The 72,089-nt window shown below is 39.2% G+C and overlaps 1 protein-coding gene across 1 annotated transcript; it reads right to left on the reverse strand.

Annotated features, from left to right (window-relative positions):
- Window positions 1-37,359: 37,359 nt before the first annotated feature.
- On the reverse strand, window positions 37,360-38,976 carry LOC120106876 (auxin response factor 12-like). Its single transcript, XM_039119976.1, has 2 exons — window positions 37,825-38,976; window positions 37,360-37,747 (listed from the first exon to the last, which is right to left on the reverse strand). The coding sequence occupies exons 1-2, from the start codon at window positions 38,722-38,724 to the stop codon at window positions 37,553-37,555; spliced, it is 1,095 nt and encodes a 364-aa protein (XP_038975904.1). The 5' UTR covers window positions 38,725-38,976; the 3' UTR covers window positions 37,360-37,552.
- Window positions 38,977-72,089: the final 33,113 nt, after the last annotated feature.

The following is a 72,089-nucleotide window of genomic DNA, read 5'->3' on the forward strand; positions in this document are numbered from 1 at the left end:
ATCAAACGGTTCCTCTGTTTGCTGTGGATGAGGGCGAAGGTGGACCAGTTGCGCTCACAGCCACTCGAGAAGACCGTTTGGGAGAGGATCCGGATAGCTATCCGTTTAAGATTTTTTGCGGATCCGCCAAAATGAAACCACCTTTCAGCTGCAAAAATATTGAAGATAATTACATTTTACATATATGATGGCCTCATAGTTGAAAATAATTCAGCTGCAAAAATGTCTTGCAGATTTGTATTGTACCTGGATTCATAGTTGTCTTGCTCACGACAGCTGGTCGCTGTCCAAAGCTGTGGCTGCCCTCTCTAAATAATTTGGTCTGTAAAAAGAAGCTTGTTGTAGTATGTCAATAATATAAAATCCGATATATTTACGTATGCTACTAAATCATAGTTACCTCTTCTATACATGACGCGGCGACTTCTGGATCAGGCTCCATCTTATAAATAACATTACGCAGAGCATGAAGAAGTTCATCATCCATACCAATTCCACTCTCGTACTGAAACCGGAGATTCAGGTAGTATGCTGTATATAGATGACACCATCTTAGTATAATTATACAAATATATCAATCAGTATAATTATCACTATTATCGCTTATCTGCTAGATGCAATTTCCTACCCATTTAGGCTCCCCACCGCCGCTCAATGTTGTCGATGTACTCCTGGGCATGGGCTATATCTGCCTCCATGATCTGAGCCTTTGCCTTCTCCATCATGTGATACAAAAAATCCATCTGGGGGTACCTCTCGCTATCCATGGCCCGCAGCACTTCATATAATGGTTTGATAGCCTTGACTATCGCATTGGCCCGCTGCCAGAATGACTGCCTGCTTACCAAGTCTTCCATCCTGCTTTCTTCAGTGTTGGCCTGGGCATATCTACTTTTCTGCCACTCGGAACTGACAAACATCTGACGTAGGGCTCCTTTCTTCTCGATAAGGCTATCAAGTGCAATGTAATTCGTAGCAAACCGTGTGACTCCTGGTCTAAGAATTTCTCCCCATGCATACTTTCTCATTAATGAAAGAACCCAAGTATGGCTATAAATATACCTGGTGATGCGTTGGGCTATCTCCACCGTATGTTGCACCCTACGGATCTTTTCAATGTCCATCAGGATGAGGTCGATGCAATGTGCAGCACATGGGGTCCAGAAAATTTGTGGTCGCTGCTCCATCAAGACCTGCCCGGCCAACTTATATTGCAGCCCGTTATCAGTGACGACCTGCACGATATTCTCATCTCCAATCCGATCAATCACCTCCTCCATAAGTCTGAGGATGTATGAGGCGTTGTGCATCTTATCCGAAGCATCAACTGACTTATGGAAGAATGTATTCTTATCACAGTATGTCAGAAAGTTGATGATGACCCGCTTTGTTGGACCGGTCCAACCATCACACATCAGAGTGAGCCCATATGTGGGCCACTTGCTCTTATATGAGCCAATCCAATTCTGTAGCTCCTCCTTATTGTTGTCAAGAAGCTTACCATAGATGTCCTTCGGGCCTGGAGGATCGACACCAAGACCGGCAGACTGTATGGCAGAAATGGCAGACTTGTAGTATGTATTGTCTGCAGCATTCGCTGGAATGTGGCTGAAGTGGAACCAGGATCCAATAGCTCGCCACATATCCTTCTTTTTCTCCTTCCACATTGTGTCTACCCTTTGCTGCTTCGAATCTCTCTTGGGAAAGGCATGCGGATCTACATCATGGATTGATGCACCTGGTGGAATCCCTCCGGAAGACTTCTTTCGGCCACCAAAACCACCTAGGGTAGATGCAATCCGGTTACGTCCTCTGCCCTCGCCCTTCCTGACTGAAGTTGTCTTTTGAAACTCTAGATCTTGTCTGCTTCCACCAGAACCGGCGCCCGACTCAAAAAACGAGGGCCCAAATCGAGCCCGATGCCTCGCCACCTCCTCCTGCTGCCACCGATCATCCAGACTCGCCCGCATGGCAGCCTGGATCTGTGCCTCCTCATCTGGACCCTCAACCTCTTGTGACTCCATCAAGTGATAGGAAGGTGCTTCTGCAGCTTGGCATTCCACCTCCGCTTTCTGCTTGGCAGCCCTATCCTTGGTTGCTTTGATCTCAGCGAGGTTTTTTCTCATCAGCTGACGGGTGCTCGGTGGGCACTCCGAGCAGATATCTCACGAGAATTACCGGCTAAGTGCTGCTTTAATCTGGTTACCCCTCCTCCCTTGAAGCACTTGTGGCAATAATTGCACTGAAACTGGTGCCGTTCACTAAGCATCTTCCCATGCTCCCAGCCAATATTACACTCTTGGGGTTGCCCTCTCCTTGATGGCTCCATTCCTATGACCACATTAATTTTTTTTCAATTGCTATTTTTTTGTAATTAAAAATTAATTTTTTAATTTTTTAATTAAATTATAAATTATATAAATTCTGTAAAAACAAAAGTTAATGTCACCATTAACATCATCCATATATCGACAACATATAAAAAATTCAAGACGAAATGGAATCATTGAATCATTTCCTATTTTTTGGCAATTTTTGACTTAATTTTTTTAAGCAATTTAAATGAAATATTAAAAAAACAATGTAGGGGAAAGAAATTTTACCTTATTTAGTTTTTGCTGAATTTTTCTTCAAGAAAAACGACACTCTCCGACCCTTCTAAATTTTTTTCACGCCTTTGTCTTTGCCTTTCTCTTCTTTTCCTCCTCCTTGATGGCTCCTTCTAAAAACGACACTTTAAAGGACGGATTTGGCTTTAACATTTGTTCGGCTTTTATAGCCAGCCGTTGAGGCACTGTGGCACTTTGAAAAGTGCCACATTTTACTACAGCGCGGCACTTTCGAAGTGCCGCACAAAGGGGCACTTTCAAAGTGCTTAGCACTAATTTTAAACATCGAACCGGTGCGAACCGAGCCGGCTCGCACCGATTCGAGCTCATAGGCTCGGTTCGCACCAGTACAAATCATATACCGAACGGTTCCGACCCAATTTGGGTCGGAACCATTTTATACCCCTGTACTGGACCAGTGCCAGTCGGTACTGGTCCGCTACGTGCTGAACGGACCGGTACAGGTCGGTTCAGCAGACCATGGTTAGAAATATATGATTATCATAATGGCAGTAACAAATAGGAGAACATTTAATGTTATCAAACCACTAAGATTCAATTTTCAGAAATATGGAAAAATATGGAAACAAATAAGTCTCCAATTCCTATTCTTTTAGAGATGTTTGCGACAATCATTTGGTTTCAATGTGCTCTAACAGAGCATCAATGGCATTGAGGGAAGTTTCTATTATCGCAACAGTATAACTATAATATGAACATTAAGAAAAATCAGAAAAAGTATATTCAAGTAACGGTGGTCCTAATGACACTTAAACACAAACCACCAGAAATTCATGTACCAGTTTTTATCCCATCAGCTCCAAGAGGATTAAAAGAAGGACTCAACTCCTTGCTTTCCCATTTTCAGAACATCCTCCGGCGAAAGGATTTTAATGTACCACACATTATTCACAAATGACCTGGATTAAGAGCTAAAAAAGTCAGATAAAGAAGATAATGCATAAGACAAAGCACTCTAGCGACATAACAGAAAATTTGCCTTAAACTATATTAAATACTAGGGGCGGATGGAAAAGATAAATACTATTCATTATTTTATTTATCTATTGCTTATGTAAACTATGCTAAAAGATCCATATAAAAGAGATGCAATTATATAACAATATATCAAAATTTAACACTATTAATAAATTTAACTAAAAATTGATTCATCAAAATCTTGTGTCAGCAACACGTTTTTGCAAGTAGCAGAGAATATGTTTCTAACGGAGATATATATCAAAAATATTATAAAATCAATTTTATGAAACACAAGCTTTCATTATACTAATAACTTTCCAGAAAGGCAAGAGAAGAGAAATTTTTTGATTCATTTATGTCTTTCGTTATTCTGTTGTTTGTTGCTATTGTGTTCAATTTGATACATACATCAGAAAAGGCAAGAAAATACACAACCAACTTTCAAAATTTAGAGAGTGGAGACACTGCTAGACTTGGAGGGAGGGGACACAAATGGAGTTTCTAAGACAGATATATGAGATAAAAATTTGTGCATTTAAAAGAGATTGTTTAGGAAAGATTGGATAAGACTGAGAAATTTCAGCATTCTGTGGCTCTTGTTTCACATAAAAATCAATACAGATGGTGTGCCATTCTATAGATCCCACTCCCAACTGATTGATTGTGTTTGCGTGTGTGTGCATGTGTGTGTATTTGTGTGTGTGAGAGAGAGAGAGAGCAAACAAAATAGCCAATTCATCAGATAAACCACTAAGAATAAAAAGGCAATGATAGGTAGCCCTCAACAAAGTCAGTATACGGCCTGAACCAATTCAGTATTGGTAACTGGTACAGGTGGCATACCGATACTTAGTATAACGAAAAGACCTTGTACCATACCGTACCGATACAATGCTAGTATTATACCAGTATGGGGTCCAGTACCGAGACAGCAAACCTTGTTGCTAACAATCAAAAGCTGTCTTTTCTTCAAACAATATGGATAAAGGGACCATGCGCCATTGTTTGAGAGAAAAACATGCAAAATCACAGCATCACATGAGATGTAGTAAGTTCCCCAAATGTTACAATGAATCAATTCAACTGGGACAAGCAGAAAATGACCTAACAGAAAAGGGTGGTCTAGTTTGTTTTGTCAAAGGGCACACAATACAATGATGTGCATTGGAAGCAGACATCATTATTTGACTTATCAAGGAAAAGAAAACAAGAGCATGATAGCTGTCCCAAATGCCAATGCCACGGATAGTCAAAAGCATATGGAATTCCTAGCATATGGCAAAATTCCTCTGCACTAAAGATCTAAATGAGAGTTAGAAGAAGGCATACCAACTAAATTGGCAAAACAAGAGGCTTTACCATTAGCTAAACCGGCAGAAGGTGATGTTTTATTATTAGAGCATAGAACAAGTAGCTATTGGTATTGATCATAAGTGAGAGGTTGTGCTATAGATGTTGATGCAAGTTGACTTTCATGGGGATGTATTTGAATCACATTAGCAACTTTCTTTGGGTAGCGATTAAAGTATAGTTCGTCGTACCAGCCCGAATTGGATGGTACAGGGTGTACCGTACCATACCAGTTCGGCACCGGTATCCGATATAGGAGGCATACCGACATTCAGTATGCCGAAAAATATTCGTACCGTACCATACCGACACTGTGCTAGTATAGTACCAATATGAGGTCCGGTACTGGGACGATGAACCTTTTTAAAGCATAACACTGAGCAAGAGTATGGCCTATTTTATTGCAATGATCATAGTGAGGTCATTGATGATGTAGCCCAGAATAAGCATCAGAGCCCATGGAGGAAGGACATTGTACTGCAGCAGCTACAAGACTAGAAACATTGACAAAGAGTTGCTTGCTCAGTGGTAGCCACAATATAGGCATCGAGGGTAGGAGGGATCTGTATACTCATTTGATGCTCCTCTTGCAAGATTAAAGAGTATGCCTTAGTAACTGAAGGCAAAGGGTCCACAAGGAGGATTCAGCTACGAATAGGGGCATAGGACTTGTTCAAATTTGTAAGAAATTGCATCGGTCGTTCTTGTTGCTGCATGTCAGTATACAATTTCATGCCACCACATGAGCATGAGTATAAATAGATAATGCATCCCCAAATACCTTAAGATCAAGGTTTGTCGAACTGGCCCGAACCACCGGCTCGGCCAGTACCGAACCGTTCCAATGGGGGACTGAGTCGGTTCACCTTGTTTTTTCAGAACCGGCTCCGAACCGGCTAGAAGCGGCCCCGAACCGATAGAGACCAGCCGAAATCGGTCGTGAACCGCACGGACTCGGTCCGAATTGGCCGGTTCTGTGAGGAATAGGTCCGCTTCGCACCGAGTCGGATCAATTATGAACCGACCCCCCTTCCCCCCCTCTTCCTTTAGTTTTAAACATAAGTTAGGAACCTAACAGAATAAGGTATGCTTCCACTCTCCTCTCATTTTCTTTCTTTATCTTTTGGACGCCAAAAAATATTTTAAAAATTGCAAAATAAGAAGAGATCATGCCAAAATTTTAAATGTTGGCTTGATTTTATGATATGTTGTAGATCTATGGACAATCTACACAATGACATAAAAATCATTAATTTTTAAATTATATATAATTTTTAAAATTTAAAAATATATTTTTGGATTAAAAAATAAATAAAATAAAATAAAATTCAAAAAAATGAAAAATCATAAGTGTATTTAAGGGCTTGCAAGCTACTCTCCAACTAATTTGGTGTCTACTTATTTAAGTTTTGATGCAATCATGCGCATAGTGGCCCAGACCTAAATTTTAAAAAAATAAAATATAAGTATCCTTTGATACATGCCCACGGACCTAAAAAAATATATGTAGCATCCATGGTACTAATGGTAGGGTTCTACATGAATCTAAACTCAAATTAATTTTTTAAAATATTTATATTTAAAAAAACTTTTTTAATTTAAAATTGATTAAAAATATATAATTAGTACCAAAAATTATGAAAAATTAGTTGTACATAATACATCTTTTAGAAGTATTTTCTGAAGTAAAAAAACATATTTTCTGAATTTATAGTATTTTAATGTATTTTTTTATTTAAAAAATTAAAAATATATAAATAAATAAATAAATATAAAAAATTAGTAATAAATATTAGATAAATCAGATATATTTTTTGAAGTAAAAAATATTATCTTAATCGTAACAAAATTTTGCTATTTTTAAATAATTGATAAAATGACATATTTGATAAACCTGTAGGAATAACACCATCAAGAAAAAAAGAAAGAGCGAGAGCGTGACAATAGTTGAGATCACAGGCAAATGCTGACACAGATGGGGATGGGAGGTTGCTGAAACTTGGAGATGATGGGATGAAGGCTAATTGGGATTCACATGGGTTCAATTGGGTGTGGATTGACTCAACCGTATGTAGAAATTGCTAATGGATTGTGGATGCAATAGGAAGTGGGCTTGAACTCATGGGATTGGGTTAGGACATGAAGGACTTGTGGTTGGCTAGGGATTAGGAGTTCTAAAGGAATTAGGACTCTAGGGTTGGCGTGAGGAAGCAATATGGCGAGAGAAAAAATACTAAGATGGCGTAAGAAAAGGGAGGAGTCCTCTTACTAGGACTCTTAATTAAGGTAACGTGAGAATGAAAGATTGGCGTGATAAGAAAAGAATAACTAAAAAGGATGGGCTGAAGAGTCTCACCTCTACTCAAACTCTTCAAGGGTTGGCGTGAAAGAGGAGTCGCACCTTCACCAACTTCTTCCAAAGCTTGGCGTCTCACCAAGGATAAAGGATGGAGCGTCGCACTCCAAGGAAACAGAGAATCACTCTCAATTTTTTTTCTAAACTCAAATCAATCTATCTTTAAATTTTATTCTTCAACCTCCCCTTTATATAAAGTAAGAGGTTAGAAAAATAAGAACTCTTCCAACCAGAATTTTAGGACTCCATACTAAATATGGACTCTTTTAAATCTAATCAATCATTTGATAAATCTATTGACGAAATCAACTAACGAAATCCACTAAACTAACTAAAACTCCCAAATAACTAGGACTCCTTATAGTGCATGGAATAGAGTCCAAATCAGCTAGGACTCTTTTCCAACGCCACATAGACCAAATAGACAAACCCCTAATTACTAAAGGACTCTTCAATGCCATGGACTCAATGTGGTTTCATAGTGTTGGGACCCAAACTCCTAAACTCAAGACTCCTAATCAACTTGAACTATTTAATTGACACATGACTAAGAGTCCAAATCAGCTAAGACTCCTTTACACGACACATGGACCCATTACAAAGACTCCAAATTATTTAGGACTCTTCAATGCCACTAGGACTCAATGTAATTGGGCGTTGAAACACTCGAACCCAATGTAACTAGGTGTTGAAAATCTTAGACCCACTGTAATTCGGTACTGGAACGTTGTGGACCCGATGTAATTTGGTACTCACCCAAGGAGGGGACTCAATCTCCACGCACGCTCCAGGCTTGAGTTTATGCTCCTGCATCAAATGCTCTCGGGTTGGCACCACTAGAAGTGCAACTAGTGCAACATTGAGTTCAAGGAAGGAGGGACAACTAGGTTGAAGCAGTACTTAGCTGATGATCACTCTAACATATTTGCGCCGAAAATGCCCATAGAAGGTTTGGTAGTTGATGAAGAAGCACTTTGTTGATTTCAAAGCAGCTTAGAAGAGGATTGCCAAGACGAAGGTGGACCGTCGAGCGGTAGAGCCATCTTCCCGTCACTCCAGAGAGTCAGAGGAGGCATTAAGTCCAAATGTCGAGGCACAAATCTAGACTGCCATTCAGGCAAGTCTAGATGATCAGCGGCAGCAGGATAAAGTAGCCAAGCATAAGGCTCGATTTGGGCCCTCGTACTATAAGTCAAGCTCCAATTCTATGAGCAGCAAGACAGATCCAGAGTTCAGAAGAACCTGCTTAGCTAGAAAGGTCGTCAGTAGAGGCGGTAGCCGTATTGTATCTATGCTGGAGGCTTTTTGTAGCAAAAGAAAATCCTTCAAGGAGATTCCACTAGGAGCCACCATCCATAATTTAGATCCACATGCCTTTCTAGCAAAATTCAAAGCAACAGAGGATAGACACAATGCTAAAGAATGATAAGAACAAGAATATGTGGCGAACTATTGGATCCTAATTCTACTTTAGCCGCATCCCAGCGAATGTGGCAGATGCGCACCCGCGCGCGCCCGCCCGCGCGCCCGCTTGACCCGCCAGCACCCCTGGCGAGGTTCGGTTCAGCGAACCTCGCCGCAAGTCGCGCGTCCGCCCGACATCGGCCTGCGCGCGCCCGACAGCGTCCTGCGCGCGCAATACATACTATAGGTATACCATTTCTACCATACAAGTTGTCGGTCCCGGTGTAGATCCTCTAAAACCAAAGAACATTTACAGTGAGCTTTTTAATAATAATAATGAGTTAGAGAAGTGGTTGCCTCATACAAGAGCAAGTGGCCCACATATGGACTGAAAGTGATGTGTGATAGTCGGACCAGTCCTACCAGGCGGAGCATTATCAACTTCTTGATATATTGGGATATGAAGACTTTCCATAAGTCGGTTGATGCTTCCGATCAGGTGCACGACGCCATGTACATCCTCATATTGATGGAGGAGGTGATTGATCAGGTAGGAGAGGAGAATATTGTACAAGTCATCAATGATAATGAGCCACAATATAAAGCCTCTGGAGATATCTTGATGGAGCGGCGATTACATATTTTCTGAACTCCATGTGCTGCACGTATCGACCTCATATTGATGGACAAGAGAGACAACCCAAACCATCACCAGATATATTTATAACCATACATGGGTCCTTTTCACCGACCAAAATATTTAGAGAAGACACCGACAACTTTGGAGTCTCAACAGTTATCATAAGTATTACTAATATAATACTTTATATATAATTTTCTTTCATATTTTTGTAGTTGAATGGTGGATTCAATTTGGTTTGTCCGCTAGAACTCCTAAGCAGCTAGCTATCCAGATCCTCTTCCAGACGGTCTTCTTGAGTGACTGTGAACACAACTGGTTCACCTTCGCCCGCATCCACAATAAGCAGAAGAACTGTCTAACACAGAAACACCTCAACGACCTTGTTGCCCAGATAGACAACCCAAGAGGGGGGGGGGTGAATTGGGTTTTAAAATGATTTAGATAATTTAAATCGTTATGGATGATTAATTAAAAACTATTGCAAGTTATTTAATTAATTACTAAGTGCTGTGAGTGTTATGAGAGGAAGAAGAATAGAGACAAGCAATCACAAACACAAAGTTTTATAGTGGTTCGGAGCTAACCCTTGCTCCTACGTCCACTCCCCAAGTCTCACTTGGGAATTCACTATAACCCCCTTTACAGCCGGTTGTTTTCCAAGCTCACAACCAAACTTGTTGTTTTACGAGCTCACAACGAACTCGGTCGGTTTTCCCAGGCTCACCGACTAGAACCTCCCCGATTGTTTTCCCGGGATCACAATCGAACCCTTACACACGTTGGTTTTACACTTGTTGCCCAGTAGATACAACCCAAGAGGGGGGGTGAATTGGGTCTTTTAAAACTTTTAAGCTATTTCTGAAACTTTTTGATTAATTATGCTAAGTTGTATAGATGCACAGTGAAAGTTAAACTTAGCAACAGTTTGATGTATAGAATGTGACTTGATTGAATATGCTTGCAACTAAAGGATGCGCGGATAAGAGTTAAGCAAGCAATTTATCTAAGTAAGTAAGTGTGTTAGTTAGACAATAACAAGAAGCATTACAAACACAACAAACATATAGTGGTTCGGTGCATCCCAGCACCTACATCCACTCCCCAAGACCTCTTGGGAATTTCACTATAATCCTACAGATTACAGCCGGTTGTTTTACAAGCTCACAACCCAACTTGTTGTTTTACGAGCGCACAACGAACTCAGTCGGTTTTTCCAGGCTCACCGACTAGAACCTCCCCGATTGTTTTTCCGGGATCACAATCGAACCCTTACACACGTTGGTTTTACCCTTGGCTCACCAACAAACCTAACACCGTTGGTTTTCCCTTTGGCTCACCAACAAACCTTAACCCCTTGAATCAATCCCTTGATTGAATCAAGTTACAAGATATTAAAACAAAGTGTAAAACAAATCAAAGCTTCTTAAGCAAGCAAATATAACAATATAATCAAATAGAGTAAAGAGAAGCCCTCAAACGAGTTTTGAAGATGGAGGAGCTTGGCTTCTTCTTTACTTGACCCTCTTCTGATTTGGCACGAAGTAGAGGATCACCGACGCAGCACACAGATGGAGAGGAAGCTTTGGGATTCTCTTGGATGCTCTTCTTCTCTCTATTACGCTTTGGATGGCCCTTTTGTGCTTATGGGAGATTTCCCTTGTAATCTCTTTGGAATCTCTTTCCTAAATGTTCTCTCCCACTTTCATGCCTTCTCCCCTAGCTCTCCTCTTGTTTTTTATAGCTTTAGATGGCTTGGAAGCAAGAATATAGCCGTTAGAGACAAAAATAGAGCCGTTGGACACAGTCTGCTCCTCCTGACAATATTACCGTTGGGATCGGAGTCGACTCGCGCGATCTGGAGTCGACTCGCCTGTTGCAGGAGTCGACTCGTGCTTTACTGGAGACGACTCGGCCACTGTTCCAAATTTGAATTAATGTGCTTGCTTCGACTGGGAGTCGACTCGACTTAACCCGGAGTCGACTCGCCAACATCTGGAGCTGACTTGGCATTTTCGGAGTCGGCTCATCCACTGAAGTCCGTGGATCCAATTTTGAATTTTGTCCACTCGAGTCGACTCGACTGTCCTGGGAGTCGACTCGAATCTCAGAGCCCGAACTCCCGATCCTCTGTATTTTGGCTCGTCTGGTCTTGGAGTCGACTCGAACTGTTCCGGAGTCGACTCGGCTCTCAGTTTCAGAAACACAGCCTTCTGCCATTTTGGTGTAGTGCTGCCTTGGAGTCGACTCGAGCTGTCTGGGAGTCGACTCGAATCTCAGAGTCCGAAAACTGCCCTCTGACTTTTTCTTTGTGTTCCACTGAGAGTCGACTCTCGCTTTCTTTGGAGTCGACCCGCCAACCATTGGAGTCGACTCGTGTTCCACAGGAGTCGACTCGAATCTCAGGGTCGAAAATCGCTCTCTGACTTTTCTGCCTGTTACACCCTGGAGTCGACTCGTTCTACTCTGGAGTTGACTCGACAAGCATCGGAGTCGACTCGAATTCCTCAGGAGTCGACTCGAAGACTATTCTTTTGAATTTTCCTTTGAATTTGCTCCTCCAATTTGAATCCTTTGAACTTGAGACTTGGGCCAATAAATTGTAGCTTTCTTCCAACTTTTCTTGAGAGCTTTTGGAGGCCTTCTTGTGTTCTTCCAACTTGCTATGTTCCTTGCAAAATAAATATCTTTCTCCTTGCAACATAAACATTAGTATCTATACTTCAAGGTTTTGTGATCATCAAAATCAATCTATGAGTCAATCTTTGGGTCATCAGTCTCCCCCTTTTTGATGATGACAAAACTTGGAGTATATGCAATATAAAAGATATTGTTTTCTAGAAGTAATACCTAGCAAAGTTGCATGAAGTACAAAACATATACATATATTTTTAAAACATACTTCATGATCAGCTTAACACAATCAACATATTTCAATTTTAAGCTGATTTGTATGAGCATATACTTAGATATTTCTCCCCCTTTTTGACAGCATCAAAAAGATAGTGAAACATTAAGCACAAAGATCAGAATACTCAAATATTTCTTTCCCTTTTTGTACTCTGATTTGAATGTTAGAATCAGATTAAGAAGCATAGATCAGAGCCAATTAAGATAATTTCAGAGCAGAACACATCGAATGTGATTTCAAAAAGTTTTCTAATTTGATACCATAGATAGTTTTCTAATCAAGTGTAGGTGGAATCTTTCTTAAGTTAATTCAAGAAGTACCACGAATGATATTCAAGGAAAGACATGAGTGAAAATCTAACCTCTCTTCACTAAGTATGAAAGCTTGTTCATTTAAGACCTTTTGCCCAATCTATTAAGTATTTTATCAACATGAGAGTGAATAAAAGATCAAAACTTATATATTTGAAAGACATATCATCATGTTGGATCATTAATTCTTAATGACTTCAAAGTTTTTTAATGATTATAAGAGCATTGGGGCACAAAATACCAAAATATGAATTCATGCAGTTTTTGATACATCTAGAGTTCATTTACAAACTTTCTTTCATTCTTTTATAAAATAAGCACAATTTGATACATATATAGAGATATGAATTGGCACAAAATTGAAGTTCTAAAGAGTAAGCCAATTTGGACTCATTAGTGAATTTCAAAATAGATTTTCTAAGAGATACTCAAGAGAATTTAACACGTTATTCTCCTCCTTTTTCATTAAATTAGAGGCTCTTAAGATCAACTATTTGGATTGTAATTTGGTTCATGATTGATGCATAGGATATACTAACCAAAATAACAAGCCTCAAGGTGTATCGTAAAAATTTTCAGATTTAAATTTCAGATGATAAACATTGGAGAGCATTAGGATCACTTTTCATTTAGTATTCTTCCTCTCTCCTTTAGTTATAGATATACGCGATTAAGTTCCATAAAACCTCTCCTTCTGAAATTTTCTTTCTCCCCCTCAAGTGATCATTCTATTTAAGAGTTTAGAATTTGAAGATAATGTTCAATAAAATGATCAATCTCAAAAATATATTTTCTATAAGTTTCAGCTTATTTTCATAAGACTCAAGGTTTGAGATAAGACAACCTTTATAGAACTCATCTCAAGGTAATTAAAGCATGTCTTGCAATATAAGGAGGTTCATCAAAATCAATCCATAAAATTCAAGGTATGCATCAAATTGAAGTAACTTTAGGATAAGATACTGAATATCTAAAGCTCCCCCTCAAAAGATGCATACTTCTTTAATCATTCTTTTCTTTTGTTGAATTTCAGATTTTAATGACAAATGTGAATAAAACTGAAACATTATGACATCAAGAATGTAGAGTGATCTAGAATTATTCAAAATTTATAGTAATCACTCTTTTTAATCCTTTAAGAACAAGTTATGCTTTCTCCTAATCTTAGAGAAAATGTATAGAAATATTAATCAGAAAATGATTCATTTGAAGCTCAGTTTCTTTCAAAAGCATTTACATTTTCTTTCTTTTAAGAGTCATTTGAGTGAGCTGAAATATTTCTAGCTTTAAGATTATTCACTATATATATATATATTCTAATGATAGTCTTTAAGAATGTAGGAGAGAAAAACATATAGATGATCCTTGAGGTATGTGTATTTATAGAACTCAATTTCTTAATCACAGTTTTTCAGCAATGTATACATGAAGTTCAGTAAAAATTTTTAAATATTAAAATAAAGTCATTTATTTAAAAAATATTTGCTTGCAATCAAGATCATCGTAAGACACATCATTTGGATCAATATTAGTATACTTTGAAGATAAGAAATGATATGTTTCGGATGCGTATCGGAGCAATCAACCTAGGTATCAAAATTAATTCTGTTTCTCTTAAATTAAGATTTTATTTAGAAATCATATGGAGTTTAAGCTTTTATACAAAATCAGATTCTGAATTACATAGGATTTTCAATAGAGGCTTTCAAAGTCATAATTTGAGATATGGATCTTCCACATTGTAGCTCATCTTAAATCATTACGATTGAAAACACATATTTCAAACATATAAGAGCATATTCAGAATCTTTGTATTAAATGTTGAGTTTTGGTACGAATTAGAACATTATATACCAAATTTAGGCAAGTTGAAGGATAAAATAGACTCAATTCATTTTGCCTAAATAGAGATATTCTTCTCTACTCCTTTTTACAAATTTATTCAACTTTCAGATTTTTAACGATGATTGTGAACGACAAATCTGAAATTTCTTTTCAGTGACACCAAAATAAAAAATTTATGTAGTATTCCTAACATTCAATCAAATTATCCAAGCATGAAGTATTGTAAAATATTGAGAACCCATAAACCAAGACATCATACCATATGCAAAATATATTAAGTGTTAAGTCATGCATTAAAATAATAAGAATAAGCATGTCAAGGATCAAAGTCATTTTTTTTTTTTAAACTTCCCCTATTTAATTATAATCTTGCACTGATTTCATCCTTAGGGTATGTTTCCAAGTGACTAACAATTCGAATTTATTCTTCTTATATATTTTCATTTACTTTGTCTTTCATTTTTATTTTCTTATGCTCTATACTCTATTTGCTCCCTATCCGGCGGAGTTGGGAAGGGGCACGAGGTACTACCACTAGCCTCCCTCTTGTGCCGTCCCTAATATGCCCTACACCGAATAGTTGGGTCAAATAGTGCCGGGTACTACCACTAGCCTCCCCATTGGCACCATCCCTATGATGAGCAATATAGAAAATTTATAAAGTTTACTTCAAACTCTCCCTGTTTCAGTGTAATTAATTACGAATTTTATCCCTTCCAAATGTACCGAATATATTATGCTTGTTTTGCTTTTTCTTAAGATTGGAGTATTTGCCTTTGCTTAAATCTTACATCTCTTGAATAATATCCATTTTCTTTTCTTTATCTCTCTCTCTTTTTGTTATTCTCAAGTAATTTACATGAAAGAGCAGAATAAAGAAATAATCTTATGTATCATATAGATGTATATCATGCAAACAACATTTTCATTGTGCTCAAGGATTCATAACTTCTCACAAGTTATTTTACATCAAAATTTTAAGCATATACTTGTGTATTTCATGGTTATGATATAGGCAAAGAAATAATTTAGTTTGGGCAAACCATGAAACAGTTTCTAAAAGTATAAGTCAGTCAATACATATATAGACATGATATCAAAAATTAATAATTAAAGAATTTAATCATGCCATAATAAGATTTAAGTTATTGACTTTGCTCAATTAATTTATGAGAGAAGTATCTAGAATTACCAATTCATTCTGCATTCTTCAGTCAAATATCTACTAGATTTCTTATGTATGAACTTTTGGCTGAAGAAGGTCCTCTCTCTTGTTTGCAGGTGAATGTTTATTGTATCTTACATGGAGATATCCTTCAAGTTGAAATCTCTCATTTTCTTGCTCAAGGATCCTGCATTATTAACAAAATTCTTTTCTTTCTTGAAGGAAAGTCATTAGTTTCTTCAAGATACAAAACATTCATATAGCATATTTCTTAACTAGGTGATTCAATCGTAAGATATGACAACAATTGAATGTTGAGTCATTTTACTCAAGAGATTGCCAAATATAAGCAAACACATGTCACTTGAACATAAGAGATAGTTTCATTAACCAAGAAGGTTCAAAGACAAGCATGTGAAGCAATAGAAAGATTTATCAAGGTCAAATCAATTTTTTATTTTCAGAATCAATTGAGCTTAGATTCTATTTGCTTAAGATAATTATTAATAAGACATGTTAGCTAAGTTTTAATCAACTTTATCTTGAACAGTTGTTTCTATCAAAACTCTGATTATGATTTATTTGTTATCAATAAAATATGATTCATTAAAGTTAGATTGAAGTCTTTGCATAAGGTCACATAATGAGCATACAATCTGATCTACTAGCTGTATGATAAAATAATTATTCTATCATGCTTCAATACAGCTTTAAAACAATAGATCTACTTTGCTCATCCTTTTCAAATTCTACAAGATGGGGTCATAGACATACCTTCTTCATGCCAATCTTCTATAAGAGTTTTCTTGTGGACTAACTTTGGTCAATGAAGATCCCCTTTCTTGTTTATCTTAATTTGGAGTTTGAGAGGAGATGTTCATCATACATATTTCAAACTCACCTTACATGAGCTAAGTAAAATCTTCATATAAATCTCCATTAGTAGAACCAAGAATGATGTCATTAATGTATACTTTGAGCAAGTAAGATATCACACATTTTTTGATGCAAAGAATTATCACTATTACTTTATATCAAAAAGGTTGCTTAAGCTTTTATATCCTGCTTTTGATGCTTGTTTCAAATCACATATTGCTTTATTATATTTGTAATGAGTGTTTTCAAATATGGTGGTTATTTAACATATATCTTCTTTAATAAAATAAGTACCTAGGAGTGCATTCATTTGATAGAATATAAAGCTCATAAAGCAAGCAAATGATAATGGTGATCTTTACTTCTAATCATGCAAGAATCAAGATCTATTTCATCTTTTCTTGATTTAGTCTTTTAGTAGTCATCAGTTTTTCTTCATTAAGTGTATTTCTGAAAAATTTAATTTGGTTATAATTATCAACAAGTTTTCAGATTGTTATATGTAAAATATTAACCATATACATACATAATTTAATTTTAGTATCTTAATAATAAATCATTAGTCTCATAAAGAATAAAATGACTTGATATTTTTGCAACTAAAAACTTTTCATTGAATATTCTATATGCATTGCTTGATGAATGATATCCAAGGATAGACATATCTCTATCAGATTTGGCATTATTTTCATAAGAGCATATCAAGCATAACATGTACGACTGAAAAATATGAAAGATATGCAATGGTTCATTTTTCATTTTTCAGAAGATCAAAATTTTCATCAAAAATAGATCTAATAGAAATCATATGTATGACAAGCAGTGATGATAGTCTTTTAAAAATTACTTAAGTAGATGACTATCATACATAATTGTCTTTTTCATTTCTTCAAGAATTTTATTAATCCTATTTTACTTATGATGTCCTTGGAGCTGAAATAATTGAATTTAATATTATTTTCTGTATAACCTTAATCAGGATTTTGGTTTTCAACACTGTGCCATGATCTTCACAGTTTGGAAACCTTTTTCATTTGAAACGCTTTTACAAGATTTAGTAAATACAGAAAATTACTTCAGTTTTATTTTCCAAGAACAAATCCAATGTAAGCTTTTGAAAACTTAGAGATGGAAACAACATCTTTAGATTTAGAAATGATTTTTGTTTGTTTCCTTAGTTAGCATGCATAGCAAAACTTTGACCTTTAAGTAGATAATCTAAGTAAGACTATGGCAAGGTCTTTTGAGATTAAGTACATACTAGCATGAGTTGATTCTATGTGCCAAGGATGGTTTCTTTAATCTTGGTATTCATAGTGCATATATTCAAAAGCATACCAAGTACACATTATCATATTTATGATCAATAAAAAATAATGCCATGGATAAAAATTCTTAATCAAGCATATAGAGAATTCATAGAGTTATTTTTAATAAATTAATTAATCATTTAGCAACTTATCCAATAGTGAGTGGAGCATACTATAAAATGAAGTGATTTGAATATATTTTCTTTTCATACCAAAAAAAAATATCACTTATATCACAAAAATGATTAATACTTGCAAGTTATGTTTTAATCAACTAATAAAGTAATTTCAATACGAGAAGATGTAAGAATTACTTATTTCATTCTTTCTTTTATTTAAATCATTCTTCTTAATTACATTTTAAATTCAATTCTTTAACACATGTCTAGAGCACCCTTTGTTTAGATAACATCTTTCATTAGAACCTTGGATAGCTACACATGCTTGCTGAAAAATAATCATATTTTCAACTTAGGAACCCAAGCTCTTTTGGGTCCTTGTAGGTTAGCTATAATTGTTCCTCTTGGAATCCATATTTTCTTAATAGCTATTTTGTCCATAAATTTAAAGATTTTAGGATTACAAGGGATGTATTTCTGTATCCTCTTGTTGAATTTAAATATAGATCTAACATAAGTAGTAGATAAACCTTCAGTTTTCTGTTTTTGCCTTTTAGGTTCATCAAATTTGTAATGTATAGATTTAGGAACAACAGAAGAGATTTTACTTAGCTTTTGTTTATCAGTATTATAAGAATCTATTTTAGAATAATTAAAAACTGTTTTAACAACCATATTCTTAAAAGATTTTTGGGTGTACCAAGGTTGATATCCTAATTCAACTTTATCAAATTCAGCTCTTTGATTATTTATCATTAGGTTCAATTTTTCAGAGCTGAAGGAAAATCGTTCAACAATAGGTTTTAATTTGTCAACTTCTTTAGTTAATCTTCTGTTATCTTCTGAAAGTAATTCATTGTTTTTCTTAAGTTTATCTTGACTTTCAGTGAGAAGTTGATCTCTTTGATTTAGTTCTTGATTTTCTTTAACTAAGATTTCAATTTTACTAGTTAGTTTCAGTTTTTCATCTATTAGAATTTGATTTTCATTCTTCAAGTTCTTGTTCTTACAAATAAGTTTCTTATATTCTAAATACAAATCAGAAAAGGCATCATGGAGTTCATCAAATGTAAAATTGCTTTCAGTTTCAGCATGTACCTCTTGTGCCACGAAGTATGGATTTGCAATATGATACTGCTCTTGTTCTACACATGATGTTTCAGATTTGTTAGTGCATTCATATTTGTCTTCAAGCATATTCCATATTTCTTTAGCAGTCATGCAGGAAGATATGCAATTAAACTCATTCCTATCTAGTGCACAATATAATAGGTTCATGGCTTTTGAATTTTGTTGAACCATTTTCTCATTATGACTAGTGTTTGTGTGTGTTCCATTGACTATAATGCTCCATAAATTATAATCAAGTGATTGTATAAAAATCCGCATGCGTATTTTCCAATGTGTATAGTTTATGCCATTAAATAGTGGAGGTGTATCAATTGATTGTCCTTCTCCTAGAAAACTATCTATTTGAGTTGTCATGATCTTTGGCTCTAGTCGGTTAAGACTACAAATAATATTTGAGCACCTGCTCTGATACCACTTGTTGCCCAGTAGATACAACCCAAGAGGGGGGGTGAATTGGGTCTTTTAAAACTTTTAAGCTATTTCTGAAACTTTTTGATTAATTATGCTAAGTTGTATAGATGCACAGTGAAAGTTAAACTTAGCAACAGTTTGATGTATAGAATGTGACTTGATTGAATATGCTTGCAACTAAAGGATGCGCGGATAAGAGTTAAGCAAGCAATTTATCTAAGTAAGTAAGTGTGTTAGTTAGACAATAACAAGAAGCATTACAAACACAACAAACATATAGTGGTTCGGTGCATCCCAGCACCTACATCCACTCCCCAAGACCTCTTGGGAATTTCACTATAATCCTACAGATTACAGCCGGTTGTTTTACAAGCTCACAACCCAACTTGTTGTTTTACGAGCGCACAACGAACTCGGTCGGTTTTCCCAGGCTCACCGACTAGAACCTCCCCGATTGTTTTTCCGGGATCACAATCGAACCCTTACACACGTTGGTTTTACCCTTGGCTCACCAACAAACCTAACACCGTTGGTTTTCCCTTTGGCTCACCAACAAACCTTAACCCCTTGAATCAATCCCTTGATTGAATCAAGTTACAAGATATTAAAACAAAGTGTAAAACAAATCAAAGCTTCTTAAGCAAGCAAATATAACAATATAATCAAATAGAGTAAAGAGAAGCCCTCAAACGAGTTTTGAAGATGGAGGAGCTTGGCTTCTTCTTTACTTGACCCTCTTCTGATTTGGCACGAAGTAGAGGATCACCGACGCAGCACACGGATGGAGAGGAAGCTTTGGGATTCTCTTGGATGCTCTTCTTCTCTCTATTACGCTTTGGATGGCCCTTTTGTGCTTATGGGAGATTTCCCTTGTAATCTCTTTGGAATCTCTTTCCTAAATGTTCTCTCCCACTTTCATGCCTTCTCCCCTAGCTCTCCTCTTGTTTTTTATAGCTTTAGATGGCTTGGAAGCAAGAATATAGCCGTTAGAGACAAAAATAGAGCCGTTGGACACAGTCTGCTCCTCCTGACAATATTACCGTTGGGATCGGAGTCGACTCGCGCGATCTGGAGTCGACTCGCCTGTTGCAGGAGTCGACTCGTGCTTTACTGGAGACGACTCGGCCACTGTTCCAAATTTGAATTAATGTGCTTGCTTCGACTGGGAGTCGACTCGACTTAACCCGGAGTCGACTCGCCAACATCTGGAGCTGACTTGGCATTTTCGGAGTCGGCTCATCCACTGAAGTCCGTGGATCCAATTTTGAATTTTGTCCACTCGAGTCGACTCGACTGTCCTGGGAGTCGACTCGAATCTCAGAGCCCGAACTCCCGATCCTCTGTATTTTGGCTCGTCTGGTCTTGGAGTCGACTCGAACTGTTCCGGAGTCGACTCGGCTCTCAGTTTCAGAAACACAGCCTTCTGCCATTTTGGTGTAGTGCTGCCTTGGAGTCGACTCGAGCTGTCTGGGAGTCGACTCGAATCTCAGAGTCCGAAAACTGCCCTCTGACTTTTTCTTTGTGTTCCACTGAGAGTCGACTCTCGCTTTCTTTGGAGTCGACCCGCCAACCATTGGAGTCGACTCGTGTTCCACAGGAGTCGACTCGAATCTCAGGGTCGAAAATCGCTCTCTGACTTTTCTGCCTGTTACACCCTGGAGTCGACTCGTTCTACTCTGGAGTTGACTCGACAAGCATCGGAGTCGACTCGAATTCCTCAGGAGTCGACTCGAAGACTATTCTTTTGAATTTTCCTTTGAATTTGCTCCTCCAATTTGAATCCTTTGAACTTGAGACTTGGGCCAATAAACTGTAGCTTTCTTCCAACTTTTCTTGAGAGCTTTTGGAGGCCTTCTTGTGTTCTTCCAACTTGCTATGTTCCTTGCAAAATAAATATCTTTCTCCTTGCAACATAAACATTAGTATCTATACTTCAAGGTTTTGTGATCATCAAAATCAATCTATGAGTCAATCTTTGGGTCATCAACACTCGGCTCACCAACCAACCTCAATCCCCTTGATTCAATCCCCCGATTGAACCAAGCAAATACAATGTGTAGATGAAAAGAAGAAACAGAAAAATACAGCTTCTCAAAAGCAGATAAAAGACAATATGAACAATAAATGAAGTTAAGAAGCCTCAAACGCTTTTAGGTTGGAGAAGAGGAATGGCTTCTTAAACTTCTGGTCTCCTCTTGAATGAGTAGTCGACTTGAATGCAGGAGGAGGAGGCTTTAATTGCTGGGAAGATGTAGGTGGATGCAGTAAATGCAGATCTTCCTCTTTTTCGTTGAAGAACACGTTGCAGAGCTTGAATGCTTGATTAGTTGGAGTGGAATGAGTGTTCTCTGCCTTGCTACAGTCCTCTGTGGCTATTTAAACCAACCCCCACAGAAACTAGCCGTTAGAGTGCTTTTTCTGCCCGTTCTGCACACTCTGCGCAGCCTGACAATGTGTCCGTTGGTGGGTTGGAGTTGACTCGTGCGATCAGGAGTCGACTCGACTGTAGCGGGAGTCGACTCATACTCTTCCGGAGTCGACTCGGCAACTGTTCCAAATTTGAATTAAAGTTGCCTTCACGACTGGTTTCGACTCGTCTTGACCCGGAGTCGACTCGCCAACTTCTGGAGCTGACTTGGCAATTTTGGAGTCGGCTCATCCACTGAAGTCCGTGGATCCAATTTTGAATTTTGTCCACTCGAGTCGACTCGACTGTCCTGGGAGTCGACTCGAATCTCAGAGCCCGAACTCCCGATCCTCTGTCTTTTTGGCTCGTCCAGTCTTGGAGTCGACTCGAATTTCCTCGGAGTCGACTCGGCTCTCAGTTTCCGAAACTTGGTCTTCTGCCTTTTGATGTGAAGCTGTCTTGGAGTCGACTCGAGCTGTCTGGGAGTCGACTCGGATCTCAGAGGCAGTAACTTGATCTTCTGTCTGTTGATGATCGCGGAGTCTCGGAGTCGACTCGCGTACTGCGGGAGTCGACTCGAATCTCAGAGTCCCAAAAATGCTCTCTGACTTTTTCTTTGTGTTCCGCTGAGAGTCGACTCATGCTTTCTTTGGAGTCGACTTGCCAACCATTGGAGTCGACTCGCGTTCCACTGGAGTCGACTCGAATCTCAGACCTGAAAACTGCTCTCTGACTTTTTCTGTGTGTTCCTCTTGGAGTCGACTCTTACTACCCTGGAGTCGACTCGAGCTCGTACCAGTGAACTTGATACGCTTGGAGTCGACTCGTGATACTCGGGAGTCGACTCGCGTCTCAGACTTTGGTTCAGGCTGACTTCTTAGCTTATCCAAAATACTATGAACCAAGTCTAGAGACACTTAGACAGGATTTTCACTGAAACACTCAATTGAATTCATTAGTAATCAAAAGATATACTCAAATGCTTTGAGCTCATCAAAATCAAATGGGGTTTTAATCAATCATTCCACAATCTCCCCCTTTTTGATGATGACAAAACATTGAGTATATGTAAAGTGAATTGCGCAATAAACAATGAAATAAAATCCATAAATGAATTCAAATGTCTGGTAATTTAATTTATCCAAGTTTGAAAGGAGTGAAACAATAAGTTTCGGAGTTAAAGCTCCCCCTTTCATTTGGAATTATATAAGCCTTCATATTATGCAATCAATTGTTTGGCTTATATGTCATTAATGATTTAGCTTGATTAAAATTCAGATTCTCCCCCTCAACATATGCATTCTACTATGTTTTGATTCTCTGAATTTCCTTTTAATGCTTTGAAGTTTTTGAACTGAATTTTTTGTTTTTAGAGGAAAAATCTGTCAATTTATTCTTGAGTAGGATTCAACTAATCTCCGAATATCCCTTGAATAGATTCTGGAGATTACTCCATTAGGAGCCCCAAAAGAGAGATAATGAGCCTCGAGGTACCGAATCCACTTAGAACAAATTTGTGTGTTTTAAGACTTTATCTTTTTATTGATTTCCATTGAATCCTTTTACAAATTTTATACATATTTCTCCCCTTTTACATATTTTATACATATTTCTCCCCCTTTTTGTCATCATATCAAAAAGGAGGTAATCACACACAATCAATGGCACAACCAATCAATCATCAAATGGCACAGAATTGCAGAAAAATGCGGCTACTCATTGTATTAATTTGTATGTCAGTACATGTGAGAATACAATAAGCAAAGTAAAGCAATACAAAACAAATCAAAAAGAACATCTATGGTCTCCTCGAGGATGAAGCTCCTCCCCTCGAGGATGTATCCCCTCCTCTCGAGGAGGTGGCTCCTCCTCTCGAGGATGTAGCTCCTCCTCTCGAGGATGTGGCTCCCCCTCTCAGTCTGCTCTGCTCCATGAGGAGGGTGACTGCATCTGTAACATGCCCGAGCTGAGTGATAATGGACGTAGTGGCTCTGCTATGTGTAGTGGAGAGCTCAGTCACCGACGTCTGAAGCGCAGTCACCGACGTCTGAAGTGCGTCCAACTTGTCGATGAGCACATTCGACAAGCGCTCGGCCCCCTGGGTGGTGGTGCTCATGTCCTTCCGGATGTCATCGCGCATCTTCCGAGTGATGCCCGTGACCTCACTCATACTGGAGGACTGACCCTGGACCAAACTCCGGACATTGTAGATCTCTTCCCATACATGAGCCGTCATGTCAGTCACGGCTGTCAAGGAAGGGACCAACTGAGAAGATACGGGTGCAGGAGTGGGAGCAGGCACCGAACCTCGGAGCTCCTGGAGCAGATCTCGGACTATCTCCTGCCGCAGCTCCCGGAGCTGCTCAGACGAGATCCGGACCTCCATAGGCTGAGTGGGTGGAGCTGAGGAGGAGGGTCCGGCGGAGGTGGTAGGAGCAGGAGGAGTGGATGGAAGGTCTGGATGGTCTGGAAGGTCTGGGTAGTCTGAATCGGGCTCAGGACTGGGAAAAGGTCTGGTGGTCTGTAAGGTGAGGGACGACTTCCTAACCCAGATCCTCTCTCTCTTCCGAAACCCCATCCTGTGCAGGGTCCCCGTACACATGCGATCAGTCCATCGCAATGTGCGAGAGGGTTCCCCGTCAGGGATAGGAATCTCGTACTCCCTAAACAATAATGTGAAGACCATGCCGTAGGGTAGGGTGAGCCTAGGTCTATCTAGGGGCTCACACATATACCTATAGATGAGTTTAGGGAAGTTGATTGGGGTGTCCTGAAGAATGTAAAACATAAGAGCTAGGTCTCTTTCATTTACAAAATCAAATCTCCCTGTCTTAGGGAAGATGGACCTAGACAAAATACTCAAGAGGATCCGCATCTCAATCGGTAGTGAGCTAGCGGATACCTCGTCTATGGGTGACTGGGGTGGATGCCCTAGAACGGTCGTAAGGGCCTCAACCCGGTCCTCGGGGTGTGTGGGAGCCACCCCTACTAGTGGAAGATGGAGGATGTGTGCAATGAGATCCTCCGTGATGAACAGAGGGACACCGGCTACTGTGCCCTCGATACCTCCATCTCTTCGATGGACGGTACCATAGAACTCTCTAACAAGCCCTGGATATGTGGGGAGATCTAAAGTGAGGAAGTACTCTAGGCCCTGGGCTCTAAGCCTATCACCTATGGTGAACCCTTCCCGGGAGAGATAGTCGAAACTGACATATCTCCCGGTGGTGACGGCCTTCCCGGCCAATGGCCTCGCGGGAACCGCCCTAGGCGGGGAACGAGCCGGAGGTGGTTGCCTCGCTGGATCGTGCCGCGCCTTGGAGCGCCGCTCGGGACCGGCCTCGGGTCGGGACCTCTTCCTAACTACGGTCTTACGCGGCATTTTGACCTAGACGGGATGAAAACCTAAAGAACGGTGAGAGGTCGACGGAGGAAGCTTGGGACGGACCGGAGACGACCTAGGAACGGACGAAAACCCTAAGAACCGGTGAAAAAATCGACGAAAAAGGGGTTGGAGATGATCGGGGACGACCTAGGAGTCGGCTCTAGGGCTTTTTGAACAGTGGCGGCTTGAGAGAAAAGTGTTTTCGAAACGACAAATCTAGGGTTAAAAAGTCGGATCCCGACTGCGAGTCGACTCGACCTCGAGTCGACTCCAGAATATGCGCGAGTCGACTCTCCTTATGCGCCTGTAGACCTCTAGTCGACTCCCGACTGTATGCGAGTCGACTCTCCCTCTGCTGCCATCTTTGCGAGTCGACTCCCGCCAATGCGCGAGTCGACTCCCCCTTAGGAGCCGGCTCTGAAACTTACTCGAGTCGTCTCTAACCTTGGCACGCACCTAAAAATCATGCTATTATCGTGCCAAATGAGGGAAAATCACTAAATTTCGATCTGATTTGATGATCTTTGAAAAGAAACTCCAATTTAACCACAATCTAATTATCAAAATCAATGAATCTAGTGGAAACTACCACTAGGATGGATCAATCACTCCTAATCCCCTTCTAAGCACACTAAACCTCTCTTCACTTAGGGGTTTTGTAAAAATGTCTGCTAATTGATTATCAGTACAAACAAATTGGAGTGTCACATCACCATTCAATACATGATCTCTTATGAAGTGATGTCTTATCTCAATGTGTTTAGTTCTTGAGTGCTGAATTGGATTTTTAGTTAGATTAATGGCACTTGTATTATCACAGTTAATAGGAATTTTATCTTGTTTAATGCCATAATCTTCTAATTGTTGTTTAATCCACAAGATCTGAGCACAACAACTCCCGGCTGCAACATATTCAGCTTCAGCAGTGGATAATGCAACCGAGTTTTGTTTCTTGCTAAACCATGAGATTAGGTTTTCTCCTAAAAATTGACAAGACCCGCTGGTACTTTTTCTATCAAGCTTACATCCAGCGAAGTCTGAATCTGTGTATCCTATTAAGTTTAGGCTAGATTCTTTAGAGTACCATAGCCCTATATTCTTAGTTCCTATTAAGTATTTAAAAATTCTCTTAACTGCAGCTAGATGTGATTCTTTAGGATTAGCCTGATATCTAGCACACATGCAAACACTAAACATAATATCAGGTCTACTTGCAGTAAGATACAGTAAAGATCCTATCATACCTCTATAAAGTTTTTGATCTACAGATTTACCTGATTCATCTTGGTCTAATTTGCATGATGAGCTCATGGGGGTGTTGATTGACTTGTTTCCCTCCATATCAAACTTCTTGAGCATCTCCTTGATATATTTGGCTTGATTGATGAAGATGCCTTCTTCAGACTGTTTGATTTGAAGCCCGAGGAAGTAGTTCAGCTCTCCCATCATGCTCATCTCAAATTCACTCTGCATCAAATCAGCAAATTCTTCGCAGAGGCGATTGTTAGTAGCACCGAAAATGATATCATCAACATAAATTTGTACTAATAACATATCTTTGTTTTTCTTTTTCAGAAATAGGGTTGTATCTACATTTCCCTTAGAGAATTCATGTTCTAATAGGAATTTGCTAAGTCTCTCATATGCTCTAGGTGCTTGCTTTAAACCATAAAGTGTTTTGTTCAGTTTATAAACATGATTGGGGTATTGATGATTTTCAAAACCAGGAGGTTGTTCTACATATACCTCCTCATTAATATACCCATTTAAAAATGCACTTTTTACATCCATTTGAAATAGTTTGAAGTCCTTAGAGCATGCATATGCTAATAATAGTCTAATGGCCTCAAGTCTAGCTACGGGAGCAAAGGTTTCATCAAAATCTATACCTTCTTCTTGATTATACCCCTTTGCTACTAGTCTAGCCTTATTCCTTATTACGATTCCATTTTCATCTAGTTTATTTTTATAAACCCATTTAGTGCCTATAATTGGATATTCAGAAGGTCTCTCAACTAGGTTCCATACCTTGTTTCTTGTAAATTGGTTTAATTCTTCTTGCATTGCATTTATCCAATTTACATCATTTTCGGCTTCTTCTATATGTTTGGGCTCAAAGTGTGAGACAAAGGCTAGATGGTTATTTAAATTCCTAAGGGATGCTCTAGTCCTAACCGGTTGAGATGGATCATCTAGAATTAGTTCCTTAGGATGCCCGTGAGCATACCTCCAAGCTTTAGTTAGCCCATGATCCACAATAGCCTCTTGGCTTGATGATGCTCCTTCAATCAATTTTTGATTATCATCCTGTAATCCCATCTCATCTATCTTTTCTTCAAGAATTTCAACATCATCATCAAAATTAACTTTCTTACTAGAGGAGATGTCACTAGAATCATCAAATACAACATGTATAGATTCTTCTATCACTAAGGTTCTTTTATTAAAGACTCTATAGGCTTTACTAGTTGTAGAGTAACCTAAGAATATTCCCTCATCAGATTTAGAGTCAAATTTACCTAGATTGTCTTTCCCATTATTATGAACAAAACACCTACATCCAAAAACATGAAAGTAATTAACTTTTGGTTTTCTGTTTTTCCACAGTTCATATGGTGTTTTCTTTATGATGGGTCTTAATAGAACTCTATTTAATATGTGACAAGAGGTATTAATGGCTTCTCCCCAAAAGTACTTAGGGAGGTTACTTTCACATAACATAGTTCTAGCCATTTCCTCTAGTGTTCTATTCTTCCGTTCCACAACTCCATTTTGTTGTGGTGTCCTAGGTGCAGAGAAATTATGGGTTATCCCCTTCTTACTACAAAATTCATCAAATGACTGATTTTCGAATTCAGTTCTATGGTCACTTCTAATGGCTATGACTGAAAACTCTCTAGCATTTGTTACTTCCTTATGGAACTTCTTAAAAACAGAGAATGCTTGATCCTTATGCGCTAGGAACATGACCCATGTGTACCTAGAGTAATCATCTACAATAACTAGACCATATTTATTTCCACCTAGGCTTGTTGTTCTAGTTGGACCGAATAGGTCCATGTGTAATAATTCTAGAGGTCTAGAAGTAGAGACACATTTTATGGATTTAAATGAGTTCCTAGATTGTTTGCCAAATTGACATGCTTCACATATTTTGTTCTTTTCAAATTTTAATTTTGGCAACCCTATCACGGAGTCTCTTTTAACTAGTTTAGTTATTGTGTCCATGCTTGCATGACCTAACTTACGGTGCCATAACCAACTAGCATCATTTTCTTTAGTTTCATTAACAACTAAACATTGGTTATGTTTTGCAAGATCTTCTAGGTCTACAACATATACATTTCCTCGTCTAATTCCTTTAAAAACTAAACTATTATCATTAGGGTTTGTTATAATGCATAGTGATGGTTTAAACATAACACCATACCCTTTATCACATAATTGACTAATGCTTAATAAGTTATGCTTAAGACCATCAACATATCTAACATTATCAATATAAGTAGAAGGGGTGATTTGAACTTTACCAATACCAATGATGTGACCTTGGTTGTTGTCTCCAAAAGTCACAGCACCTCCCTTCTTAGCTTCAAGGGTGAAAAATTGATCCTTATCACCCGTCATGTGCCTTGAGCAGCCACTATCCAAATACCAGCAGTTTTTGTTGACCTTGGCTGCAAGACACTCCTACACAAGCAAATCATGTCAACTTAGGTACCCAAGTTTTCTTGGGTCCTTCATGGTTAGTCAAGTTGGTTCCTTTTGGAACCCATACCCTTTTAATTTTCCTTCTTGATTTACCTTTCCTAAAATTACACACATTTGCTTTATGACCTATAGTTCCACAACAAAAGCAGGTTATTTTCTTAGTCTTAGTTTCCCCAGCTTTAACAAAGAAGTTACTAAGAAGTTTTTGTTTATTTCTTGGCTTATAACCTAAACCCGCTTTATTAAATACTGCTCGTTGACTATTGAGTATCATATTTAACTTTTCAGAGCTATATGTAAATTTTTCAACTAAGGGTTTGTATTTGTTAAGTTCTTTAGTTAGTGTTTGATTTTCTGCTTTTAGATCATTAAGATCTTTTGTGAGATCCTTATTTAAGATTTGTTTATGTTTTTTAAGTTCTGAAAATTCCTTAGTTAGTTTTTCATTATCTTTAGTTAAGGTATTAGTCTTTTGAGTTAAAAGTTGGTTGCTTGTCTTAAGTTCTATATTTTCTTTGGTGATTAAATCCTTATCCTTAACTAATTTATCGTATTTATGTAGGTATGATTGATTAGCTATTTTTAGTTCTTTATTCTTAAGATTTATTGCCTTATATTCTATCATTAATTCATTAAAAGCATCATAAAGTTCATCAAATGTAAAATCAAGCTGTGTTTCGGAAGTTACCTCATTTTCATTGGCCATAAAGCAGAAATTGGCCTTCTCTTCTTGTTCTTCATCCGATGATGAAGATGATGTGTCGGAGTCCGATAGGGTGGTGACAAGGGCTTTCTTCTTCTTGTACTTGCTGCCCTTCTTTAGTAAGGGACACTCAGCTCTGATGTATCCCGGCTTTTTGCACTCATAGCACCCAATCCCCTCATTTTTCCTTTCCTTACCTTTGTCCTTGCGGTAGGAATTTGAGGGGCCTCTCCTTTGATGATAAGCCTTTTTGTGGTTGATGAATTTTTTGAACTTGCGCACAAGAAGTGCCTCACCATCATCTTCCTCATGTTCTTCTCCTTCACTGCTGCTACTGCAAGATGATTCCTTGTTAGATGAAGTAGATTTTAGAGCTATTACCTTTTTCTTGTGGGAGGACTCTTCCTCGTTGTGTTGCTTCATGGTTAGCTCGTGCGTCATTAAGGATCCAAGAAGCTCCTCGAGTGGTAATTTGTTCAAGTCCTTGGCTTCTTGGATTGCCGTCACTTTAGCTTCCCACGACCTTGGTAGACACCGAAGGATTCCTGACAAGCTCACTGTTAGTATAGTTCTTGCCAAGGCTTTTTAGGCCATTGACAATGTCAGTAAACCTAGTGAACATGCTAGTGATTGTCTCATTAGAATCCATTTTAAATAGTTCATACTTATGAACCAATATATTAATTTTGGATTCTTTAACTTGATTTGTGCCCTCATGGGTCACTTCAAGTCTATCCCAGATCTCTTTTGCAGAGTTGCAAGTAGAGACCCTATTGAATTCATTTCTGTCTAAGGCACAGTAAAACACATTCATAGCTTTAGAATTTAGTTGTGCCTTTCTCATGTCATGTTCATTCCAATCCTTTTCTAATTTGGGTACCGTGATACCCTCTACATATGTGGATGGGATGTATGGGCCATTTACTACAATGGTCCACATCTCATAGTCTTGGGCTTGGATGAATATTCTCATCCTAGCCTTCCAGTATGAGTAGTCGGATCCATTAAAGAAAGGAGGTCTTTGGGTGGACTGACCCTCAATGTGGGAAGATCCAAATGGGGTTGTCATTTTGATCTTTTAACTCTTGGGTGGAAGAGTTTAGGCTCTGATACCACTTGTTGCCCAGATAGACAACCCAAGAGGGGGGGGGGTGAATTGGGTTTTAAAATGATTTAGCTAATTTAAATCGTTATGGATGATTAATTAAAAACTATTGCAAGTTATTTAATTAATTACTAAGTGCTGTGAGTGTTATGAGAGAAAGAAGAATAGAGACAAGCAATCACAAACACAAAGTTTTATAGTAGTTCGGAGCTAACCCATGCTCCTATGTCCACTCCCCAAGTCTCACTTGGGAATTCACTATAACCCCCTTGGATTACAGCCGGTTGTTTTCCAAGCTCACAACCAAACTTGTTGTTTTACGAGCTCACAACGAACTCGGTCGGTTTTCCCAGGCTCACCGACTAGAACCTCCCCGATTGTTTTTCCGGGATCACAATCGAACCCTTACACACGTTAGTTTTACACTCGGCTCACCAACCAACCTCAATCCCCTTGATTCAATCCCCCGATTGAACCAAGCAAATACAATGTGTAGATGAAAAAAAGAAACAGAAAAATACAGCTTCTCAAAAGCAGATAAAAGACAATATGAACAATAAATGAAGTTAAGAAGCCTCAAACGCTTTTAGGTTGGAGAAGAGGAATGGCTTCTTAAACTTCTGGTCTCCTCTTGAATGAGTAGTCGACTTGAATGCAGGAGGAGGAGGCTTTAATTGCTGGGAAGATGTAGGTGGATGCAGTAAATGCAGATCTTCCTCTTTTTCGTTGAAGAACACGTTGCAGAGCTTAAATGCTTGATTAGTTGGAGTGGAATGAGTGTTCTCTGCCTTGCTACAGTCCTCTGTGGCTATTTAAACCAACCCCCACGGAAACTAGCCGTTAGAGTGCTTTTTCTGCCCGTTCTGCACACTCTGCGCAGCCTGACAATGTGTCCGTTGGTGGGTTGGAGTCGACTCGTGCGATCAGGAGTCGACTCGACTGTAGCGGGAGTCGACTCATACTCTTCCGGAGTCGACTCGGCAACTGTTCCAAATTTGAATTAAAGTTGCGTTCACGACTGGGAGTCGACTCGTCTTGACCCGGAGTCGACTCGCCAACTTCTGGAGCTGACTTGGCAATTTTGGAGTCGGCTCATCCACTGAAGTCCGTGGATCCAATTTTGAATTTTGTCCACTCGAGTCGACTCGACTGTCTTGGGAGTCGACTCGAATCTTAGAGCCCGAACTCCCGATCCTCTGTCTTTTTGGCTTGTCCAGTCTTGGAGTCGACTCGAATTTCCTCGGAGTCGACTCGGCTCTCAGTTTCCGAAACTTGGTCTTCTGCCTTTTGATGTGAAGCTGTCTTGGAGTCGACTCGAGCTGTCTGGGAGTCGACTCGGATCTCAGAGGCAGTAACTTGATCTTCTGTCTGTTGATGATCGCAGAGTCTCGGAGTCGACTCGCGTACTGCGGGAGTCGACTCGAATCTCAGAGTCCCAAAAATGCTCTCTGACTTTTTCTTTGTGTTCCGCTGAGAGTCGACTCATGCTTTCTTTGGAGTCGACTTGCCAACCATTGGAGTCGACTCGCGTTCCACGGGAGTCGACTCGAATCTCAGACCCGAAAACTGCTCTCTGACTTTTTCTGTGTGTTCCTCTTGGAGTCGACTCTTACTACCCTGGAGTCGACTCGAGCTCGTGCCAGTGAACTTGATACGCTTGGAGTCGACTCGTGATACTCGGGAGTCGACTCGCGTCTCAGACTTTGGTTCAGGCTGACTTCTTAGCTTATCCAAAATACTATGAACCAAGTCTAGAGACACTTAGACAGGATTTTCACTGAAACACTCAATTGAATTCATTAGTAATCAAAAGATATACTCAAATGCTTTGAGCTCATCAAAATCAAATGGGGTTTTAATCAATCATTCCACAGACCTTATATATATATTCACTACAACATGAGGTTGAGGCTAAAGTGCATTCAGAATGAAGTGGAGCTAAAGTGCACAGATCCGATCCATAATGATTTTGTCGAGGATGAGGATGATCCTATAATCGGATGGCTTGTAGCCCAGCGGCAGGAGCCAGAGCTTGATGAGCAAGGATCACCTCCAAGACCGGCCAGTTTTATAGCCAATAAAGCTAGCATCAATGCAAAGCAATGGGCAGATCGCCTTCTAACTAATCAGCTACAGCCATAGAGGTCACTGGGGAGCCGGTCATCACATAACTCCTTTTTCGAGACATCCTTTTAGAGATATGATCGAGAGATGCTTAGACGAGGCCACCACGTTACCTGGCCGACTCGATCAGGAGGGCAACATCCATCCTCCCAGTATAGCCAAGCAAAGAGGGGCACGCAGGGTAAGCATGCAGCACCAAAAAAAGGAAAAGACAATTGTAGCCTCCATGAAGAGTATGGAGCCAATTTACTTAAATTCAGACCAAGAGCAACAGTGATAATAGTTTTGGCAGTCATAGATCTGCTGGCTAGGAAGAAAGTAGACATGAGCATCTTACGTAGCGCGGAGCATCTTACAAATCGAATTTTGTTGCCGGTATAGTCGAATAGGTGCCTCCAACCATATTATCAGCCAGAGGATACCTCTTAAAGCCAAAGCTTCAATGAGAGATCCGAGAGTGCTTCACCCAAAGCGTGTTCCCTATAAGATAAACATACAAAACTACAATGCCACTTACTCAGAGTGATGGACTGATATGCCTTCTGACTATGCTAATGATCTGGATATTTACGAGAGGTACACCACTTGAAGTTTTAGATATCAGTATGTATATTGTACTTTATATATATGCAATTGATTATATTATTTTATATATTCCACCTCACTAGTTTATTTTAAGATATATTATGTTGCTTCTTATAATATTTAACATCTCACTACTCATTTTATATTTTGTACTATTTTAAAACAACAAGATGCATCATTTAGGTTATATCGGAATCATAGAAATATTAAAAAAACATCAAATTATACTTGAAAGTTGAAATCATTAAAAAAGTTGAAAAATTGATTCCTAATTAATCAAACTTGAAAAGCTTTAAAAAAAATTGGGGAGAACCGACCCGTCCAAGCGTACCATATCGGTACGATACCAAACCGGTACCGTACCGATCAAGCCGCCGACCAGTATGGGTCCCAGTACTGATTCAACGGACCTTCTTTAAGACAATTGTAATAGGCTGGCAAAGATTGCAGGTCTTGCTAGAAATTGATAATTGACCAATGAAGATAAATTTTAACATCATGTTGAGAAAACCTATCACAAAGATCATTCCACAATGTCAGAGATGTGTCAGAATGGATGATGCTATCACCAATGTCATAAGTAATAGGCTAAAAAGCCAAGACAACATAATAATGCACCACATCCATAGGTCAAAAAGGGGAGAAGATTCATCTAGTTGTGGAATCGAGCCATCGACAAAACCAACTTTGGTCTTCACGGTGAGAGCCATTAACATTGCCCTACACCAAGTTGGATAATTATGACCATTCAATGGGTTTGAACCAAAAATGTTGCCGGGGCTATCAAAAGGGTGAAGGTAGTAAGGGCTCAAATAAGTATCGAGAAGGGAAGATTCATGAGTGGTGGTGGATGAAGAATTGCTAACCACAATGTTTGATTGATTGGTATTGGAGGCCATAGGTTTCAAAGGAAGCAAACAAATGAACTAAGAAAATTTCAAGTGGAAGGAGGATAGGGTTAATGCTCTAATAGCATGTAAAATAATATGAAGGCTTAAATGGCTCAAATTCTATTCACATAGAACTGAATATATACAACAACTATGCAAAGGAGATCCCAGGATTCATGGGTCAGTTACAAATGAGCGGCAAAATCTATGGATCAAAAATACAAGAAAGGAAATATTACAATATGTACAGAATGAATCTGGAGGAATTTTGCCATGTGCTTTTGACTATCCTCGATTTACTCTAACAATTCCACTACATGAACCTTTTACAGAACATCAAGGGGTACACTTTCTTCCGTGCTTCCATTAAGGCTAAAGAATTTTGTTCGCATCCTCAACACCTTCAAAGCTCCTACATCAACACTAAAGTACCTTAGATTTCAAACATTTTAGGTATAAAAAAGAACTCGAACAATGATATGCAGACATGACTCTTATGCATACCAATGTTTAGCACAATAATACAGTTTAGTTACACTATCTTGGGCTACTCCTATAAAATACTACTCCATTCCATCATGGTGGTCATACTTCATTTCTTCCATGATACTTCATGGACTGCAAGTTTTGTTACGATTCTCTATTCATTTGTTCATTATAAATGAAAACTTTTGGGCTTTGTCATGCCTCCCTAGGATCTTCTGTCACATTTCCCTTCTTGTTTTTGATATTATACATCTTGAATTCATCAATGAACAAGCAGCTGTCATCATTATCCCATGGCAAAGTAAGCTTGCATAAAATTTCAATTAACTTCACCATAACTTGTTACTCGTTCTAACTCGTTCTTTGATTTTCTTTGAAGAATCTTGTATTGCCTACCTTTTTAGCCAACATAACTTGTTCAGCCGAGTAGTGCGGTAGCTTTTTCCCTAGCTAATAATAGAATTCTATGAAATTTCTTCAATATATTTATCTTAAAGGATTTACAACATTAAAACTTTTCTTTTCAATAATTGTCTTTTATAAAATCATTGGAACTGATTATATGCATTATCGGCTTCTAATATCCATCATAAAATTGATAAATACTTCTGAATATCAGACAAGCTAATTTGCCACAGGAGCAAATTACAACTAGCTTCTTGGAAAGAAAGGCCAATCATGTAGACCAAAACAAAACAAAAAAAATACTCAAATTCCTTTCACTTTTGCAACCTTGATACAACTGTTCTTAGCAAGGTCTGCCGAACCAATACCGGGATCCATGCCGGTTGGAGACTAGTTCAATATGACATTGTACAGTACCGGTTCAGTACTGTACCAACATACTGTTCAAGGTAGCATGATGATTCCAAACCGGCATGCCAATTTTTTTTAATCTCTTTTAAGCTTCAATGAATAGTAATCAATTTTTTTCCATTTTTTTTGAATGATTTTACGTGTAATTTGATGTTTCTTGATTTTTTTTAATATTTCGATCACCTCGATATATCCTAAATGATGCTTCTTGATGTTTCAGAGAGATGCTTCTTTAATCATCAAAATCGCTATGTTTCTGGCAAAGGGGGCTTTGACAGGAAAAAAAAAAAAGAAAAATGGCTCGAGAAGGCTTCCCGGGCCTTCTTAGGCCCTTCTATCATTCAAATAGAAAAAAGGGGGGTACGGCCCGATTCGGCCACCTTGGTTCTTAGTCTTGTTTTAATCCACTATATTCATCCTTATATTACTCTTTATTGCGATATAGAAATTTTTAGTATCCAGGTTAAACCTTGTAAGGCCAAATCTACAATCTGGTGTTTCAAAGCTGAAATTATTTGAGCAAAATAAGTTAAAAACAGTTGATAGTGTGACGTCATCTATATCAGTTTGAAAATGGAAGTTCGAATCAAGGTATGCTGAACCGATACCGATAGCCGTACCGGTCGCCTACCGGCCCAGTTCGGTACCAGTCGAACCAATCCCAAACCGGCAACAGCGCGCGCGGCATGCTGTGGCATGAAAAATGCCTCCATTTAAATGCCACAAAGCGCCCGAAGGCGTACCGGCGCGAACCGGTCCGGTTCGCGCCGGTACGCCCTCCATACCGCTCGATTCTGGCCCCATTTTCCACCGCTGTATCGGACCGGTCAGGGACCGGACCAGTCTGGTACGAGCTGGTTCAGCATACCATGGTTCAAATTCATAATTTCTTCAAGCAACTGTTTTGATACACTAGATAATCTAAAAATATTTTATGGAATACTTCCATAATAAAACACTACTGAAATCTGTCAGTAATCAATAATATAGTTTTAGTATCTAGTTAATAAGGTTCGCCGGACAGACCGTACCGGCGTACCGGTGAGCACCGGCATCGGTACGATTCTGGTTCGGTACCGGCTTGGAACCGATACCGAATCGGAGCCACGCGCGCGGCATTTAATGCCCCAAGCGGGCTAGCATCCCGCGTGGGCACGGTTCCCCGCGCGGGGAACCGCACTCGGGCGCGATTCCCTGCTGGGGAATCGCGCACGGGCGTGCGTTCTCCGTTATCGCATCCGCGCGCGTTTCCCAAAAAAAAATCACCGCGTCCGCGCGGACCAGGCAATTAAATGACCAGTTTGGGTCGGAACCGTATTTATACGCTGTACCGACCGGTTTCGGTCGGTTCAGCATACCTTATCTAGTATGTTACACACATGCTTCTCTAACAGAAGCTCATATACCCTTGTATTCAGGAGACGTAAACTTTGTTATTGAATCCATAAATCATGCTGACCATAAGTAGTTCAAAGAGCATTATGAATTAGAACATGGGAGAGAAAAATGGTTGTTCATTCAAGTAGGCATGCATGCAGATATTTATTAGTGCACTGGTCAATCATCCCCCTGTTTTGGGTTGAAGGACTCATCATCCAATGGTCTGACCAACCTTTTCTGCTCTAGACATTTATTCCTTTAGGACCTTTCTTTCCTTTATGACCTTGTTAAATTTAAAAATCGCTTAAATTAGTCACACTCCGATTTTCAACAATATTTTGCTATCTATTGAAAAATCATGAAAAAGAAAATTGTAATCTAAGCAGGCACCTGAGCAAGTAGCACATTTAATGCAGCATGACAACTTATCAAAGACCCACATACACAGGAAGTGTCTTGGCATTGGACTGTGACCTAGTTCTATGCAGAGCTTATGACAAAAGTACATAGCACCAATAGAAAGAGCAAATCCAGGAAGATCTTACTCCCATGGGTCGTCTCCAAGGAGAAGCACATCATTCTCCCTGTCGACAAATACAAGCTGCCAGCCTGATCTAAGAGGATCATTCAATAGACCCTCAATACCAAACATCTGACCCAGCTCCTGATGAAGTTCATCATAGCTGCTGTATTGAGAGATGTCCAGTGACCTCCCAACTGATCCAGACTTATAAACCTACATAAGTAAACAGAAGCCTTTTCAGTCAAGAAAAATATCAAATATTGTGGAAGCACCATATCTATAATTCATACCTTCACAAACATTTGGGTTGCTGGATCAATCTCTGCTGCACTTTGCAGCGAGCCAGAAGACCCATCCAGGTAACCATATAGAGAATTCTGAAAACATGAAGCAGCATATGGCACTGTTGATATATCATTGTCACTGCCACTTATGCCAACATTAGGCACCGCAATAGAGAGGGAGGATGGAAAATCCTTGCCAAGACCATACAGGGTATGGTTCTGCAGATTTGCACAATTTTCACATCCCACAGACGTATCCTTCTCAGCAAATGAAGGAAGCATTACAGTACTGCCAAACGGAGCAACCTGTGACATTGTAAACCTAGGCTCCCAAGGTTGCTGATTTTGCTCACTTATTATAGGATTACCAAGTCTAGAGCAGTTTAGAATGGTAGCATTTCCTTCAGCATAAGAAGACCCCAACATACGCTGGATGCAACTAGATGCAGGGACTGGTGAAAAGTTTAAGCTTGAAGCAAGAAACACTGATTTTTGGCACAACTGAGGTGGCAAAGGTGACTGTTGCTGATGCATATGATTCTTGAGAATCTGGAATGCCTCTGCATATGTTTGTGGTTGTTGAACCTGCTGCTTCTGTTGTTCATTATGAGTTCGCTGCAACTGTTGGTCTGGAACAGAATGTGCAAGATTCTCAGTTACACATTGTGACTGGGGGATGACAATCTGCTCTTGAGGAGTCTGCTGAAAAATTTGCTGCTGTAGCAATGGATTATTTCTGCAGGACTGTTGAGGAAATGAAAAAGGTTGCTGATACTGAAGAAATTGCTGCATCATAAAATCCCCACCACCAATTTCCTGCAAAGCTGCAGCAGATATGGCTTGGCACAAATTGAGCTCATTTCCCAGCAATAATGGTTCAAGTGACTGTTGAACCCAGGGGCCCATAGCAAGTGACTGAAAATTCAACAACTGGATGCCCCGCTCTCCAGCATCCCCCTTTGGCCATATAAAACCACTGCCCTCATCTTCTTTGTTGCCTAAAATACAAGGACAGTGATGTCAAAGAATAAGTATCCCTAAACTGCATGTTTAAGTTTTTCCTTTTAGAAACATATCCGCATGGATTGCCACAAAGGCAACAATCATGACAGCACAGGCAAAGCATGCATACTGAAATGACCGAGTAGGAAGAATCTGAAAAGCAATGTAGAATGACAAAAGATGTTGAAGGAGAAGAACAGAATGTGACAATTGAAAACAGTGCATATAAGAAAGCTATTTGTAGTACCCAGCTTTTTTAAAAAAGAGAAAGGAGAGAGTCCTACTCAGTTTAGATATGGGCGCTCTACCCTCTACATCCCAAAACCCCCAGCTCTTCTCACACCCATGGCTCTCCCTCTCTCTCTCTCTCAATCTATCTATCTATCTATATCTCGCGTCGAAACTGTTAAAAGTATGCCCTAGAAGCCAATTTGGCTGACGCATTATTTTATTCTGGAACATAAATTTGTACTTGACCTAATTATGAATTTATTAAGTTGGGCATTCTTTTCATTCATGTTCTTATGTGTCCATAAATCATCCAAGGAATTAATAAAATGATGACGCATATTCTCAAGAATTGAGAATTTGAGGCATGTGTCATTGGTGATTAATTGCTGAATAGCTCCTGATCAATAGATCATCACGAGGACGGTGATCGATCCGCTGAGATTAGTACACATATCACTTTCTTTGATGGACGAGTCTTGAGTCCACAGTGTGGGAACACTGGAGTGATAGTTCAAGTACTTGTTAGAGAACAAGGGTACTGAGCGTGACCATAGCAAATAGTCACTTGGATGTCTATCCACTCGTTAATGACTTACTTGATGCTGCAGTTGTATGACTGGTCCTTTGACCTGCAATGCCTTGGCAATTTACAGTGAGGTTGCAGTAATTTAACGAGCACATAAACATGGGCCCTATCCATTTGGGTCCTTGTGGTGCAGATTGGCTGCAGTAGGTTCATTGTAGGAGTAGGGGTGCATTTAGATGGAATCTATTGGCCTTGATAGATTAAGAGAGATCCTATGTGATTTGTGAGACTGAGTTCGTAAATCCTTGGCCAAGATAGTTTTTGGAAAAAGGACTTAGAGGAGCTTGAGAAGCTCGGCATGACCTTGCACAAGGAATGGAATAAGGATTTGATCCTACAATCCCTTCGAGCTTCATTTGAATAGTTTATAGTAAACTACCATATGAACAAGATTGTATGCACCAAAACAGAAATATTAAATAAATTGGTAACTACCTTAGGGACCTTGAAGAGTTCAAGGGGCATCTTTTCTCACTGTCGAGTTGGCTTCTACTTCCAAGAGAGAGTCTGCCTGGAAGAAGAAGCCTGCGAAGAAGCAAAAGATCGAAAAAAGGCCAAGAAAGGATGTTCCAAGAAAAAGGCCGACTGCAAGGGAAAGTGTTTTCATTGCATCATGGACGGCCATTGAAAGAGGAATTGTCCTATATACATGGAAAGCATAAAGAGAAAGAAGGGTGACACACCTTCAGAAGGTATGTTAGATACGCTCATTATTAAAAGGATACTTAGGAACTGTTATCTGCTGCTAGCAGAAATTTGATTTATGTATCTTGTTTAGCACAAGAAGATCTTTATAAGACTACTGTTCCATTTATTTGAGAAATAAATTAGATACACATGGTCTTATAATTGATAGTCTCTATTAGATACATATGGATGTATCTGTAAAAGTATCTGAGCAAACAGTAAGTACCATAGGATCTGATAGATCCATAGATGAGATAAGTCTAAAGTATTTGTGGCACCTCAGGCTTGGCCATATAGGAGAAGACAGAATAAACAAGTTGGAGAAACATGAGCTTTTGGGCTCATTGACTTTCGAGTCATATCCGATTTGTGAATCCTGCCTTCAAGAAAAAATGGCCAAATTACCCTTTGTAGGACACGAAGGAGGTCCACTGAGACACTTACCTTAGTACACACTGATGTGTGTGGCCAATTCGATGTGCAGACTAGGAGTCATAATTTTTACTTCATTTACCGATGATTACTCACGGTATGGATATGTGTATGAGACACAAATCTAAAATTTTTGAAAAGTTCAAAGAGTTCAGAAATGAAGTAGAAAAATAAACTGAAAAATTCCTTAAGGCTCTTCGATCAGATCGAGGAGGGGAATACCTTAGTAGGGAATTCCGTGATTATCTCAAGAAAAATGGTATAGTTTCATGATGGACCCCTCCTGGTACACCTCAGCTTAACGGGATGTCAGACAGGAGGAATTGGACCCTATCGGATATGGTTAGGACCATGATGAGCTTCATTGATTACCCTTACTTCTTTAGAGAGATATCCTATTTTTGGCAATTTACTTATTGAATAGAGTTTTCTCTAAAATCTGTTCCTACCACACCATATGAGATATGGCATGGTAACAAGCCGAGTTTTGGTTATCTCAAGATTTGGAAATATCCGGCCCACGAGCGACAATAGGCAGACAAGTTAGATGATAGGATAATTAATGCTCGTTTTATTGGATATCCTAAAGAGTCATTAGGATACAATTTTTCCGTCCCAATGGATCACAAAGTGTTTGTGACCCGACATGCTATCTTCATGGAAAATAGTTTATCCTTGATAGAGGCAGTGGGAGAAAAATTGAGCTCGAAGAGAGTCTCTGAAGAGCAACGAGCCATTGTGCCTATAGAACCTATTCATATTGAGCCAGTACATATAGTATCTCCTCCACCTCATAAGTCTAATGGATCTTCCGTCCTCTTGAAAGGTACTTAGGTATGCTTTTAGAGGATGTAGAGGAAGTGTTCCTCATGGGAGATAGGGATCAAGGTAAGGATCCCAATACCTACAACGAGGCAATGTTAGACATCGATTCCGAAAGATGGCTGGAAGCAATGAAGTCAAAGATTGACTCCATGCATTCCAACCAAGTCTGGACCTTAGTAGATCCACCAGAAGGTATAGTACCTATTGTAATTGGATTTACAAAAGGACAAAACGTTCGGATGGCAAGGTAGAGACCGATAAAGCAAGGCTAGTGGCGAAAGGTTATAATCAGTGCGAAGGCACTAATTATCAGGATACTTTTTCACCTATAGCCATGTTGAAGTCCATTTGAATATTGCTTGCTATTGCAGCATAATATGATTATGAGATATTTTGATAGAGATCACAAAGGTCTGCAAACTGCAAAGGTCCATCTATGGACTAAAGCAAGCATCTCGGAGTTGGAACACTCGTTTCAACGATGTAATCAAATCGTTTTGATTTCATCAAGAACGAAGAGGAACCATGTGTTTATAAGAAGGTTAGCGGGAGGGCTATTGTATTCCTCGTATCGTACGTGGAAGATATCCTTCTAATCGGGAATGATATTTCCATACTGACTTTGGTCAAGGTATGGTTATTTAAGAAATTCTCCATGAAAGACCCTAGAAAAGCATCCTATATTTTGGGAATTAAGGTCTATAGAGATAAATCTAAGAGGATGCTTAGCCTATCACAGAAAATGTACATAGAGAAAGTGCTAAAGAGGTTCGGCGTGGAAGCCTCTAAAAGGGGATTATTACTCCTTAGGCATGGGATAAATCTCTTAAAGAAGATGTGCCCCAACACATCTGAAGAGATTCAGTGGATGAGCAAGATCCCTTATGCTTTGGCTATAGGGAGCCTCATGTATGCTATGCCATGTACACGACTTGATATAGAACATGCTGTGAGTGTCACAGCATATATCAGTCAAATCTAGGCAAAGAGCATTAGATAGCTGTGAAGAACAATCTTAAGTACTTGAGAAGAACTAAAGGCATGTTCTTGGTCTTTCGGGAAAGGTCAGAGTTAAAGGTAGAAGGATATACACATATTGATGATAGAAAGTCTACATCAGAATATGTGCAATGATGATTCGATAAATTGGAAGAGTTCCAAACAACTGATCATTGCAGATTCTGCCTTGGAAGCTGAATGTATCGCCGCCTCTAAAGATGCGGTGGAAACCTTCTAGTTCAAAAAGCTTATTGCAGAGTTAGGTGTAATGTCATGAGATGCCATAGCACTCTACTACGATAATAATGGCACCATAGCACTAGCTAGGAGCCAAAGTCTCACCAGAAGTCTAAGCACATAGAGCGGCGGTTTAGCCTGATATGCGACTATCTCAAAAATAAATAAGTAGAGGTACAGGAGAAGACTCCACAGAAAATGTGGTAGACCCATTCACTAAGCAGCTAAGTCAGCAGAAAACTGAAGCACATCTTGAGAAGATGGAGCTTAGATTTATGACTGATTGGCTTTAGTGCAAGTGGGAGATTGAAGTATGCCCTATAAGCCAATTTGGCTGACGCATTATTTTATTATGGAACATAAATTTGTACTCGACCTAATTATGAATTTATTAAATTAGGCATTCTTTTCATTGATGTTCTTATGTGTCCATGAATCGTCCAAAGAATTAATAAGATGACGCATATTCTCAAGAGTTGAGAATTTGAGGCACATGTCATTGGTGATTAATTTCTGAATTGCTCCTGATCGATGGATCATCACGAAGACGGTGATCGATCCGCCGAGATTAGTGCACAGATCACTTTCTTTGATGGACGAATCTTGAGTCCACAGTGTGGGGATACTAGAGTGATTGTGCAAGTGCTTGTTAGAGAACAAGGGTATTAAGCGTGACCATAGCAAGTAGTCACTTGGATGTCTATCCCCTCGTCAGTGACTTACTTGATGCTGCAGTTGTATGACTGGTCCTTTGACCTGCAATACCATGGCTATTCACAGCGAGGTAGTTTGACGAGCACATAAACATGGGCCCTATCCATTTGGATCCTCGTGGTGCAAATTGGCTGCAGTAGGTTCATTGTAGGAGTAGGAGTGCATTTAGATGAAATCTATCGGTCTTGATAGATTAGGAGAGATCCTATGTGATTTATGAGAATGAGTTCGTAAATTCTTGGCCAAGGTAATTTTTGAAAAAAAGAGTTTTTCAATTTCGAATTGAAGTCGAATAAATCTTGATATATGACAGACGATGGGGTTTGACGAGTTATCCATGACCTCCACCTTGTCGGGATCCACGATAGAGGGACTGTATCATACGATAATTGCACCTAGAGGTTCATCATTCCATTCTGCTGGATTGCCACTACATGCTGCTAGGTGTCACTGGTGGATTGTGAGACTCAGAGGCATTCACTTGGTGATCAGTGAACCCGAATGAGAAGAGTTGGAATTGTTCCAACCCATTGAAAGGAGTATTAATGATATTGTGATAGAGATCACGATATTTCTCACTACCAGACAGAATAGAACCTATGGGGTCACACACATTAGAGGTATTGACCGATCCGGTGGTTGAATTGTGATTTGGAATCACAATAGTTCATTATTATCAATTTGATTGATAATTGCACCTAGAGGTTCATCATTCCATTCTGCTGGATTGCCACTACATGCTGCTAGGTGTCACTGGTGGATTGTGAGACTCAGAGGCATTCACTTGGTGATCAGTGAACCCGAATGAGAAGAGTTGGAATTGTTCCAACCCATTGAAAGGAGTATTAATGATATTGTGATAGAGATCACGATATTTCTCACTACCAGACAGAATAGAACCTATGGGGTCACACACATTAGAGGTATTGACCGATCCGGTGGTTGAATTGTGATTTGGAATCACAATAGTTCATTATTATCAATTTGATTGATAATAAATCTATTTCTTTTCCTTCATTTTCTCCACTATTATTCTAAAATTCAAGTGATTTTCCTAATATACGTTATTTGTTTTAAGAAGAAAAAGAAGCCCTCTAAGTAAAACAATTTCTACAAAATTAGTCTCCAACAAAACAAAATCTGGCTTAAATTTCTGAAAAGTAAAAGGTTTTAAATATCTTTATCGAAGATTTCTTTATATTAAATACCCGCAACTTAAATTTCTCTAAAATAACAATTCTATGAATGTGTTTCAGAAGATAACAGTAAAGTTAACACTGATTGTTAAATTGGTATATATATATATATATATATATATATATATATATATGTTTCTAAAACTAAATTTCTGTACCACTGAAAATTTTGTAATTTAATTTCTTTACAATAAATTATAGGAAGTAAAATTCTGATAATTAAAATTTCAGCACATATCATATTTCAGAATCCTCAATTATCTATATTAAATTTCTATAAAAATTATGTTTAAGTATATTAAATTCTGTATCTTAATTCCTATCAACTAAAATTTTATTTATTGGATTTATACATATAAGATTTCAGCTATTGAAAAAGAAAAATAATAAATTATTAACCTGAAACTCAAAATATAAACTAGATGGCTAGTATCAATTTAGTATTCAAATGGCATACTAATTTTGAATATATCGATATAAAAAAATGACTTCTTCGGTTATATTGTTACAGTTGGCCAATTCTACATAGGCTTGGGGACCTTGTAGTGCCAATCATTGTTAGACTCCGTTGGAGGCTGGGAATGATCCTCGACAACATTAAAACTCTTATAGGCATGCAGAATAAATTAGAGCGATTATTTGGGGGATGTTGTGGATGTTGAGAAATTATTTGGGGATGTTGAGGGATGTTAGGTAATCATTTCTAACTCTGTATAGCCACACATTAATGTGGATTATTAGGTGCTAGAGGGATAAATCTAGATAAGTTGGACTTGTTTACTGTTGTGCTCGTGAGGTAAATAAAGATTTACCGTTTCTAGAGCTGTCAATATATTTGCCTCTGATAAATATTCAATGTCAAACAAATTACAAATTTACTAACATGAAAATTTTGAATTTTATGCAATTGTGTTTGAATGAAAGATAAATTTGCAAATTAGAAGTATTACTTCTGCTATTATCACCAAATGCTATGCATGTTTTATTTAGAAATCTTTTGTTAAATAAGCAAACATTTATTTTAGAATTTCACATCTAAATGATTTAGGAATATTTTTGATAGATTTTAAATTTTTGACTCTTAGCCTAACTATGTTATGGACCCCACCAATGAGGTTATACATTGGTTCTTTAACTATTCCAGAACTCATTATTCTGGCCCATTCCACATGGCATAAATATGGTATTCTGGCCCCCTCCACGTAGTTGTCGTATGACAGGTTAATGAGTTGAAATATAACCTTTTAAGTTGTTCTAACGAATATGAATACTATGGCAGACCTGAATATTTTTTTAGGGGAAATTAATTCCCCACCCTCTGAAAGACCCTGGCACAACAAAAAGTCCCCATTGGCCGGGCCTAAAATCTTCGGTCCAATAACTTCACCAAGTTTAATTTCCGGTCCTTGAGCTCCTTTTATTTTTTAAAAAAATGCCGAAAATGCCCCCGCCCGTCCTGATCTCCCATTCCCCGAAGAAGAAAAGGGCCAACAGCCGGCCACGGTCGGAGAAGAAAAGGGCCAACGGCCGGCCGCGGCCACCGCCGACCGCGGCCCGCCCCCTCCCGAGACCCCTCCCGCGGCCGCCGTCGGCTCCGGCCCGCCCCCTCCCACGGCCGTGCCGCCGGGAATGCCCCTGCCCCCGCCGCCACAGTGGGGAGGTGCCGCAGAAGAGGAAGAAGGGCGCCCTCCCGCGTCTTGCGGCTGTCGTTGGCCACTGCCCGCCCTCCACCTATATCCGCCGCGGCCCGGTCCCTTTCCAGTGCCTCCGGCCTCGCAGGAGGAGAGGTGTTCTCCGCTGGCAAGCCACGGCCACCACGGCGGCCCAGCACCCTGCGGCGCCGAGAGGAGAAGAAGAAAGAAGAAGGGAAGAAGAGAAGGAAAAAAAGGTAAAAAAGAAGAAAAGGAAAGAAAAGGAAGAAAAGAAAAGAAAAAAAAAGATAGAAAAAAAAGAAAGAAAAGAAAATTAAATAAATAAATAAATGCATAAATAAATATATATATGAATGAACAAATAAATAAATAAATAAATAATAAATTGTAATGAAATAAAATAATTATAAATAAATAAATAAAGCCGCCGCTGGCCGCGGCCGCCACGGCCTAGCCTCCTGGCACCACCGGCCTTACGGAAAGAGAAAAATTAGAAAAAAAATGAAAAGAAAAAAAGAGAAAAAAAAAGAAGAAAAGAAAATATAAAAGAAAAGAAAAGAAAAATAAATAAATAAATAAATACATATATATATCAATGAACGAATAAATAAATAAATAATTAAATAAGATAATAAATAAATATATTGTAATGAAATAAAATAATAAATAAATAAATAAATAAAAGCCGCCGCGGTCAGGTCCCCTCCCACGGCCGCAACGGCCCGGCCCCCTTCTGGCACCACCGACCTCACGAGAGGAGAAAATAGAAGAAAAGAAAAAAAAGAAGAAAAGGAAAGGAAAAAAGAAAAGAAGAAAAGGAAAGAAAAAAAGAAAAGAAAAAAGAAAAGAAAAAAAAGAAAGAAAAGAAAAATAAATAAATACATATATATATATGAATGAACGAATAAATAAATAAATAAGATAATAAATAAATATATTGTAATGAAATAAAATAATAAATAAATAAATAAAAGCCATTGCGGCCGCCGCCGCGGCCAAGCCCCCTCCCGGCCCCCTTCTAGCACCGCCGGTTTCACGAAAGGAGAAAATAGAAGAAAAAAAGAAAAAAAGAAGATTAGAAAAGGAAAAAAAAGAAGAAAAGGAAAGAAAAAGAAGAAAATAAAAGAAAATAAAAAAGAAAAAAAGAAAAAAAGAATAAATAAATAAATAAATACATATATATATGAATGAACGAATAAATAAATAAATAAGGTAATAAATAAATAAATAAATTATAATGAAATAAAATAATAAATAAATAAAAGCCGGCGACGGCCGCCTCTGGCATCGCCGGCCTTATGGGAGGAGAAAATAGAAGAAAAGAAAAAAAAGAAGAAAAGAAAAGAAAATAATGACTAAGTGGCAAATAATTTGATCTTTATGATATTGATAGGTACAGTGGATTTGTCACCTTTGCACTATATTTAATTTATTATGTTATTACATTTATATTGATCTAATAACAGGTTGGATTCCTCACATCATCATTAGGTGTTCACGCTTCCAGAGGTCGCAAGAGGGATGACAAGTGCTTTGGTTGGGTCTAGTTATCGGGCGTGCCATTGGCATCGGACAATTGGAATAGAGAAGGGAAGGGATGGTGATAGTAGCATGGGTCTAGGTGTCGTGACCTTGAAAGGCTTTCGCTGCCGTAGCACCGCCTGCTCAAAAGAAGAGAAGGTGGGGTGTAGACGAAGCAATAGGTAAATTAGAGACCTACTAAGAAACTAAAGCATCTAATTTGAAAGGTAAAAGCAAGGATAACTTAAAGATGAACATAAAAATAAAATGATTGTTTGATTGACAAAAGAAGAGACCCTTCTTGGAATTACAGTTTAATATTTATAAGTGGCTCCATCATGGTCTGCTGTACCGGTCCGGCCTGGGCCGGTACGTACCGGTCCGGCCTGGGACCGGTACCGGATCAGCGTAAAATCCGGTCCCGGTAATTTATTGTTGAAGAATCGGTACGGACCGGTACGGACCGGTACGGCCGGTACGGGACCGGTACGCCACCGGTACGGACCGGTCCGGGACCGGTTTCGTACCGGTCCGGGACCGGTTTCGTACCGGTCCGGGACCGGTTTCGTACCGGTCCGGGCCGCCACCGGTACGCCGACCGGTACCGGTACGGCGGACCTTGGGCTCCATTAACTATTGGGATAAGTGTCACTACTTAACTTTCACACTTGTCCTTTTCAGTTTGCCCCACATGGGTTACTATAGCCATGCATGGTAGTTATCTTCCCTCCACTACTCCTATATTTTGAGTAGTTACCACTCCTCCAATGCTCTAGATAGTGGTATAAATAGTGGTAAGATAGGTGTAAGTACTTGTTGGTTAGTACCATGCAGCCTACTATACATAACAATCACCTTCCTTCTACTACTCCCATATTCTGAATAGCACTACCATTCAGCCAAAAAAAAAGAAGTGGTAACTGCTCGTTAGCCACTCCTTGGCTACCACTCCATAATAGATCTTGTCCTACACCAATAGCTCTCGCCCTCAATCTGCACCACATTTACTTGATCTACACTCTTGGTGTTTCATCCTGCACCTCAATTAGTGTATCGACCTTTAGATCACAGTCGTCCGTCTAAATGTAGTGGAAACAATACCCCCGACATCCCATCAGTTGACGGTCAAGACGATGATGGGATGTATCTACACCACATCCATCGACTTAATTTTGGCCGATTTGAAGACCATCAAGAATCTGATAGAGGGGAGACTCAAACTTGAGCAGCAAGTGGAAACCACAAAGCATCTGGTGGAGGTAAGATCCATCGGTGTTCTTGCCTCCTAGCCCGTAGGTATGGTGGATAAGGCTGATTTACAAGGGGAGGCATCCAATATGGCTGAAGCCCCCTCGTCCTTGGGATCGGTGGAGTATTCACTACCAGTTGATTGGTCGTTTGACCCCAAGCATATGAATTTGGAGTACATATATGCTGATGAAAAGAGAACAGCGGCTTCTATGGATGTTGTTCCCCCCAACCCTTGCAATGGAGGTACACAATATTATAGGGCAATAGCAATGTTGCCCCCATCCATTACCACTAAAGGATAGACAACTTTAATAGTAGAGACTTATGTCGGTGCGATTCCACCAACCTTTCTTCCCGTGGCCATATCTATATTAGCATGGCCAACGCCTCCCTTGAATTAGATTATCAACCTAAGATCTGTTGGAAAATGTGTCCTAAAAGTCAATCGTCAACCTGTTGATGATTGATTGAGATGTATATGAATTAATAAATAATGAAAGTTATTTGGCATTTTTCATTGCATATTTGTACATCTTCATGAACTCATGTAATGTGATGAAGTCCTTAGGACTCTTATAAATGATAAAGGAGGATTTATCTACAAATCCTTAAACCTGTTCACGACCAAACGATATGCTATTACTAGGACAATGGCATTATCAAGTATAGGTCGTTGTGTGCCATATTTGTTGGTTGTCCTCTGGGATACTACTGGCCCACACTTCAGAAGGATGCAACGGACTTCGTCCGAAGGTGCGATCGGTGTCAGCGGAACGCCAACATCCAGCGTCGACCCTCGGCCCCGCTGACCTCGATCGGCGCCCCCTGGCCATTCGCCCAGTGGGGAATTGACATCCTGGGGCCATTTCCCCTAGTGATCGGGCAGAGAAAATTCCTAGTCATCTTTATCGACTACTTTACCAAGTGGGTCGAGGCCGAGCCAGTGGCCCGAATTACTGAGCAGAAGATGCGGGACTTTGTTTGGAAGTCGATAATTTGCAGATTTGGACTCTCCCGCAACCTCATATCTGACAACGGCCGCCAGTTCGACAACATTCATTTTAGAGAATTCTGCTCCGAACTCGGCATCGACCACCGCTTCACCTCGGTCGCCCATCCACAGACAAATGGAGAAACCGAGGTAACAAATCGCACCATTTTGCAGGGACTCAAGGCCAGGCTCGACCGGTCCAAAAGGCAGTAGGTCGAGGACTTATACAATATTCTCTGGGCCTACCGGACTACATTTCGACTACCTACCGGCGAGACCCCCTTCAACCTGGCGTATGGAACAGAGGTTGTTATCCCTTTGGAGATTGGACTCCCCTCACCGAGAGTGGAATGTACGATGCTGACTCCAACTCCTCTCAGCTCAGAAACAATTTGGACCTCGTTGAAGAAGCGAGGGAGGCCGCCCGAGTCCGTATGATGAGATACCAACGGAAGACGGCGCAGTATTACAACACCAAAGTCAAGGCCAAGTCTTTCAAAGTGGGAGACCTCGTCCTCAGAAGAGCTGAAGCTTCTCAGCCAACCGAGCAGAAAAAACTGGCCCCGAATTGGGAAGGACCTTACCGGATCGTACGTGTCCAGTGGCCCGGAGCATACAAGTTGGAATCCCTCGAAGGAACCCTCATCCCGCGGAGCTGGAGTTCCAAAAACCTTCGGATGTACTACCAGTAGGACCCTAAGGGGTCCTCGGTGATCGGGGCCATGAGTCCCGTCTTCTCCTCATAATAATCTGCAGTTCTTTAATCATGTTATGTTTCTTTTGATATTGGGATATTTGTGATCCTCAGACTACCCGACCAAGCTCGAATGCCCGACCAAGCTCGGATGCCCGACCAAGCCCGAATGCCCGACTCAGCTCGGATGCCCGGCCAAGCTCGGATGCTCTAGTCGAGCCTGAAGCGCCTTGCCGCGCCGATATCGAGTTCAGTCTCGATCTCCCTCAAATACCTCGACTAAGGTCGGGATGCCCCGAGTGTCGATAGTGCGTTCCCAGACCTCTCGACCTCGGGAAGCGTCGCAGGTTGCGGAGTGATTGATTATACCCCTATTTGATTTTGATGCGCTCAAAGCATTTGAGTATATTTTATGTTGTATTAATGAATTCAATCTAATGTTTCAGGCAAATATATGTGAATTTCTGTTTAAGTGCCTCGAGCCTTGGTTCAAAGTAATTTGGCTAAGTGTTGAACTCAATTTTAACCAAAGTCTGAAGCTCGAGTCGACTCCGAAATATTACGAGTCGACTCCATGTGTTTCAAAGGTTCTGGCACAAGCTCGAGTCGACTTCGGTACACTACGAGTCGACTCCGATTGAGAACAGATAGAAAGACAGAAAGAAGAATTTCAGACCCTATCACCGAGTCGACTCCAATAGGTTTCGAGTCGACTCCGATGCTTGCCGAGTCGACTCCCGACGGTTCCGAGTCGACTCCAAAGGGTAACAGACAGAAAGACAGAACGTTGGATCTTAGACCCTGTTACCGAGTCGACTCCAGAAGGTTACGAATCGACTCCGAAGTTTGGCGAGTCGACTCCTAGTTATGTCCAAGTCGACTCCCAGAGGAAAGCAGTCTGAAAGGCAGAGAACCAATCTGAGAGACCCTATGAACGAGTCGACTCCAAGAGTTCCAGAGTCGACCCCCAAGTCAGCCGAGTCGACTCCAACAAGGCGTGAGTCAACTCCGAGGCAATTCAATTCAAAAGACAGAGAATCAGTTTTTCGGCCTCTAAGAACGAGACGTCTTCAGAAGATCTCGAGTCGCCTCTCAAGACAGCCGAGTCGACTCCAAGAAAATCCGAGTCGACTCGAGGATGAAAAACAAAAAGATGGGTTTCTGAAACCCTGAGAACGAGCCGACTCCTAAGTGCCCGAGTCATCTCCAGAAGTTGGCGAGTCGACTCCAGTTTGGTCCGAGTCAACTCCAGGACGGGACAAGCACTTTAATTCAAATCCTGAACAGTGGGCGAGTCGTCTCCTGTAAAGAGCGAGTCGACTCCAGTAACAGCCGAGTCGACTTCAGATCGCACGAGTCGACTCCGATCCCAACGGATACATTGTCAGGATGTGCAGACGGGACAGAACGGCTCCAAATCTGTTCCTAACGGCTAGTTTTCGAAAGGAACCTCTTAAATAGTCAGAGTGAACAGTAGTAGACATCAAGAGAGCTATTCCATTCAAGCAAAAAGGCATTTCCACCTACCAAGAGCTTCTTAAGAGTAAGTATAAGAAAAAGAAGGAAGAGGTGCATTCAACTCAATCTAAGAAATACTTCCTTCGCATTCAAGGCTCTACTACTATCCTCCAATCTTCAGTCCTTTCAAAAGGAAACTCAGAAATCAAGAAGCTCCTACTTCCCCATCTAAAATCTGTTTGAGGGCTTCTAACTTTACTTTGCATTTATTGTTTTCATATCTGCTTTTTTAGAAGCTTTCTTTGTGAAATCCCAAACCTTGTTTTTCTTACTTGATTCAATCAGGGGATTGAATCAAGGGTTGTAAGGTTTGTTGGTGAGCCAAAGGGAAAACCAACGGTGTAAGGTTGTGGTTGGTGAACCGGGGAAAACCAACTGGGTTTGATTGTGAACCCGAAAAAACAATCGGATGGTTCTAGTCGGTGAGCCTGTGAAAACCGACCGAGTTCGTTGTAATCTCGTGAAAACAACAAGTTGGGTTGTGAGCTTGTAAAACAACCGGCTGTAATCCTAGGGATTATAGTGAACACCCAAGTGCAGCTTGGGGAGTGGACGTAGGAGCAAGAGTTGGCTCCGAACCACTATAAACTTGTTTGTGTTTGTATTGGCTGCTGTCTCTTTCTCTCTCTTCACTCACTGCATCTAGTAAACTAACTAATTTGCTTCCAATAGATTTAGTTAATTACTCATTACACTTTAAATTGGTCATAATTAATTAAAACCTAATATATCCCCCCTCTTGGGTTGTCTCCTTAGACAACAAGTGGTATCAGAGCAGGTGCTCTTATATCGATTGGTGTTCCAATCCCCAAAAGAGTAAAAGATTAAAATGACAACCCCTTTTGGATCTTCCCTTAGTGAGGGGCAATCCACCAATAGGCCTCCATTGTTCAATGGAACTAACTACACCTATTGGAAGGCTAGAATGAGGATATTTATCCAAGCCCAAGACTATGATGTTTGGAGCATCATAGTTAATGGACCATATACTCCTTCTATCTATGTAAATTAAATTGCCATACCCAAGCTTGAAAAAGATTGGGATGATAACGATAGAAGGAAGGCACAACTAAATGCCAAAGCAATGAATGTTTTTTTATTGTGCCTTGGATCCTAATGAATTCAATAGAATCTCTACTTGCAATTCTGCAAAAGAGACATGAGATAGACTTGAAGTGACCCACGAGGGCACAAATCAAGTCAAGGAATCTAAAATAAACATGCTAGTTCATAAATATGAACTATTTAAAATGGAATCTAATGAAACCATCTCTTGCATGTTCACTAGATTTACTGATATTGTCAGTGGCTTAAAAAGCCTTGGCAAAAGTTATACTAACAGTGACCTTGTCAGGAAAATTCTTCGCTCTTTACCAAGGTCATGGGAAGCTAAGGTCACGACAATCCAAGAAGCAAAAGATTTAAACAAGCTGCCACTCGAGGAGCTTCTTGGATCTCTAATGACGCATGAGCTCACAATGAAACAGCATAGTGAAGAAGAATCCTCCCATAAGAAAAAGGTAATTGCTCTCAAGTCTACTTCTTCTAACAAGGATCTTTCTTGCAGTAGCAGCAGTGAAGAAGAAGACAATGAGGAAGATGAAGAAGAGGCTCTCCTTGTGCGAAAATTCAGAAGATTCATCAATCGGAAGAAGCCCTTCCATAAGAAGAGAGTTCCCTCGAGTTCCTTCAACAAGGATAAAGGTAAGTAAAGGGAAAGTGAGGGAATCGGATGCTATGAATGCAAGAAGCCGGGTTATTTCAGAGCCGACTGTCCCTTGCTAAAGAAGAGCAACAAGTACAAAAAGAAGAAAGCTCTTATCACCACCTGGACTGACTCCGATAAATCATCATCATCGAAGGAGGAGGAACAAGAGGAAAAGGCCAATTTCTGCCTTATGGCAAACGAAAATGAGGTAATATCTGAAACACATTTAGATTTTACATTTGAAGAATTGTATGATGCGTTTAATGAACTAATGGATGAATATAAGTCAATAAACCTTAAAAACAAAGAATTGAAGCTAACTAATCAATCCTACATTCATAAAAATGATAAATTGATTAAGGATAAGGACTCCATCGTCAAAAAAAACTTAGAACTTAAAACAAGTAACCAATTGCTAACTCAAAAAACTGGTACCTTAATTAAAGATAAAGAAAGACTAACTAAGAAAATTTCATAACTTAAAAACAGTAATCAAACTCTAAAAGATAACCTTACAAAAGATTTAAACTTACTAAAAACAGAAAAACTAAACTTAGCAAAAGAACTTGAAAAATATAAACCTATAGTTGAGAAGTTTACCTATAGTTCTGAAAAACTAGAAATGATTCTTAATAGTCAAAGAGCTGTATTTAATAGAGCCGGTTTAGGGTTATAAGCCTAAGAACAAGCAAAAATTTCTTAAAAACTTCTTTGTAAAAGCCGGTGAAAATAAAACTAAAAATGCAACCTGTTTTTGTTGTGGTGGAGTAGGACATAAAGCTAATGTATGTAACAATAGAAAAACTGAAGCTAAAAAAAAGATTAAAAAGATTTGGGTTCCAAAAGAAACCAATGTAACTAACCTTGAAGGATCCAAGAAAACTTGGGTACCTAAAATTGTATGATTTCCTTTGTGTAGGAGTGTCTTGCAGCCAAGCTCAATAAAAACTGTTGGTACTTGGATAGTGGCTGCTCAAGACACGTGACGGGTGACAAGAAATAATTCTTCACTCTAGAGTCTAAAAAAGGAGGTGCGGTGACTTTTGGAGACAATAACCAAGGTCACATCATTGGTATCGGTAAAATACAAATCACCCCTTCAACCTTTGTTGATAATGTTTGGTTTGTAGATAGTCTTAAGCATAACTTACTTAGCGTTAGTCAATTATGTGATAGAGGTTTTGATGTTCTGTTTAAGCCATCTTTATGCATCATAACCAACTCAATTGACAATAGCTTAGTGTTCAAATGAGTAAGACGCGGCAATGTTTATGTAGTAGATCTTGAAGATCTTGCCAAAAATAGCCGCTGTTTAGTAGCTAGTGATACTAAGGTCAATAATGTAAGTTGGTTATGGCACCGTAAATTAGGTCATGCAAGTATGGATACTATTTAAATTAGTTAAAAGAGATTCTGTGATTGGTTTGCCAAAGCTAAAATTTGAGAAAAATAAAATTTGTAAAGCGTGTCAATTTGGCAAACAATCTAGAAGTTCTTTTAAATCTATAAATTGTGTCTCTACTACTAGACCCCTTGAGCTACTTCACATGGATCTTTTTGGACCAACTAGGACCACAAGCCTTGGTGGAAACAAGTATGGTCTTGTCATTGTAGATGATTTCTCTAGATACACATGGGTCATGTTTTTAGCTCATAAAGATGAAGCATTTTCAGTATTTAAGAAATTTCATAAAGGAAGTGACTAATGCAAGAAATGCTTCAGTTATAGCTATTAGGAGTGATAATGGAACGGAATTTGAAAATCATCTATTTGAAAAATTCTGTAGTAAAAATGGGATAACTCATAATTTTTCTGCACCTAAGACTCCACAACAAAATGGAGTGGTGGAAAGAAAGAATAGAACCCTAGAGGAAATGGCTAGGACCATGTTATGTGAAAGTGATCTTCCAAAGTATTTTTGGGGTGAAGCTATTAACACATCATTTTATATATTAAATAGAGTTTTATTGAGACCAATTATTAAGAAAACACCTTATGAACTTTGGAGAGATAGAAAGCCGAAAGTAAACTATTTTTATGTTTTTGGTTGTAGGTGTTTTGTTCATAATAATGGCAAAGATAACTTAGAAAAATTTGATTCCAAATCTGATGAGGGTATCTTTTTGGGATACTCTACATCAAGTAGGGCATATAGAATCTTCAACAAAAGAACTCTTGTTATTGAAGAATCTATTCATGTTATTTTTGATGAGACTAATGATGCTTCTTCTAGCAAGAGAGTAGCTTTTGATGATGAAACAGGGATACTTGAGGAAAAGATGGATGACATGACCATACAAGAGGATGAACCGAAGCAAATTGAAGAGACTTCAACAAGCCAAGAGGTAATTGCTGAATATGGGCTTACAAAGGCTTGGAGGTATACTCACGGTCATCCTAAAGAGTTAATCTTAGATGATCCATCTCAACCTATTAGAACTAGAGCCTCTTTTAGAAACTTAAATAATCATCTAGCATTTGTTTCACATTTAGAACCTAAAAACATTGAAGAAGCTGAAAATGATGCAAATTGGATTAATACTATGCAAGAGGAACTAAACCAATTTACAAGAAACAAAGTATGGAACTTAGTAGAAAGACCCACTGAATATTCAATAATTGAAACTAAATGGATATACAAAAATAAACTTGATGAAAATGGAGTTGTAGTTAGGAACAAGGCTAGACTAGTAGCAAAGGGTTATAATCAAGAAGAAGATATAGATTTTGATGAGACCTTTGCTCCTGTGGCTAGACTTGAAACAATTAGACTGTTACTAGCATTTGCATGTTTTAAAGATTTCAAATTATTTCAAATGGATGTAAAAAATGCCTTCTTGAATAGGTATATTAATGAGGAGGTTTATGTAGAACAACCTCCTGGTTTTGAAAATCATCAATACCCCAATCATGTTTATAAACTAAATAAAGCACTTTATGGTCTAAAACAAGCCCCTAGAGTATGGTATGAAAGACTTAGCAAATTTCTATTAGACCATGAATTTTCTAGAGGAAATGTTGATACAACCCTATTTTTCAAAAAGGAAAACAAAGATATATTAGTAGTGCAGATTTATGTAGATGATATTATTTTCGATGCTACTAACAATCGTCTTTGCGAAGAGTTTGCTGAATTAATGCAGAGTGAATTTGAGATGAGCATGATGGGAGAATTGAACTACTTTCTCGGACTTCAAATCAAACAATCTAAGGAAGGGATTTTCATCAATCAAGCTAAATACATCAAGGAAATGCTAAAAAAGTTTGATATGGATGGAAACAAGTCAATTGGCACTCCCATGAGCTCATCATGCAAACTAGACAAAAATTGAGGATGATAGTGTTATTTTGATGATTAACAAGCTATAATCAAGAGTATGTTACAAGTTAATTCGATACTTCATTTATAAGTCTGTTACTCTCAGTATATTTGTATAATAAGATAAAAATGCATTTCATTGTTTATATGAATGAATCTAACCTTGAGTTGCAGCAAAGTGTGGATTGAGTCGACCCCAAGGTTGATTGGGTCGACCCCGGCACATCAAGAAAGCATTTGGCACACTTCTGCAAAAATGGCACAGATGAACAGTAAGTTGAGTCGACCCAAGGAAAGCATGAGTCGACCCAAACTTCAAGCTTCTCAAAAGACTCAGGAAAATAGTTCTCTGGAAATACTGAGAGGGTCGACCCAAGAGGAAGTTGAGTCGACCCAAACACTGAGAGGGTCGACCCAAAGGCAATGACAGAATACATGACAGAAAAGGTTCTCTGGAAACCCTGAGAGGGTCGACCCAAGAGGAAGTTGAGTCGACCCAACTGAACCTTGAGTCGACCCAAAGAATTGTTGAGTCGACCCAAGTGAAGGAAGGCTGAATTGCAAGTTTCTGTGGTTCTGAGAGGGTCGACCCAAGGAAAGATTGAGTCGACCCAAGTGAAAGTTGGGTCGACCCAAGGACAGGTTGAGCCGACCCAAACACGGGCAGAAGCATAACGGCTAGTTCTGCAGAAGTACTTTTTGTCCTTCCAACAGTGAGTAACGGCTAGTTTTTGAATTCTAACCATTGGGGCTTGTCCAATGGATGAAGGAAACTATTTAAAGTGGCACTATTCATCAGAGAGAACATCCTTTTGCAAAATATCAAAGAGTACACAAGAAAGACAAAGTGCCCTAATCTTCTTCATCCAAGTGCTTCATTCAAGAGTCAAAAGATAGTGGTTGAGCAGATTCCAAGAGTCATTAAGAGCTCCATCCACCCTTGAAGAGTGAAGCATCCTTGACAAAGAAGAGAGAAGTCACATCAAGCGATAACTATTCTCTAAACTCTTCTTTGTAGATTATATTGTTATATTTGCTCATCTAGGAGCTTAAATCTTCTTTGTTTATTAAACTCATTGTAAAGGTTAGTTGGTTAGCCCGCAAAACCAACGGAATAGGTTGATTGGTGAACCCGTAAAACCAATTGTAAAGGTTCGTTGGTGAGCCCGGAAAACCAACATAGGTTCGTTGGTGAGCCCGTAAAACCAACATAGGTTTTTGGTGAACCCGGAAAACCAAAGTGTAAAGGTTTTTGGATTGTGAGCCCGGAAAACAATCCAACTGTAATCCGCGGGATTATAGTGAATTCCCAAGGGGTCGCTTGGGGAGTGGACGTAGGTGCTTAGGAGAGCACCGAACCACTATACTTCTTGTTGTTTGTATTGTGATTTGTTTAATTCCACTAACTCATCATTTAACATAAGTAAGATAGTTAAAATTAAAAAGAAACCAATTCACCCCTCCCTCTTGGCTTGTCACCTTGGGCAACAAGTGGTATCAGAGCGAGGTGCTCCAATAGTTCTTATTGATCTCACAATCAAGAGTTAAAGATCATGACAACCCAAGTGGGATGTTCTATGAGTGAGGGGCAATCCACAAATAGACCTCCTCTATTTAATGGCACAAATTACACATACTGGAAAGCTAGGATGAGGATATTCATTCAAGCTTTAGACTATGAATTATGGTACATTATTATTAGAGGACCTCACACACCCACACTTAATATAGAGGGCACTATCATACCCAAACCAGAAATGGATTGAAATGAAAGTGATAGAAGATTAGCACAGTTAAATGCAAAAGCAATTAATGTACTTTACTGTTCATTAGATGTAAGTGAATTTAATAGAATATCTACATGCATCTCTGCAAAAGAAATTTGGGACAAACTTGAGGTCACTCATGAAGGGACTAATCAAGTTAAGGAGTCAAAAATAAACATATTAGTACATAAGTATAAATTGTTTAAAATGGAATCCACTGAGTCCATAACTGATATGTTTACTCGTTTTACTGAAATTATAAATGGGCTTAAGAGTTTAGGAAAGTCTTATACTAACTCTGAATTGGTGCGAAAAATTCTCAGGTCTCTACCAAGAGTTTGGGAGGCCAAGGTAACTGCAATTCAGGAAGCTAAGGACCTCAACACACTGCAATTAGAGGAACTTCTAGGATCACTCATGACCCATGAGTTGACCATGAGGCAAAATTCAGAAGATGAGGTCAAGAGAAGAAAGCCCATTGCCCTAAAGTCTACCACCCCTAAACAACAAACTGAGTCGGAAGATTCAGATGATGATGATGAATTTGATGAAGAAGGGATGGCTATGCTTGGAAGAAAATTCAGAAAATTTATGAGAGGTAAGAATAGATTTCATAAAAAGAAACCCTTCTTCAAAGGTAGCTCAAGCAAAGAAAAGGGTAAGGACAAAGAAAAGAAAAAAGAAACTCCTATTTGTTATGAGTGTAACAAACCCGGGCATTATAAGATAGATTGCCCGGAATTAAAGTGGATGGCAAGAAAACTGAAAAAGAAGAACTTCATGGCTGAATGGAGTGAAAGTGAGGAGTCAAGTTCGGAAGAGGAAGATCATCAAGAGACGGCCCAAATATGTCATATGGCCAATGACGATGAGGTAGATTCTGAACTTGAATGTGATTTTACTGTTGATGAATTACATGATGCATTCTTAGAACTCATGGAAGAACATAAAAAACTAATCAATAAAAATAAAGTTCTAAAAGAAGAAAATCAATCTTTTATCAAAGATAAGTTAAAACTATCTCATAACTATGAAACATTAAGTAGGAAACTTACAAATGAAACCAAGAATCTAATTGCTGAAAATGTCAAGTTAAAAGAAGATGCTGAAAAATATAAATCCTTAGTAGATAAGTTTACACTTAGTTCTACCAAATTAAATATGATTCTTGATAGTCAAAAAGCTGTATATGATAAGGCTGGATTAGGATATAAAACAAATAGGAAACAAAAATACTTAAAGAACATTTTTGTAAAAGCTAAAAATGAAAATATTACTTGTCATTGCTGCAATAAATTAGGACATAAAGCATATGAATGTAACTATAGAAAGTCCAGTCAAAACAAATTGAGTAATAATCATAAGCTTAAATTCAAGAAAGTCTGGGTTCCAAAAGGAACATCAAGTACTAACCTTAAAGGACCCAACATAGTTTGGGTACCTAAAGCTCTTTCTTGATCTTTATTGCAGGGGTGTCTTGCAGCTAATAAAGAGGAAAAATGATGGTATCTAGATAGCGGCTGTTCAAGACACATGACCGGTGACGTAGACCAATTTGTCACCTTGAAATCTAAGAAGGGTGGAGTAGTAACCTATGGAGACAATAGTAAAGGGTATATCATTGGAAAGGGTAAAATTTTCATTACTCCATCTATTTTCATAGAAAATGTCTTATTAGTTAAGGGTTTGAAACATAACCTACTTAGCATAAGTCAATTTTGTGATAAAGGGTTTAAAGTCACATTTGAAGCATCAGTATGCATAATCACAAATCCTAAAGATAATAGCATTGTACTTGTAGGACAAAGGCAAAGAAATATTTACATGGTAGATCTTCATGATTTAGGCAAGAAAAATGGATTATGCTTAATTACTAATGAAGAAAAGAAAAATGAAACAAGTTGGCTTTGGCATCGTAGACTAGGACATGCTAGTATGGAATTAATATCAAAACTAGTCAAGAAGGAATTAATAAAAGATGTGCCAAAATTGATTTTTGAAAAGGACAAAATCTGTGGACCATGCTCATTGGGAAAACAAACTAAATCATCCTTCAAATCAAAGAATATAGTATCAACAACTAGGCCTTTTGAACTCACACACATGGATCTATTTGGACCCACTAGAACTGCGAGTCTAGGAGGGAAGAAGTATGGACTAGTTATTGTAGATGATCTTTCAAGATATACATGGGTTTCATTTTTGGCACATAAGAATGAAGCATTTTCAGAATTCTTGAAACTTTATAATAATATCATAAATGAAAAGAAGCTCACATTAGTAGCAATTCGAAGTGATCATGGTACTGAATTTGAAAATCAATACTTTGAAGAATTTTGTAATAAAAATGGTATCTCACATCAATTTTCAGCACCTAGAACGCCTCAACAAAATGGGGTTGTTGAAAGGAAAAACAGGACATTGGCAGAAATGGCACGCACGATGTTGTGTGAGTCAAATCTTCCAAAATACTTTTGGGCTGAAGCTATAAGCACTGCTTGCCATATTCTAAATCGAGTTTTAATACGACCAATAACCAAGAAAACTCCTTATGAACTTTGGAAGAATAAGAAACCAACTGCTAAATATCTTAGAGTATTTGGATGTAAATGTTTCATTTTAAAGTTTAAACAATGGCAAGGAGGATCTAAGTAAATTTGATGCCAAGTCAGATGAAGGTATCTTCTTAGGATACTCCACATCTAGCAGGGCATACAGAGTATTCAATAAAAGAACTCTTGTAGTCGAAGAGTCAGTTAATATCATATTTGATGAGTCTGATAGTGAGTCTGCTAGGAAAGAAAATATTCTTGATGATGATACAGGAATTATTAACTTTGAAAAGTTGAATATTGATGACGTGCCAATTCAAGATAAGGGAGATGATTGCGTGCCACCACAATCTCAAAACTTGCCAAAGGAATGGAGGTATGCATATGGACACCCTAAAGACTTAATCATTGGTGATCCATCTCAAGGGGTAAGAACTCGATCCTCTCTTAGAAATTTAAATGATTATCTTGCTTTTGTTTCACAATTAGAACCTAAGACTTATGAAGAAGCTGAAAAAGATACTAATTGGATAAATGCCATGCAAGAAGAATTAAATCAATTCAAAAGAAGTAATGTATGGACATTAACTGAAAGACCAAAGCATAACTCTGTAATTGGAACAAAATGGATCTTTAGAAATAAATTAGATGAAAATGGGTTAGTTATAAGAAATAAAGCTAGACTTGTAGCTAAGGGATACAATCAAGAAGAAGGGATAGATTTTGATGAAACATTTGCTCCTGTAGCTAGATTAGAGGCTATTAGATTACTTCTAGCTTTTGCATGTTTCATGGATTTCAAATTGTATCAAATGGATGTAAAGAGTGCATCTTAAACGGTTTTATAGAGGAAGAAGTATATGTAGAGCAACCTCCTGGTTTTGAGAATCATGAATTGCCAAATCATGTGTTTAGACTACATAAGGCATTATATGGATTGAAGCAAGCACCTAGGGCTTGGTATGATCGATTAAGCAAATTTCTACTAAATAATGAATTTAGTAGAGGAAATGTAGATAAAACACTGTTTCTCAAAAGAAAGGACGAAAATCTATTAGTGGTACAAATATATGTAGATGACATAATCTTTGGTGCCACAAATGATACTCTTTGCAAAGAATTTGCTGATTTAATGCATGGAGAATTCGAAATGAGTTTGATGGGAGAACTAAGTTTCTTTCTAGGATTACAAATCAAACAAACTAAAGAAGGTATCTTCATTCATCAAACTAAGTATACAAAGAAAATACTAAAGAAGTTTGGGAATGAAAATCATAAGGGAGTAGGCACTCCAATGAATCCTACTAGTAAGCTAGACAAAGACGAGAAAGGAAAGAGTATTGATATTAAGCTTTTAGAAGACTAATTGGATCCTTGCTCTACCTTACAGCTAGTAGACCAGACATCGTGTTTAGTGTAGGAATATGTGCTAGATACCAATCAGATCCTAAGGAGTCACATTTAAGTGCTGTTAAAAGAATCCTTAGATATTTAAGAGGCACTACGAACATAGGATTATGGTACTCAAGAGACTCCTGTCTAGATTTGCTTGCATACTCAGATGCTGATTTTGCTGGATGCAAATTAGATAGGAAGAGCACTAGTGGAACATGTCAATTCTTAGGAAACAACTTAGTATCATGGTTTAGCAAAAAGCAGAATTCAGTGGCACTATCAACAGCTGAAGCTGAATATATAGCTGCTGGCAGTTGTTGTGCTCAAGTACTATGGCTTAAGCAACAACTAGAGGACTATGGAGTTAAGCTAGATAATATTCCTATTAAGTGTGATAATACTAGTGCCATCAACCTTACTAAAAATCCGGTTCAGCATTCTAAAGCCAAACACATAGAAATAAGATATCATTTTATTAGGGATCATGTGCAAAATGGAAACATATGTATTGAGCATATATGCACTGAAAAACAATTAGCTGACATATTCACAAAACCCTTGAGTGAAGATAGATTCTGCTCGCTAAGGAGGGAATTAGGCATATGTGATCCTTTTTATTGAAGAGATATAAAAGGAAGCAAGCAGTCTCATGATACATTCCTCCCATTTCTAAAAACCCATGAAACATGAATCAAACTTGTCATCTATAGATTCCTTACTCATGTATCATTGTCCCAGAAAGAATTTGTAAGGATTGGAAGCAAAGAAAATTTTTAGAAGCAAAAAGGAAGAGAAAGGAAAAATTTCTGAACTTGGGTCGACCCAACCCAAAATAGGGTCGACCCAACGTTGAGTCGACCCAAGAAAATTCTTGAGTCGACCCAACGTCGGGACCCCACTGTGAAAAGGGGGACCCGTGAGCTTCTAGGGCACTGTTTACCCTTTGTCCTCTTCCGAAAACCTTATTCCCCACTCTCCAATCTCCTCCAATCATCTCCAAACAGTAGATTACTTCAAGATCTTGGAGAAATGGGACCCAAAAGAGCCGTAGCCAAGAGATCCGGGAGAGTCTCACGGATCCAACGTGAGGAAAGAGATGCTACGGAGCCATCTACAGTGTCTCCACAACGTGAGACACGTGCAGAGCCACCTCCTCCTCCCTCCCCCTCAGTACAACTTGCAAAGTTTGCGGGGAGACCGGTTACAACGGGGAGAAGGATCCATTCCGAGTTCTTTGATCAAGAAGGGTTCCGTTTGGGGGAATGGATCCGAAGGCAAGGTTGGGAGTATCTTTGCTCCCTAGATGTGGTGATCTACCCCGGACTAGTTCGGGAGTTCTATGCCTTCCTCAAAACTGGAATGGGAGGGCTCATTTCGGAAGTTCGAGGAGTTAGGGTTCGAGTTTCCGAGGAGAGTTTGAGTGAGTTGCTTTATCTCCCCTGCGAAGGAGCAACTCCAGAAAAGCCAGAAAACAAGATGAGAGCCCTGCAGTTGATTCTTGAGAATAAAGACTTCGACTTTTCGGAGAAGGTAATAGTGAGCTCTCTTTCTGCAGAAATGAGGTTGTTGCTCAGCATCATAAATAGGATTCTATTTCCGAAGAGCGGGAGATTTGATCTCATTACAGAGCGAGATCTAGCAGTGATGGAGCATATTATTCAGGGTGTTCCCCTGAATCTCCCGGCCATGATCCTGAGGCAGATGAGGAAGGTGATCTGCAACTCCAGAGTATCCCTGCCTTATGGTATGATACTCACCTTGATCTTCCGACAGCACGACATATCTGTCGAGGGGGAGGTCTCCAGGCATCTGCTTTTTACTGATACATACACTGCACGATCACTTATCCGCATGGGCTATGAGAAAGTGAACGGGCAGTGGATTCATACTGGAGCAGGGATTCAGGGTGATGCACCAGATATTGGAGACCCTATCCCTGAGGATGAGGAGCATATGGATCATCCTACTGCACCTTCAGAGGCTGGACCATCGTCATCTGTTCCTGCGGGAGACACAGATGAGTTCTGAAGTAGGATGACTGAGCTTATGTCAGCTCAGGCGAGGACTATCACTGACGGGCTGACGAGCAGATTAGATATCATGTCTGCTGAGATCAGTGATCTGAGGGAGCAGATAGGAGCTCTTCGGAGAGAGAGACTCATGGACCATCTGTGCCACAGGCTGATGAGTCAGAGATTTCGGCACAGAGTCATCCAGCTCATCGTGCTCCACGCCAGACTCAGTCTCATCAGGCTCGACCTCCCCTCGCCACTTATACTAGGAGGATGAGGACTAGATCCCAGCCATTAGATACTCCCTAGGCTGATATTAGTATTTCTGTTTAGAGCCTAGGATATGTATCTAGTTCTCATATGTATTTTGTGTTGATCATGTATTTTGAACTTTGATTGAGGAACATTGTATTTGTTTTTGTTTTTGGCATTATTGTACTAAAATGTTCCTATTTTGATCAATGAAGTTTAAATGTTTGTTATTCATTGTGTCTATTCCCATGCACCTATTTGATGATAACAAAAAGGGGGAGAAGTAAAGAAAGAGAAATAAGTTGTGTAAGAAAAGAGAAATAAGTTGTCAAACAAGTTGAAAATTATAATAGGAAAGCATATACATTTAAGGGGGAGCAATTTGTAACAATGAAAATGATCAAATCTAAAATTTCTATTAAATTTCAGAATTTGGCACATAGAATTTCAGAATTTGGCACATACCTTTCACACCTCGATACATAACCTGAAACTCATGCTTTATCTCAAATTTTTGAAGTTTCATCGTTAATGAAATATAAATGAAAGGGGGAGCAATTCAAAAAGTCAAAATGGAAACATTTGGATGAAATAGGGGGAGACTTCACTCTCACATTTGAAAAGCTGAAATTCAACAACTTGAGCCCTTTTAAAACTGATTTTAAGATAAGTATCAATAGGCTCATACTTTATATTTTGTAATCATCAAAAAGGGGGAGATTGAGGATGATAGTGTTATTTTGATGATTAACAAGCTATAATCAAGAGTATGTTACAAGTTAATTCGATACTTCATTTATAAGTCTGTTACTCTCAGTATATTTGTATAATAAGATAAAAATGCATTTCATTGTTTATATGAATGAATCTAACCTTGAGTTGCAGCAAAGTGTGGATTGAGTCGACCCCAAGGTTGATTGGGTCGACCCCGGCACATCAAGAAAGCATTTGGCACACTTCTGCAAAAATGGCACAGATGAACAGTAAGTTGGGTCGACCCAAGGAAAGCATGAGTCGACCCAAACTTCAAGCTTCTCAAAAGACTCAGGAAAATAGTTCTCTGGAAACACTGAGAGGGTCGACCCAAGAGGAAGTTGAGTCGACCCAAGAGGAAGTTGAGTCGACCCAAACACTGAGAGGGTCGACCCAAAGGCAATGACAGAATACATGACAGAAAAGGTTCTCTGGAAACCCTGAGAGGGTCGACCCAAGAGGAAGTTGAGTCGACCCAACTGAACCTTGAGTCGACCCAAAGAATTGTTAAGTCGACCCAAGTGAAGGAAGGCTGAATTGCAAGTTTCTGTGGTTCTGAGAGGGTCGACCCAAGGAAAGGTTGAGTCGACCCAAGTGAAAGTTGGGTCGACCCAAGGACAGGTTGAGCCGACCCAAACACGGGCAGAAGCATAACGGCTAGTTCTGCAGAAGTACTTTTTGTCCTTCCAACAGTGAGTAACGGCTAGTTTTTGAATTCTAACCATTGGGGCTTGTCCAATGGATGAAGGAAACTATTTAAAGTGGCACTATTCATCAGAGAGAACATCCTTTTGCAAATATCAAAGAGTACACAAGAAAGACAAAGTGCCCTAATCTTCTTCATCCAAGTGCTTCATTCAAGAGTCAAAAGATAGTGGTTGAGCAGATTCCAAGAGTCATTAAGAGCTCCATCCACCCTTGAAGAGTGAAGCATCCATGACAAAGAAGAGAGAAGTCACATCAAGCGATAACTATTCTCTAAACTCTTCTTTGTAGATTATATTGTTATATTTGCTCATCTAGGAGCTTAAATCTTCTTACTTTGTTTATTAAACTCATTGTAAAGGTTAGTTGGTTAGCCCGCAAAACCAACGGAATAGGTTGATTGGTGAACCCGTAAAACCAATTGTAAAGGTTCGTTGGTGAGACCGGAAAACCAACATAGGTTCGTTGGTGAGCCCGTAAAACCAACATAGGTTTTTGGTGAACCCGGAAAACCAAAGTGTAAAGATTTTTGGATTGTGAGCCCGAAAAACAATCCAACTGTAATCCGCGGGATTATAGTGAATTCCCAAGGGGTCGCTTGGGGAGTGGACGTAGGTGCTTAGGAGAGCACCGAACCACTATACTTCTTGTTGTTTGTATTGTGATTTGTTTAATTCCACTAACTCATCATTTAACATAAGTAAGATAGTTAAAATTAAAAGAAACCAATTCACCCCCCCCCCCTCTTGGCTTGTCACCTTGGGCAACAAAAATGAATCAAGTAAATTAGTAGATCAAAAGCTGTATAGAGGTATGATAGGATCATTATTATATCTTACAGCAAGTAGACCTGATATCATGTTTAGTGTATGCATGTGTGCTAGATATCAATCTAATCCTAAGGAATCACACCTAATTGCAGTTAAGAGAATTTTTAAATATCTAATAGGAACAAAAAACATGGTCTATGGTACTCTAAAGAATCAAGCATAAACTTAATAGGGTACACTGATTCCGACTTCGCTGGTTGTAAACTTGATAGAAAAAGCATCAGCGGGTCATGTCAATTTTTAGGAGAGAACTTAATTTCATGATTTAGCAAAAAACAAAACTCGGTTGCACTATCTATGGCGGAAGCCGAATATGTTGCTGCCGGGAGTTGTTGTGCTCAAATTCTGTGGATCAAGCAACAACTTGAAGATTATAGCATTAAACAAGATAAGATTCCCATAAATTGTGATAATACAAGTGTCATAAATCTAACTAAAAATCCAATTCAGCACTCAAGAACTAAATATATTGAGATAAGACATCACTTCATAAGAGATCATGTGTTAAATGGTGATGTGATGCTTGAATTTGTTTGTACTGATGATCAACTTGCTGATATCTTCACAAAACCCTTGAGTGAAGATCGATTTTGTATTCTTAGAAAAGGGTTAGGAGTGATTGATCCATTCTTGTGATACTCTCCTCTAATTCATTGATTTTGATGATTAGCTTATGTTGGATATAGGATTTCTCGTCTATGGTCATCAAATCATTCCTTAAGTTCTAAAAATTTCCATATCTCTCTCCTTTGGCACGGAATTAACTGAGTTTTTGGTTATGTGCCAGAGTTCGAGTCGACTCGAATGAATCTAAGAGTCGACTCGTGGTGAGTCGACTCGCGCTTTTTCAGGAGTCGACTCGAGGTCGAGTCGACTCGCGCTTTACTGGAGTCGACTCGAGGTCGGGAATCCGTCTTTCAACCCTAATTGAAACGTTTTAGAAAGAGTAATTCATGACCTATCGGAAGATAGCCTTTCTTGGAATTTTCCATGCTGAATCGTTTCAGCACAGTATTTATGTATATGGATTGGGACAGACCGAGCAACCTCCTAGTTCTATCTCTATAGATCTTCATCCCAAGGATGTAGGATGCTTCTCCCAAATCCTTCATGGAGAATTATGATGAAAGCCATATTTTTACTCCCTGTAGTGCAGCGATGTCATTCCCTATTAGGAGAATATCATCCACATACAGTACAAAAAATAAAACTACCGTACCATTAGCCCATTTGTATATGCAAGGTTCCTCTTCATTCTTAACGAAGCCATAAGTTTTGATAACCCTGTCAAAACGAATGTTCCAACTCCGAGATGCCTGTTTTAGTCCATATATGGACTTTTGCAGCCTACACATCTTAGACTCATCTGCAGAAATAAAACCTTCAGGCTGTATCATATACACATGTTCCTCTAAATCTCCATTTAGAAAAGCGGTTTTAACATCCATCTGTCAGATCTCAAAGTCCAGATGGGCCACAATCGCAAGCATGATCCGAATGGATTTCAGCATTGCCACAGGCGAAAACGTTTCGTAATAGTCAATACCATAACGCTGACGAAATCCCTGGGCAACCAGACGGGCTTTATAGGTTTCCACCTTTCCGTTTGCGCCTCTTTTCCATTTGAAAATCCACTTACACCCTATAGGTTTAAATCCTTCGGGTGGGTCAACCAATGTCCATACATCATTGACCTTCATGGACTCCATTTCAGATTCCATGGCTCCAAGCCATTTATCAGAGTCAGACCTTTGCATAGCATCCATATAGGTGACAGGATCCTCATCGTTCTCATCGAGACCAATGGGATCATCGTCCCGGACAAGAAAACCATAGTATCTATCTGGTTGATGCAGTACTATACCGGATCGCCTAACGGGTGCAACCTTAATGGGTTCTGAGTTTGATCCAATCAAATCAAACTCTAACGGTTCAGTTTGAGTTGTCTGATCCTCTACCTGTTGAACTTCATCAAGCTCAACCTTAGAGCTGTTCGTTCTTTCACTAAGGAATTTCTTCTCCAAGAAGACAGCTCTATTGCTGACGAACAACCTTTGTTCATTAGCCTGGTAGAAATAATACCCTTTGGTTTCTTTTGGGTAGCCGACAAAAAGACATTCTTCCGACCTAGCTTCCAGTTTGTCTGCTTTCAAACGACGAACGTAGGCTGGAGACCCCCAAACTTTAAGGTGAGAGAGTACAGGCTTTTGACCGGTCCATATCTCATATAGAGTTTTAGTCACAGATTTACTGGGAACTCTATTAAGAATATAACAAGCGGTCTCAAGTGCATAACCCCAAAATGATAAGGGCAAAACTGTAAACCCCATCATGGACCGGACCATGTCCAACAGAGTCTGATTCCTCCTTTCAGACACACCATTATGCTGCGGTGTTCCGGGAGGGGTCCACTGAGAGAGAATCCCATTCTCCTCCAGATATGTCAAGAAATCACTGGAGAGGTATTCACCACCTCGATCAGATCGAAGTATCTTAATACACTGTCCAGTTTGTTTCTCTACTTCATTACGGTATAATTTGAACATTTCAAATGATTCATACTTGTGTTTCATAAGAAACACATACCCATACCGAGATAGGTCGTCGGTAAATGTAATGATATAGCTGTATCCACCTCTTGTACAAGTGCTCATAGGTCCACATACATCCGAATGTACAAGACCTAATACAGCACCGACTCGTATACCTTTTCCAGTAAAAGGCGACTTGGTCATCTTTCCAAGAAGACAAGACTCACAGGTAGGTAATGATTCACAATCATTAATATTTAAAATATCCAGTGAGGCCAACCTGTTGATCCTGTTCTTGTTAATATGACCTAGCCTACAATGCCAAAGGTAAATATCAGAGACATCATCAGATCTAGGGCGTTTACTTGTAGTGTACATTACACTAACAGGTTGTGACAATACATAAATGCCATTGTTTAATCGTCCATTGATTACTGTAACACCAGTCATAATGATATCACAATAATCCTTCTTTATACAAATTTCATAACCGTTTTAAGGCCAAATGACCAACGGAAATGACATTCATTAAGAAACTAGGACAATAGTGACATTCACCAAGGGCAATTATGTGAGAATTTGAAACAATTTGAATATTACCTAATGCTAGAACTGGAACAGTTCTTCCATCTCCAACATTTAGGAATTTCACATTGTTACCGAAATTCTCAATGACTTGCAGACTTTTCAACGTATTACAGATATTAAAAGGACTCCCGGTATCCAATACCCAAGTCATATTATCACATACAGAGAAATTATAAGGTGTTATCATATAACCACCTTGACCAGCAACTCTTTGCTGACTTCTCTCATTAGCACTCGAGTTAGCCTGATTCTTAATCAAAGGTCTAGTCGGCTCATCACTAACCAAAAGTGATAGGGGGAACTTATAACAGGACATTTCTGCATAAAGGATAAAACCAAGGCCTTATTAGTAAATGAATCAATTAATCTAAAGACATGGATTTTAGTCTAAAGATCCTCCCACTATTTTATACGAATCAGGAGCTTCTATCTTTAATCCGAAGAATTACTCTTAATTCTTTAGTGGGCACTAGAATCCGATAGGCTATACCTGGGCCCGGCTTTGGTCGGTATCAACCCAAATACACCTAAAGGTAGGTTCATAACAAATTGTTTCAACTAAATAACTTCTAGTGATCATTTTGCCCCAGAAAGCACTTCAGCAGGCGTATATCGACACTACTGAAAGTTCCGGTTAGGTCCAACCATTAACATGTAGCAATCAATGCAAACTATCTAATAGATGGTCAAGCCCGACTTTGGCCGGTATCCAACCGAACCACCCATTCCAATAGTTGCAACTGACTCATCATTATTGTATGACAATTCCAATGGCCGATACGCACCAGTGCGCGCACGCGCCTCCAATGTATATAGATGCATTGGACTCATTATCACACAACTAATGGGAGGCAATGACGTGGTCATCTCCATTAACCATATCATTTTATGGACCTAATAATTTAGAGGATTTTTATAATAAAATGCTGACTCAATCCAAATCCTCCCACTGACTTCATAAGTCAGGTATCATAGGAAATAGATTGAAGTCAGTGCACCTAAATCAGTCCAACTGATTTTCTTACAGGCATAGGTTAATTAGAGTCAATCAGAGATCTGATCAAAAGAGATTCACCAAGATAAGTGAGATCAGCGGAAGGGTATGCCATTAACTTGACTGGACCGAAACCTAGCAAGTAGCTCCTAATTAAAAACCTACTGATTACAATTGCCTTTGACACCAGCTGGTTTATCAATTTCAATTCGATCAATATCATAACTCAAGTTCAACCACGAAGCCTAAATCAACATCCATTTGGTCTAATCAAAGACATGGACTTGATCAACTACAACTATTGCAAAGATCAAGAGTAATCTTGACCC

This window comes from Phoenix dactylifera, unplaced genomic scaffold, assembly GCF_009389715.1.
Source record: "Phoenix dactylifera cultivar Barhee BC4 unplaced genomic scaffold, palm_55x_up_171113_PBpolish2nd_filt_p 000673F, whole genome shotgun sequence".
NCBI classification, from domain to species: Eukaryota; Viridiplantae; Streptophyta; class Magnoliopsida; order Arecales; family Arecaceae; genus Phoenix; species Phoenix dactylifera.

What these genes read in the sequence shown, in the direction of transcription:
- LOC120106876 (XM_039119976.1), bottom strand. Translation starts at nt 38,724, where the DNA reads ATGGGCCCCTGGGTTCAACAGTCACTTGAACCATTATTGCTGGGAAAT. An exon ending in CAACCCAAATGTTTGTGAAG is followed by an intron (nt 37,748 to 37,824) that starts GTATGAATTATA and finishes TTACTTATGTAG; the next exon opens with GTTTATAAGTCTGGATCAGT.